At 38.4% G+C, this 72,089-nt stretch overlaps 2 non-coding genes across 2 annotated transcripts; both read left to right on the top strand.

The window, feature by feature from the left end:
• The first annotated feature begins 41,530 nt into the window (after positions 1–41,530).
• LOC122809819 lies at positions 41,531–41,701 on the top strand. The gene has a single exon (XR_006365958.1). It is a non-coding gene; the product is annotated as a U1 spliceosomal RNA (small nuclear RNA).
• An 8,531-nt stretch (positions 41,702–50,232) lies between these two features.
• LOC122809820 lies at positions 50,233–50,402 on the top strand. The gene has a single exon (XR_006365959.1). It is a non-coding gene; the product is annotated as a U1 spliceosomal RNA (small nuclear RNA).
• The last annotated feature ends 21,687 nt before the right edge of the window (positions 50,403–72,089 follow it).

The raw sequence follows: 72,089 nt of genomic DNA, 5'->3' as shown, positions 1-72,089 counted from the left end.
GAGTGGCCAAAGGCATTTCTCCACTACCTGATCCACCATGTCTTCAACCAGGCACCATAGCCCATGGTCAGTGAGGCTTATCAGGCTACCATATGACAAGGTACCTACAGGACCGGTGGCACCACCCCTAACCTGACAAGACTTCCCTGGATGAGCAGAGGGTGAACAATCCCTGACCTAGGTGGCACATTGCTTGGCTGCTCTTAAGGATTCAGGATCTCTTGAAAAATTAACAGAAAATGGCAAGAGAACGAAAATAAAGAAAAATTAATGCATAATTAAAATAAGAAAAAGAGAGAAAAGGGGGAGGCAAAGATGAAATGCAGATAAATATGCAACACAATCCAAAAGATTTAGGATTTTTGCCTGGAAATGTTTGCATAGATATTTCTATACCCCAAGCAGATGCCAGAGAATTTTTTTTCTCAGGCAGACAGCAAATGTTGGAGGTGTGATCGGGAAGAAAAAAGTAAATGGGAACATATTTTTGGGAAGTGTGGTGAATTTGTGGATTTTAAGGATTCCCTGCGAAATGCACTGTTGGAGATGCAGGGTGGGAGATTGGTCTGACGAGGGAGATGATTTTCCTGAGCTGTGATACAGAATTAGAATTGTCTAGACATGGTAAGACCTTGCTGTGAGGTGTCCACCAGAAAAATACAGGCTTGTGTAATACTGGCTGTTGATGTTGTGACGTCCCCCCTCTGGACCAGTAATCAAAGAGCCTGAATCCTCCCCACTGACACCGGTCAGGGCCATTCACTTGGAACAAAAATAGATATGCAGTGTGTGTGTGTGTGTGTGTGTGTGTGTGTGTGTGTGTGTGTGTGTGTGTGTGTGTGTGTGTGTGTGTGTGTGTGTGTAAGCATACCTCTCAACTGTCCTTGATTTTAACTCAAATTTTAGCTCTGTCCCTCTGAAATGAATCCCTCTTAACACTAGTGCCTTTTGGCGGAAAGGTGCTGTATTATACTTAATAAATAATTACAATGATTAAGAGTTACTGATTTTTATTCCTGTAGGACATGTATATTAATTCACATACTCTTATTAGTGCATCTTCTGCGTGAAGACATGCGCGAATGGGCGTACCTTTGTTGAAGGTTGTGCATCAGGGCTGGTAACTCGGCACTTAAAAATCAACTACCAATCATTAGCAGACCGGACTTCCGCTGTGGCGACCCCTAACCGGGAAAAGCCAAAAGACACAACAACAACAACAACTCTTATTCTGTTAATGTCTCAAGTTAATAGATGTAATAGTTTGTGATCCTGATTTGTTCTACATTTGTCCCTAATTCTGTTGAAATTTGTCTCGGAGTGGCTGAGGTATGTGTGTAAGTAGTAGGTGTGTGTGTGTGTGTGTGTGTGTGTGTGTGTGTGTGTGTGTGTGTGTGTGTGTGTGTGTGTGTGTGTGTGTGTGTGTGTGTGTGTGTGTGTGTGTGTGTGTGTGTGTGTGTGTGTGTGTGTGTGTATGTATAAAAGAAAGGTAGCATACCCCTCAGCTGCCCAGGTTTTTACAGAATGTCCAGATTTTTGCCCCATATTCCTCCTAAAAAGGTTTGAAGTTGCTAAATAATGACAGATATTTGGGTTTTAGTCATAATATCTTTTAGAAAAATGCATACTAACACAAATCCTGTTAGTCTAGCAATTTTCTAAGTTCATGAGAGAAATATTTGTAATCTGTCCCTATTTATGTTAAGCTTTGGCCATATTTCTTGCACTAAGAGGTTGAGGTGAGTGTGTGAGTGTGTAATGTCCTAGTTAGAGTTAGCAGGTGGAATTTTCAAGTGCATTTTTAAGGAATTGTGAGCTTCAAGGGAAGAGAAATTTACTGCTGTTCATGCTAAGTCTGCTTAAAATGTGTAACTGTTTAGTTCAGCAAATGGTATCACTATTGTCATATAGACTTTTAAAGTAGCACAGCAGGTAGCATACTTGCATACTTGCATCTTGATGTAGAAGGCTATAGGTTCTATTTCCACAGCATGTAGATTTGTATTTTAAGGAGATGGGGTGCTGCAGTCCTGAGTATGTCCTCCTTTGGAGGAAATGCCTAGCAACTATGAACCTGTTTTTCCACTTGCCACCCATTCCCTATTGCAATATACAAGCTTACCACTTTTGTTTAATGTAGCATGAGCAATTTATTCTTTAGGGGCAGTAGGCACTGAATTGTAGATATATGATTGCATAAGATATTTACATAAGCATAATACTTTAGACATACAATTAAAAGTATAGCATGTAGTAACATATGATTGTTCATACAGTATGTTTAGTAGAGATAATGTTGAAGATGTACTAAAAATAAGGCAAGAAAGGAAAAACTAAAAAAGTACTAGCCAGATTGTCAAAGCAGGAGAATATAGACAAGTTCATGTGAGATTCATTGACATTTTAAGGGAAACTGTGAAGACTGTGCATAAAACACATATTCCTATCCAGAATTCATACCTCAGTCTCAACCTCTTAGAGCAAAAAATCTGGACAAAGATTAAAATGATGGGGGAACAAGTAGGGAAAGATTTTAAATATTGCTCTTACAAACTTAGAAAGTTGATAGAATAATAGGTTTTGCATTAGCATGAAATTTCTGAAGGATGTGGAGTCTTCAACTCAAATGTTTATCATTATTTAATGACTTCAGTCCTCAGCTATTTGCTATAAAAGTACAGATTTTAGGAAGAGCACACAAAAAATATGAGGCAAAAATCTGGACATTCTGTGAAAATCTGTTCAGTTGAGAGGTATAAAGGTGCTTACTGCAGTATGAAGTTTTCTTTGCATAAACATGTACAAAAGCAAAAATCAACTAGTTTTATGTATTTAATTTTTGTTGTTGTCCAGGTTAGCATGATGCATGTGTTAATCATTGGTGTAGCTGAAACACATCAGAAAATGTTTTTTTTTTAATCCCATACCTGACACTTTTTTTTTGTTTGTTTTTCTTCAGTAACATTGATAGAAGATCTGCAAGATATTGACTACAAAGGTAGTAGTAGCCCATTGGATTCTTTAGGTTGTCTTATAACTTCAAAGCCAATGCATCAGACAAGAAGCAATCATTCAGATATAGTAGCAATATGGTATAGTTCATTACTGATGGCAATTCATCAAATTTGGCTAGATGCATTTTCTTTGAATGCGGGTTTCAATGTTGTTTCGGTGAATGTAGGTTTCAAAGGTAGAGAAGTTTTAATGCTAAGTCTCTTTTCATTGTAAGACTATTGCTTTGTTTAGGTTTAGTAAATGTCTATCAGTGTTCATGCTATAAAATTTGAAATAAAAGTTGTAAATGAAATCCAAATATCTGTAATCATTGTAGAAGTAAAGCATAAAACAGTATGCACACTGAGAGATTTGAACAGTGTCTATGACAAATGGGGAAAAATAGCCAAGTATCGGGACACTGGAATGGCTGCGTGGGCAGGGGTGGGGCTGTGTGGTCAGGTGCAGCAGAGGGGGTGTGGCTGTGTGGGCAGGGCTTGGGTTTGTACCCCCCTGCAAAAAATCCTGTGGGCTCCCTTGCCTGCACTTGTTCCTCTGGGGTACCACTGCAGCTATGCATCCTTCGTCCCACATGCTGCAGCTTAGACAAGGTATTATCTACTAAATCAAAGAGCTCTCAATGAAAGTGCAGCAAAGCCTTACATGGAGGATGCTGAAAAATAGAGGCAAGCAACTCATACAATTTCACTTTTGGCCTACCTAGACATGCCAGCTATTACAAAGTGCATTAAATGATTCAAAGTTCTATGCTGCTCATATTTATTCACTTTGCCACAACAAAACAACATAAACTCAGATTTCATTGTATACAACTGCAGAATTCACTAGAAGCATGCTCACTCACACCAGCACCAAAATGCTGTCCAAACAGAAAAGTAGAATTACAACAAAGAAAGGTTCGTGTAGATATCCAAAAAGTTGACAGATTGCTTGCATCATATTTTTGAAATATGAGATCAGATATCATAGCTTAGCTAGCTAAAACTATACTAATGAGTGGCTTACAACTGGAGAGTTTTAAAATACAATTCAGAGCCTTTTCTGATTTTTTTTCTGTGATGCTGAGTATATCAGGCAGTAACTGTACAAGTTTTGAAACTGTGTTCATTTATGTAAAGGAACACAGGGTTTAAGTTGTTGAGAATGTTATCGGAAAGTTTAAAGCTATCATAGTGGATAACAGGTGTTGTTTTATGTTTCACTCCTCTTCTCTGTCTTCTTGTGCAGTTTTGAGAAACATGAGCAATGTAATAATAAAAAAATAAGGGAAAAAGGAGCCTGGTTAAGGAGGCACGACAGAGTTCAAATTAATGTGCTTTTTTTCTTTCTTGCATGGGGAAATGACTGATTAAGGGCCTTTGTTTTAAGACAAAGGGCAAGTAAATGAAAAAGAATATTGAATATTATAAGGTTTTTTTTCTAGCACTTGCAAGTACATATACTAAGTAGCATTTCTGCAGCTAGTCTTCATGCCTCCATAGAGACAATCTGATAAAAAGTGAAACTGGAGACAGTCTAGTGGAAGGGGATTGGCTGAGGGAAAAGAAGAAAAAAGAACAGAGAAATTTACTAGGACATAATGTTCCTTGAAAACAATCAGGGGGTTTCCCAGGTATGACAGCATTAAAGATAATACAAAACCAGTTAGGCTTGAAGCAAAGTTATCTCAGTTTTTTTTAATGCAACGGGCATACTAATATAAACAGGTGCTTTTGTTTTTTTTTGTTTTGTTTTTTTCTTGTTCATCCTTCTTTCTTTTTCTTTGTTCAGTTTTGAGAACTGTAGGCACTGCAATGAAAAAAAAAAATTGAGGAGGGGAGGAGAGCAGAAAGGTCTGGTTAAGAGAGTATGACAAACAAAAAATCAGTTTGCTTTTTCCCAAGCTTGCATAGGGAAATGACTGCGTAAAACCCCCAAGCATTATCCAGTAACAAGTTTATTACAAAGCATGTAAATGAAAAAGAATATTAAATATTGTAATGCTTTTTTGAGGATAAAAAAGGTGCCCTCAACAGTTTTGTGTCTGGTTTGCATGCACTAGAAGACAACTTGATAAAGAGAAGTGGCTTGGAGAAAGTGTTTACTGAAAGCATTCAAGTGTTTTCTCAACTGGGAGAGTCATAAATACAAAATCAAATAGCACTTACTAATAGCATGGACTATAATAGTGGTTCCCAACCTTTTTCGATTCTCGGCTCGCTTGTTGAATCCAGGTTTTCCCATGGCGCCCCACCCCCCACCCCCAACCGTCAAATTCTAGCAAATATACTTTGCTTCTTTTGGCTTTTCCTGGTTAGGGGTTGCCACAGTGGAACTCCGGTCTGCTCATGATTGGCAGTGGATTTTTACAGTGCCGAGTTGCCAGCCTGACACCCAACCTTCAAAGAAGGCATGCCCATTCACGCTCGCACCTACCTGCATGTCTTTAGCGTCACTCGACTGCAGGGAGGACATGCAGACTCCACACAGAAGGCGCTCTAGCCGAGAATCAAATGGAAGAACCTCTTGCTGTGAGGCAACAACACTAACCAATGCACCACTGTGGCCATCGCTGCAACAAGTATACTTTGCTAAATAGCTAAATAGGATATAGAATATTTGTTTCTTAATGCAAAAAATCTCTACAAAGCTTGACAAAATGAGGGTACATATAAGGACATATTTCAAATATTGCTCTTATAAACTTAGAAAGTTGCTAGAGTAACAGGATTTGTTTTAATATACATTTTCTGAAGGATTTGAAGTCAGAAACTCAAATGTATGTCATTATTTAGTGACTTCAATTCTGAGATCATCCCAGTGATTTGCCAGGGAAAAAAGAGGACCAGGCCAGAAATATGAACCAAAAATCTGGACATTCTGCGAAAATCTGTACTGTATATATGGGTCTAGGACACATGCTCGACTAGCATATGTCCGAATCACAAAACATCCAACACACATACACGAAAGCGCTTAACATCGAAAAGTGCTTCCGTGTATGTGTAGTTCAAAAAAAAAATCTACGTTTCTGCAGGGGGGCTTTGCCCCCTGCACCCCCCACATCCCCCTACTTTATTATTCTCACTCCGAGATGGCACTACAGTGGGGAAAAGGGAATTTTCCCTTACCCACACTGTAGTCCAATCTACGAAACAGGCACACATACACGGAAGCGCTTGTCGATGTTAAGTGCTTTCATAGGTTCATACTAGGCTATCTGCCCTGAGGCAATTATAAGCCTAGCCCGATTCTGTATGGCTTACGCCACCCCTTGATTTGAGTATACTGTGCCCTTTAAGGTTTAGTTTACTGTGCCTCTGTCTAATAGTGACACGGGAGTAATCCCTGGGACAAACCTACGATCCCCCATCCACCTATCAAGATTCTTCTTGAAGAGATTCAGTGAGGTGCTCTGCCTCACATGAACTGGAATTTTATTCCAGAGCAAAGGGAGCCTCTGGGTTATGAACCTGTCCCTCCAGCAAGTTCTATTTATTTCTGTGCTGAGGTTCAAGTCCCTCGAGCGTGTGGCTCTAAGGGATTTAGATTTACTGAGGTGGAGCATGTCCATTAATTCTGGATTTGACATAGCTTTGTATGTCAGGCATAGATCGCCTCGAAGTAGGCGGTATGCAACTGAGTAGAGCTGGAGTTTTTTTAACCGAGCAGCATATGGCATCTGTTTGAGACCCTTGATCCTCTTGGTGAGATACTTTTGGGGTCTTTCTAATTGCTGCAGGTGTTGGGTAAGGTACATCCCAAAAGGGGCATTGTATTCTATGATGGGCCTGATGAGGAATGAATAAAGGGGCACGATTACCTCTCTTGATCTAGATGTGAAACCCTTCGTGATGAGGTGGGCTATGTAGAAGGTCTTTCTAACCACTTTGGCAATTTGGTTTTCAAAGGAGGGATTGCTATCAATTTGGGTCCCCAGGTCCCTAATAACTTTCTCTGTACTTAATGGGTTTCCGCCTATGTGGTAATTTGTGGGCACATTGTTTTTGCCAAAGGGTATGACTATACATTTTTTGGCATTTAGCTTTAAACCATGGCACTGGCACCAGTTATCTGTCTCTGTGAGACCTTTTTGAAGGATGTTTGTGTCAGCTGGAGAGTTGATTATGGCACCCAGTTTGCAGTTGTCTGCGAACTTGGTGAGCCATAGTCCTCCCACGTTTGCCTGTACCTCGGAAAAGTATATACCGAACAAGAGTGGTCCCAGGACAGAACCCTGTGGGACACCACTTGTGACCGGTTTAGAGTCAGACATGGCTCCAGCAACTCTCACTCTGTGGGTTCTGTCTTTGAGCCAGTTTGCGACCCATCTTGTGACATAGGGGTTTATATTTAAGCTGGATAGCTTATCTATGATGCCCGAGTGGGGTATTGTGTCAAATGCCTTTGCAAGGTCCAGATAGGCTGTGTGGACTACCTTCCTTTCATCTATGGCTTTGGTGACTGTTTCGAAGAAGTCAACCAGGTTCAAAAGGCAGGATCTGCCCTTGACAAAGCCGAACTGGGTAGGATCTAGTGTCTGTAGGTCCCCAATGTATTTGTTTATGAGCTCCATGATGATCCTCTCCATAGCCTTGCAGACTAAGCTAGTCAGGCTTATGGGGCGATAGTTTCCAGGGTCTGTAGAGGCTCCACCTTTGTGTAGTGGGACCACTGTTGCTATACGCCATTCTGTGGGCACATATCCTGTAGTGAGGCTGAGATTGTATAGCTGTTTTATTTGAGGGATTAGTTCCTCTTGGAGTTCATGTAGGATGCAACCTGGGACGCCATCTGGTCCCATGGAAGCAGTGTTTTTTGCTTTGGAGAGGGCAGCCTTCACCTGAGCATCAGAGATGTTTGGGAGGCAGCCCTCTGCCGGGATAGATACTTGCTCTTTTGGGGGTGGAGAAGTTTGCACTGAACCTGTCTGCCAGGATATTGGCGATGTCTGTGGGTTCAGTGTATTTTTTGTCGTTTAGAATCAACTCAGAACAAGTCTGGGAGTTGCATCCCAGGTTTCTAACATAACTGAAAAAGCCTTATGATTGTCTTTGGTGTCCTGTGCAATTTTCTCTCAAAGCTGGCCTTGGAGGATTTTATGAGGGATCGTAATTTTTGCTAGTACTGATCAGAGATGCCTTCCCTATTAGGGATTTTGCTCTATCATGTAGTAGCTTCCTCCTTCTGTTGTACAGTTTATTTATGGCAGGGGTCCACCAGACTGGATGCCTGCATTTGGATGATTGGGTCTTGGTTTTGTTTGGGATAGCATGATCCATGCATTCCTGGAGATGTCCGTAGAATGCGTTTATATAGGATTCTGCAGTTTGGGCCGTAGTTTCCACTGGCCCTGGGGCCTTGAAGGATTCCACTTCAGTTTTGAGAAGTGAGAAGTTCGCTTTTGAGAAGTTTTTCACTGTGGTTGTCTTGGCTGGGGGTGGGGTCGGGATGTGGACATCCAGTGAAATTAATTTATGGTCTGATCTTACAAATGAGAGATATACTTCTGGTGTGGAGCATAGAGTCCCCATGTTGGTAATGATCAGGTCTAGTATGTTGTCCCCTCTTGTGGGAGTGGTGACTAGTTGTTCCATAGCATTTGAGTTTATAATTTCCAGGAACCTTTGGGCTAAGGTGCTGGGGCTTGAGTAGTGCTCCCAGTCAATGTTTGGGTAGTTGAAGTTGCCCAATATAATGGTGTTCGGAGAGATCTTCATGTTCTCCAATGTTTTCAGGAAAGCCGAGTGTGATTCCTGACTTTGAGAGGGTGGTCTATAGGATGCTATAAACTGAAAAGCAGTCTTGCCCACTGTTAGTTGCACATGGATGGTCTCCGATACTTCGTGCAATGCCACTAACCTGGAGGTGTGGATATCCTTGATAAATATGGAAAGTCCCCCTCCTTTTGTGGTTCGGTCCTGGTTTTGGGGCCAAAAAGCATGATATGAGGTATAGCCTGGTAGTGCTGGGGTGCTCTCTGGAGCCTTGACCCAGGTTTCTGTCACTGCACAGATATCGATGTTCTCCATACTGAGGAGAGCTTCGAGTGTGTGCATCTTGAGGTTAAGACTTCTGGCGTTTAGCAGCATTACCCTTAGTTTCTTGTTCCTTGTGCTGTCTATAGGGGTGGGTTTGACTTTTGAGCCTTGCCTAAAAAAGGCACTATGGGGGTGGCAAGAGCCTTTGCCAATATCCGAAAGTCCAGTGGTGACAGGTGCAAGCCGTCCCTAGTGAAGCAACATGGCTTGTTGAGCATGTCATCCCAGGCTGACAGACACTGGATCCCCTTTGAATGACACCAAAATTTTAGCCAATTGTTAAAATCGATCATTTTGTCTTTGTACTGTGGCATCATTCTAGGTGAGGGTAAGATGATGCTCAAGGTCAGGGTTATGCCAGCCTGGGCTACATGATCAGAGAGCTCCTCTATGTCTCTTTTCATGTAGTCCAGGGAGGTACATCTCAGGTCATTCACACCAGCATGTACAATGACTGAGTCATATTTGTATTTGCTTTGGAGTGACCTGAGTGCTTGCGTTATGTGGCGGATCCTAGCACCCGACAGGCAGCTCACCGTGACCTTCTCTTTATTCAGCCTGGTGAGCGGGACGTCAGTGTGTCTGACAATAGAGTCACCTATTACAAGAGTATCAAGTGTGTTATTCAGCCTTAAGGGCTGTGGCTGCTTGGCACACTGACTTTGTGGGTTATGTGTTGTGCGTGTTTTGTTTTGAGGTAGCGTTTGCTTGGATGGCTGCTTTGGAGGTCATTGTTGCTTAGGTAGATTCTTATTTAGAGCCTCCGAGTATGTTTTTGTGTATTTATGTGTTTGGTTCGCTGATGTGGTGGGACTATGTGATACTGGAATTGTGTTGTGTGAGGTTACCTTCTCCTCCTGACTGGTTACACCAGTTTTGAGATGAGAGAGCTCAGCCTCCAGTTTGGCTAAATAGTTGCATCTCTCACATATATTTGAACCTGTTTGGAGGAGGAGAGGGTTGTCCGTGTACATGAGACAGTTGTAACATTGCCTCAAAATTCCCAGATTCACCAGCTGGACTGGAGAGGAAACCACTGACTGACCTTTGGACATGCTAGAGTAATATAGGGAAACTGAATTTAAGACGGACCAATAGAGGACAGGGTAATCGTAGAGAGTATAAGAGTAAGTAGTGCTTATGGTTTAATAGTGCTAACTTGTAGGATTACTTAATTGGACCAGTGAAGGGCCTTAGAATGAGAATATGGTGTTTAAATTGAGAGATAGAGCAGTTCTAAGGGAAAAAGTGAAGAGCGGACTTTGTGGAGCCAGGAATAGTTTAAACCCAATTAGCGGCGCTGCCGCTGTTGCGCTATGCTCAAAAATGTGCAAAACCGCAAAAGAGGGTTTTAAGAGAGGAAGATGAAGGAGTTTTGGAATTGACCCAAAATGGCCAATAAAACTACAGTTTCAAGTCAGTAACCACTCCCACAGGGGCAGGCAGGCTGCTCAATGTTTTTCACTGCCACTGATCAACAGAGAGACTTCCCTTTAGCCCAAGCAAAAAATGGCCTCACAGAAACTTACAAGCAGTTCAAGAACAGCAAGCCTGTAACTGAACTTTTTTAAATCTCAGAAAAGTGGGAAAAAAGCAAGATTTGTTTTTTTGTTTTTTCAGAGATAGCAGAGGTTCACAAGTATCAACAAGTTATAACAGTGCAGTAAATGACCCCACACAAGAGTGCTAGGCCAAAGACAGATAAAATGCAAGTTTTGAGAAAAAACGATTTTAAAAATAAGTGCAAACAGGAAATTCAGTAAACAGCTCTAGGTTGTGCTCTAAATACAGTTACTAATGCAGAAATCAAGTTTAACAACCCAGAAAATGCTCAAAATAGGTGGCTATGCAGAAAAACTTAGCAAATAAACAGAGGAAAAATACTTAAAATCTCAAAAGTGGCTCCTTTCTTCTCTCAGCATTTTCTCCTCTTGGTGGGTGCTTCACCAACAGCCAACAAGCCTGAAAAGATGCCAAAACCATGAGGCAACCAGGTTTTAAGAGAGGAAGATGAAGGAGTTTTGGAATTGACCCAAAATGGCCAATAAAACTACAGTTTCAAGTCAGTAACCACTCCCACAGGGGCAGGCAGGCTGCTCAATGTTTTCACTGCCACTGATCAACAGAGAGACTTCCCTTTAGCCCAAGCAAAAATGGCCTCACAGAAACTTACAAGCAGTTCAAGAACAGCAAGCCTGTAACTGAACTTTTTAAATCTCAGAAAAGTGGGAAAAAGCAAGATTTTTTGTTTTTGTTTTTTCAGAGATAGCAGAGGTTCACAAGTATCAACAAGTTATAACAGTGCAGTAAATGACCCCACACAAGAGTGCTAGGCCAAAGACAGATAAAATGCAAGTTTTGAGAAAAAAACGATTTTAAAAATAAGTGCAAACAGGAAATTCAGTAAACAGCTCTAGGTTGTGCTCTAAATACAGTTACTAATGCAGAAATCAAGTTTAACAACCCAGAAAATGCTCAAAATAGGCGGCTATGCAGAAAAACTTAGCAAATAAACAGAGGAAAAATACTTAAAATCTCAAAAGTGGCTCCTTTCTTCTCTCAGCATTTTCTCCTCTTGGTGGGTGCTTCACCAACAGCCAACAAGCCTGAAAAAATGCCAAAACCATGAGGCAACCAGGTTTTAAGAGAGGAAGATGAAGGAGTTTTGGAATTGACCCAAAATGGCCAATAAAACTGCAGTTTCAAGTCAGTAACCACTCCCACAGGGGCAGGCAGGCTGCTCAATGTTTTTCACTGCCACTGATCAACAGAGAGACTTCCCTTTAGCCCAAGCAAAAAATGGCCTCACAGAAACTTACAAGCAGTTCAAGAACAGCAAGCTTGTAACTGAACTTTTTTAAATCTCAGAAAAGTGGGAAAAAAGCAAGATTTTTTTGTTTTTTTGTTCTTTTCAGAGATAGCAGAGGTTCACAAGTATCAACAAGTTATAACAGTGCAGTAAATGACCCCACACAAGAGTGCTAGGCCAAAGACAGATAAAATGCAAGCTTTGAGAAAAAAACGATTTTAAAAATAAGTGCAAACAGGAAATTCAGTAAACAGCTCTAGGTTGTGCTCTAAATACAGTTACTAATGCAGAAATCAAGTTTAACAACCCAGAAAATGCTCAAAATAGGCGGCTATGCAGAAAAACTTAGCAAATAAACAGAGGAAAAATACTTAAAATCTCAAAAGTGGCTCCTTTCTTCTCTCAGCGTTTTCTCCTCTTGGTGGGTGCTTCACCAACAGCCAACAAGCCTGAAACGATGCCAAAACCATGAGGCAACCAGGTTTTAAGAGAGGAAGATGAAGGAGTTTTGGAATTGACCCAAAATGGCCAATAAAACTACAGTTTCAAGTCAGTAACCACTCCCACAGGGGCAGGCAGGCTGCTCAATGTTTTTCACTGCCACTGATCAACACAGAGACTTCCCTTTAGCCCAAGAAAGAAATGGCCTCACAGAAACTTACAAGCAGTTCAAGAACAGCAAGTCTGTAACTGAACTTTTTTAAATCTCAGAAAAGTAGGAAAAAAGCAAGATTTTTTTTTTGTTTTTTTCAGAGATAGCAGAGGTTCACAAGTATCAACAAGTTATAACAGTGCAGTAAATGACCCCACACAAGAGTGCTAGGCCAAAGGCAGATAAAATGCAAGTTTTGAGAAAAAAACTATTTTAAAAATAAGTGCAAACAGGAAATTCAGTAAACAGCTCTAGGTTGTGCTCTAAATACAGTTACTAATGCAGAAATTAAGTTTAACAACCCAGAAAATGCTCAAAATAGGTGGCTATGCAGAAAAACTTAGCAAATAAACAGAGGAAAAATACTTAAAATCTCAAAAGTGGCTCCTTTCTTCTCTCAGCGTTTTCTCCTCTTGGTGGGTGCTTCACCAACAGCCAACAAGCCTGAAAAGACACCAAAACCATGAGGCAACCAGGTTTTAAGAGAGGAAGATGAAGGAGTTTTGGAATTGACCCAAAATGGCCAATAAAACTACAGTTTCAAGTCAGTAACCACTCCCACAGGGGCAGGCAGGCTGCTCAATGTTTTTCACTGCCACTGATCAACAGAGAGACTTCCCTTTAGCCCAAGCAAAAAATGGCCTCACAGAAACTTACAAGTAGTTCAAGAACAGCAAGCCTGTAACTGAACTTTTTTAAATCTCAGAAAAGTGGGAAAAAAGCAAGATTTATTTTGTTTTTTTGTTTTTTCAGAGATAGCAGAGGTTCATAAGTATCAACAAGTTATAACAGTGCAGTAAATGACCCCACACAAGAGTGCTAGGCCAAAGACAGATAAAATTCAAGTTTTGAGAAAAAAACGATTTTAAAAATAAGTGCAAACAGGAAATTCAGTGTATGTGTATTCAGTGTATGCTTTCGTGTATGTGTGTTCGATGTTTTGTGATTCGGACATATGCTAGTTGAGCATGTGTCCGGATCCCATAGATATATATATATATATATATATATATATATATATATATATATATATTTTTTTTTTTTTTTTTTCAATTATAACTACTCTTATACTTAACAATTTCTACCTTAACAATCTAAATATCATGTTATTATAGATATAATGTATGTATACACAGATATTGTAACTCAAATACAATGCCCATTGATTCCTACTACTAGTTCTATCCTTGCTAAGACTAATGTATCCTGTATATATTAAAAAAAAAAAAAATTTTTGTAATAACTGCTTTTTTAGTTTTTTGTAAGTTTCAACTGCTATTACTTTTTTAAATGTATGTATGAATTTTTCTATTCTTTTTATTTTTCGGAGCTTTTCTCCCCAGGCCTCTACTGAAAATGGACATGTATCCAGCTAGTGTAGCCCGGTCAACAAATGTAAAATAAATAAAAAAAATATATATATATATATATATATATATATATATATATATATATATATATATATATATATATATATATATATATATATATATATATATATATATATATATATATATATATATATAGATATGCACACAGACAAACACATAAACAAAAACACTGATCATATTTTTCTTTTCCTGTGCAGTATTGGTTGTACATAGCTCTCACTAGAATTACAAAGTCATGGGTATGAAGCCTTTCTCCCTGGTCGTCTGCTGAAAATTGGCTCGTTCCACGTTAGACTTTCCCAATAAACAAAATGTTACATAAATAAACAGAATCGGTGCCTTGATTATTTCTGGATTTCTCCCTAGATTGGGGCAAATTTTAGAAAGATGCTTATATTTTTGAATGTGAGGTGGGACTGCATTGGGAAATTGCTTCAAATACAGAGTGTTAGCCTCAGAATGAGTGACAAAGGTATGTCAGTCTAAGGATCAGTGCACTTTAACATACCCCTCAAGTGTACCTCATTACGAGGAATGTTCCTCATTTGGGGTCTTAAAATATTCATGTTCCTAGAAGTTCCACATTGAAAGGGTCTGTCACCCATTTAGTATTAGCAAGTTTTTAATTAATATCCATGGTAAATAGAACTGAATCATGCAAATCATTAAAAGTATTATTATATAATTAAAAATATCACATTTTAACTATCCTATGAGCTTCACAAATGAAGTTGTTAGTAAGTTTGGGGTGAGTATTCCACATTTTTCCCATTTGTTCCACATTATGAAAGGCAGTGTTCCTCATTTTGGAGATGGAAGGTTGAGAGCTATGCACTCTAATACACTGGATGGACTAGTTTAACTCAAAGGTCTCAACAGTATCAGGGACAAATCCAGAAAAAAAAATCAGGAGCAATTTTAAAACACTAGTACTATTAACTTGACACATTGACAGAATAACAGAATGTGAATTAATACACATTTTATGAAGCAAAATAAGTCTACAATGTTTAATTATTGTCATTATTTATTAAGTGTAGCAGCTCACCACCCTTTCCCCAAAAGGCACCAGTTTTAGGAAGGAGGACAAAGCTAAAATTTAATTGAAACTCATGGACAGTTGAAAGGTATGCTTTAACTGCAATCTGAAAATTACCTTCACACATATAAATCAGTTTAATTTTTTCGGCATTTGGTAATGTGTAAATTAATTTATGTATGATTATTTAAAAAAAGGACATGGTTTTTCAAACACATTCTTACTTAAAAAATCAAGACACCGCAACTAAACGAAAACAGTAAGAAGCGAGATGTAAAAGATCACTCACCAGTAACCTAAATTCTACATTCTCTTGGGCTAATAACAACAAATACCCCCTGCACAAATTAGTACTGGACAGTGCCATCTTGATGGTTCTACACATAATTAGCATTGGCTTGAAATCACTAACTGTAAAAATACAGTCCTGCAACTTCCTTTCTACACCCGCCCAACCTGTCTCTCGTGTCTCTTCTTATCCCTTATAAAACTGGTGATTTAGTGAGATGGTGGATGATCCTTAATGAGTAATGACAGTCATTACAGACTTGTTTTACTTCATCAATTCATGTTAATTCACATTTCTTCAACTTTTCCTGTTAATAGTAATACTTCAGTGTGTACCTGATTTGGGGCATTTGTGAGAGATGAAGAGCTCTACTGGTATTTCAGACCCAATAAGAATGTCCTTAAACACTCTAACATGGGTATTGTTTTACTGTGATTCATTTATAAATTTATCTTTCTTTAAAGTTCCGGAAGATCAGTGTGTTCATTTTCATTTCTATTTGCCCGCAATGCCAGTTATTTAATGCACGGGTAGGAGCTAATATGCTCGAGTAACATCTTGCTGTCAACTTTAGCAAGTTGTATAAACCTCCTTTTATGTTGAGAATTGTTGTGGTCATTAGCCATATATCAGTGTGTTGATTCTTAACAATTTCTCGTATTCCGACAACCGTTGACTTAGTAAATGGATTCAGTGATTTTGAAGACATCAAAGTCATTCAATCAGTGCATCACTGCAGTGGAAGCACCAAGTCTTTGATGTGGGAGCACTGCTTGAGCTGTCAGTTGCCAGACTTTTCTGTGAACATTACCTAAAGCCCTAAGTGGCCGCAAAATAAACTGCGAACTAATAAGCTTAGTAATTAAGTTTATTAGTTCACGTATTATTTTGCTGCTAAGCTAATTAGTTTGTGGCACCCCTGTGAGGAAGCCGCGGCTCCCCAGGCCGCCACGTCGCACACTTTGGAAACCCGTGGGCTATACCATGGATCTTAGCGTGACTAACCTGTCTTTTTGGTTAACTTTAGCCTGTGTGTGTATCTATCAGCTTAGAACTCATGTTCTTATTAGGAAGCAAAAACTTCAATATTTGAAGATGTTAAATGTGTTATTTTTAAGTTCATTGTTTTTTTGGGGGGGTTGTTTGTTCTGTTTGAGAGCTTTCAAAAAAAACAAAAAGTTATGTAATATGTGACATAGGCACAAATGGATATGACATGAAACAACTATATAAAAGACCAACCTGCCGAGCAGTATATACATGTAACATAAAAGTTAGAACTAGACATTTAGCAAAAGAGTAGTTATATATAATAGGTGGTAATAATAACTATAAAAGAAAATGTAATGTCTTTCAATCTGAATGGTCTTACAGATAAATATAAAACAGAAAGAGTAGTGAATTATATTAAAAATGTAGAGTGCAAATAATTATGCTACAGGAGACACACCTGGAAATCCCCAGGGTGAATTTCCTTTCTCCCATCCAGTCGTCAAGGTTCCTTTTGAAGAGGGCCAAAGAGGCACTCTGCTTGACATGTATGGGCAATCTGTTCCAGAGTCTGGGGAGTCTCTGAGTCAGGAACCTATCCCTCCAACATGTTTTGTGTATTGTAATGACAAGGTTTAGATCCCTGGAGAGTGTGGCTCTGAGGAATTGGGATTTCTTTAAGTGTAGCATGTCCAACAGCTCTGGATTTGACATGGCCATGTATGTTAAGCAGAGATCGCCTCTGAGTAGATGATATGTGACAGAGTATAGCTGGAGTTTGTTAAGATGGTCAGCATAGGGCATCTGCTTTAGGCCTGTGATTCTTTTAGTGAGGTATTTCTGTGGCCTTTCCAGTTGTTGCGGATGTCTTGAGAGGTACATACCAAACGGGGCATTGTATTCTATAATGGGTCTAATGAGGGATGAGTACAGTGGGAGAATGACCTCCTTTTTTCTGGATGAAAAGCCCTTAGCAATGAGGTGTGCCACATAGAAGGATTTCCTGACTGTTGTGGCGATGTGGTTATCGAAGGTGAGACCACTGTCCACCTGTGTCCCTAAGTCTCTTATCACACTTTTGGTGTTTAGTGTACGGCCACATGTATGGTAATTCACTGGTACATGTTTTTTCCCAAAGGAGATAACTATACATTTATTGGCATTGAGCTTGAGCCCATGGCTCTGGCACCAAGCATCTGTTTCTGTAAGGCCCTTTTGTAGAGTATCCACATAATTTGGGGATTCAATAATGGCTCCCAGTTTGCAGTCATCTGCGAACTTTGTTAGCTAGAGTCCCTTAGTGTTGACCTGTACTTCAGAGAAGTAGATGTCAAACAAGAGCGGTCCCAGGACTGAACCCTGAGGTACTCCACTTGTCACTTGTCTGGAGCTGGATTTGGAGTCGGCTACTTTTACAGTGTGGGTTCTATCAGTAAGCCAGTTAGAAACCCATTGAGTGATGTAGGGATTAATGCCCAGCTTAGTAAGTTTATCTATGATTCCAGAGTGGGGGATGGTGTCAAAGGCCTTGGCAAGGTCTAGATAGGCTATGTGGACCACCTTACCCTTGTCCATGGCTCTGGAGACTGATTCGAAGAAGTCAGTCAGGTTCAGGAGACAAGATCGGCCCTTCACGAACCCAAACTGGGTGGGGTCCAATGTTTGAAGGTTGCCAGTGTCTTTGTTTATAAGTTCCATGGTAATACACTCCATGGCCTTGCAGATAAGGCTTGTCAGACTGATGGGATGGTAGTTTCTGGGATCCAAGGTGGATCCCCCGTTGTGGAGTGGGATAACTGTAGCTCTGTGCCACTCAGTGGGCATGAAACCTGAGGTGAGGCTATGATTAAACATGACACTTAGGTGAGGTGCCAGTTCATATTGTAGTTCATGTAGTACACATCCCGGGATGTGATCTGGTCCCATGGATGCTGTAATCTTGGCTTTGGAGAGTGGGTTTTTTACCTGTGTGGCCGCTATTACCGGAATTTGGCAATCTTCTGGTATTGAGATGGTCCATTTAGGGGGTGAGAGGGGGGGGTGAAGTTGGCACTGAATAGATCTGCCAGGATATTGGCAATATCCTTGGGATCAGTATATTTAATGCCAGTCTGTTTTAGCTCAGAGCAGATCTGAGCATTGCCATTTAGATTCTTCACATAGTTATAGAATGCCTTGTGGTTGTCTTTGGAATCTTTGGCAATTTTATTTTCGTAACTAGCTTTGGAGGATTTTATGAGGGATCTCAGTTTCTTACTGAGGTTGGTAAAGGAGTTTTTTGCATCCTGGGATTTTCCTTTTTTCTGCAACGGTTTCTTCCTTTTGTTGTAAAGTTTGTTTATGGCAGGGGACCAGAACATTGATGATCCAGAGGGAAGCAGAATATAAGAAAGTACCACTTTTATTGGTGGGCCTTGATACAGAGAAAGCATTTGACAGAGTAGACTAGGACTTCATGAGCAGGGTAATGGAAGCATTTGCTTTCCCTGATACAATTATAAGGTTGATTAGAAGAATATATGAGGGATTGGAGGCGTAAATTAAAGTGAGTGGTGTCCTGTCTGATAATTTCTGCTTGAGGAGAGGAACCAGGCAGGGTTGTCTATTTTCCCCTTTGTTGTTTGCATCTTGAGAACCACTGGCAAAGATGATAAGGGACTCAGAAATTCAAGAATATAATTGGTATGGTAGTCAGGAAAAGCTGGCTCTGTTTGCAGATGACATTATTTTATACATGACAAAACCAGAAAGGGACATTACAGTGTTGTGGAACATTTTAAGATAGTTTCAAATCTTCTCGGAATGCAAAATTAATTATGCTAAAACAAAGGCATTAGCAGTAAATTATATACCCACATATGAATTGGTCCAACAATATCCATATTTATGGGGACATGATAAAATGTAGTATTTAGGAGTATGGATTAAACATTATTGTGGTGTGGCAGCTAAGGATATGTGGGAAGAGACTAAACAGAAGATAATACAAAAAAATGAGAAACTGTAAGCTTTCTTATATGGATATGGATACCAAGATACAAGCCATTCAAATGTTTTTAGGCCCTTTAGTATTATACACAGGTCAGGCATACTTTTATCAACTGGAGGAGAAGTTGTGGATAGCAATTCAAAAAGTGTTGAAGGATTTTATCTGAGAAGGGAAAACAGCAAGGGTCAAGTGGGATAAGCTGATTCTATATCAATAAAACAAGGCAGAGTAGGATTACCCAGTTTGAGGGGGTATTTTAGACCAACACAGTTAAGGCTCTTTATACATAGCACAAGCATAAAACCATAATTCAAAGTGGAAAGGAATGATGCTGACATAGGGAGGAAGTGCAAGAAATAAGGAGAGGTTGGGATTTTGGATGCAGACTCTTAAGGAAAACAACCAAAATCATGCAGAGTATTATACTCATAAAATAGCAGGGAGTTTGCTAAGAACCAAACTAGCACAAGAATAGAGAAAAGAGATTTTGCTGATAGTGATGACTGCAGTCAGGGATACAGATAACAGGCATGGGGGGGGGGGGCTGGAATTTATTGGAGAAAACTGACAAAGGAACCAAGGTATTGGGAGCAAATAACTACAAATAGAAAGGTAATAGAATGGCAAGAGGCCAAGAATTTATTTGGACTGCAGGTTAGAGATTGCCTTCCCTGTCAAGGATTGATATTTGAATATAGGCAAAGAGAATGAAATAGGGGCTCCTAAATGAAAGACCAGCACTGGTAGAGTTTTTAATAGAATCTAGAACAGAAGCTGTCATTAAAAAAGGAATAATTATTAAAGCATATAAAATATTGCATGATAATTATAAGAATCAATCAGAGGTGCTTAGAAAGGATTGGGAAGAGAGACTGGATAAGCAATTCACAAAGAGACAATGGGAGGATATATGTATATCTCCCAAATATGCAACAAAATCTAGAAGATTTAGGATCTTTGCCTAGAAGTGTTTACATAGGTATTTTTATACCCCAAGTAGACTCCAAAGTATTTTTCCTCAGATGGATAGCAAATGTTGGAGGTGTGACAGCCAAGAAAGAGGTAGCTGACAACATATTATCTGGGAGTGTAATGAGTTGGCAGACTTTAGGAATTCCCTGCAGACTGCTCTGTCGGAGCTGCTGGGTGAGCAGATTGGACTGACTGGGGAGATTTCATTTTGAGTTATGCTACAGAATCGGAATTGCCTAGACATAGTAAAGCCTTGCTGAGGCTCATTATGGTGGCTGCCAAAAAGCAATTACTAGAAAATGGAAATCAAAGTCTAGACCAACTTTACTAGAAGTAGTGAATATAGAAACAGAGATAAAACAACTGGAAGTGGGATCTTTAGAAAAGGGAAGAAGCAAATTACATAGGAAAAAAATGGGAATTGTGGGAACAATATATGCAGAGCAGGAACAAGGTTTAAAAGGCAGGATTTGAATGAGCCATATAATGACAATGGCTGGATGGTTTATAAGTGATGTATAATGTTTGCAAATACAGTTGTTTCAATTGGGTCAGTGATGTAAACTGTTTGCAACTAAAGTGATATCATTTTGTATGTTTTTCATTTATATAAATGTAAGAGTGCCTTTGTCATATGTGAAAATTTAATAAAGGTTTTTGGAGAAAAAAAAAGCTATCATAGTGGATGTACAGGAAGAAAAGTGGGATAACTTTTGGGTGTATGAGTAGAATAAATAGGCACAGGAAGCAGTTAAATGAGGAGGCAAAAATAAGAGTGGAGAGTTTAAGATATAGTGGGAGAAAGTGTGCACTGATGGATGTGTTGGAATAATGATGATATGTGAGGAAAAAGTTATCATTTATAAGAAGTGAAATGGGAGTTATTTTTCAAGACAGAAGCGGTGCAAGGTGGAAGGTAATAATGGAAGAACCAACAGATGGGGATGTTCCTACAGTAAATAACACGAATCAACTGAAATCCCACTTAGACTGAAAATATGGAGGGCGTAGTGGGAAAATGCTTGCTAGAAAGTGTGACTGTGAAAAGGCAGATATTTTAAGTGCATCTACATATTGTTGTTTTAGAAAGGAATTACTTTAACTGATCCTATGAAAAAAGAGACTTCAGATAATCTTGTAAACTAATTTTGGAATAGGTTCCGGTTTGAACGCTGTAAACTGGAAAAAGCTTGGTCACCAAGAGGTAGACTAGATCTGGGTCTGTCTGTCTTTCTCATATATCTCTCTTCTCTCTCTGTATATATATATATATATATATATATATATATATATATATATATATATATATATAAACAGCAAATAATAATCCAGCATTCTACAAAATGATTTCAATATTTATTTTTAGAGAGGTAAACTTTTCAGAAATGCGTAATACACAAAATGCTAACCCTCAAATGAAAACCAATTTTACAACCTTTGAAGATAGTAAACAAATAGTTGTTTTAGATTTGTTCATAGTAAACTTCAAAAAGTCTGTTGTATTATTTAAATAGCAAAAACACATTCCTCTAACTTATCTTCTGTATCTGTCTAAAATATTACCAAGTCATCTAAAAACTGCCCATAAAATGTCCATGAGTTCCTAAACTCTGAATTAAAAATACATTTATTTTCCCAGAATGCAAGGATTATGTTGCCACCCCCATTTTTTATTTGAAGGTAGTCCCTTCAAACCAGATATAATTGTTATCTAATACCAATTCCATCAAAGTTACAAGGACGCCAGAAGTGTTATTGACTAGGTCACCCTTTGATTCAAGGTACTCTGTAAACCAAGTAAGACCACATTGGTATGGTATTACTGTAAAAAGACCAATAACATCTATAGTAGTTAAAATAAGATGTTCTTTGTACATTTCATTCCGAATCTTGGTAAGGTAGTCCCAAGAATCTTTTAAGATATACCCTTCATCTTGCAGTACTTTTTAAATTTTAAATCAATAAACTTTGCTAGACCTTGTGCTTTAGAAGCATTTACTTTAATAATAGGGAGCAAAGGCAGGTCATGTACATTTTTGTGGATTTTTGGTATGCCAAAAATTCCTGGTGTACAAGGAAACTCTGCTTTTAAGTATGAATATTCGATATCCACAATTTGTTATTGCATTAAAAGGCCATACAATGTAGTGTAAATCTTTGAGTATACTACATTTAATTCATTTATAGAAATCTCCTCATATTTTTCTGTAAATGACAGCCTTTCCATCCTGGAGTTATAGTTGGTGATATCCATAACTAGCAACTGTCCCTCTTTATTGGGTTTCATTATTTTTAGTTTTTTATTGCCACATACATTTTTAATAACTCCATTTCACCCTGTTTCATGTTGTTATTAATATTAATGTTGTTATTAAAATGAAACCATTGCAATCTCTTCCTAATGTCACTTTTACACATCTTTTATAAAGAGTGATAGTGGGATGTAAGGGCAGGTTATAGACACCTGGCTTCTTAAATGGATCCATTGACTGAAACATATTTGTAGTTTCCCCTAATAAAATCTCTAAATGTAACTTTCTAGTAAAAAGTTTCAAGTCAATATCAGTCTGTGCTAAACTGCCACTCCTTGTAGGGATGAAGGTAAGCCCTTTCTCAAAAAGGGAAGCACATTTGTCACTTAAAGGAACTGAACTATAATTGTAAATCTTGAAATCACCCTTGACGTAGGTTATTATTGTCAGTGGTTGGTTGCTTACATTGTATTTCTTCCTCCCCCCCCCATTTTTCTTGGGAGAGGAAAATGAGGGGAAAAAGGGTGTAGTGAATCTTGCCCTAGGGAGTTATTAATTCCTCTACTCTGTATCCCCAAGTCACCTGAATGAGTATTTAAATCAATCTCGTAGGGGAAGAGTTACTTAATGGAGTCATTTGTCTCCTATTATCATTAACACAGCCCTTTTCCATATAATGATCTAACTCCAAGATAATCCCCCTCAACCCAGCTACCTCAGCATCCACACCTACACCACCTTTACTCTTCAATCCCTTCATCCCCAATTACACCTATGAAACCTCACCTTTACTCCCCTTCTTCTACCCCTATCTCAGCCAGCACTTGCTCTTTGCTAAACTCCCAGTAACATCTCCAATTCCTAAACTGCAATGACTTTCCTCCCTTCCTCAAACTAATGTAAAATTATTCATGTTATGACCTATGATCTGTCTCTCTAACTCGCACAAAGTTAACTGTATTTTAATCAATTGCCATATTCATATGTGTTCCAGTATACTGTTTGCTAAATTCTCATGAAATCTATTGTACAAATCCTAATGACATGTTTGTTTATTGTAAAAGTTTTCAATTACCTATACATCATTTAAACTTCTAATCTCTTTTTGAAGTATGTTGTAAAATTACTAAATGTACATTGTACAGTTTAATCTATCTTCTAAATGTGGAGCTTTTCTCCCCGGGCCTCCACTGAAAACGGGTTCTGTGCCCCCTTTCTTGGTAAACAAACATCAAATAAATAAATACATTTTCATACATGCACTCCCTCCCATTGTTTAGGGATTTGGGGTATGCTTTATTGTTTCTATAATCACCCTTATCTCAAATAACTTTTTTCTCTTTTTGTTCTTAACATCGTTAATAACTTTATCAACATTTGAAAAATGTTTTTTGTGATCTTTACTTTTTGGAAAAATCATGCAATAAATCATTGTTCATACTGGTGTCAATATTAATAATATCACTTTCTAAAATGTCAATATTTTTCTGATACTATTTAATTAGTAATTCCATGAGTTCAAACCCTCGGTGATCAAATATATCCAAATGTTTACTATATAAACGAGTACCCTCCTGTAGTCCTGTAGGAAATCTCCATGCTCTTAAACCTTTAGGCATGATTCTTTCTTTTAAACACTCTCTAAAGTAATCCTTCTCAATCTGTAGTTTCTGATATTTAGTATGTTTATTTTCAAAATTCTGCAACTGTTTAGTTAATGGAACCCCAGAGGTCTGGTCTAATAAATGCTCATTACCAAAGTCAAAATCCTTATGAAACCTGTCTTTTAGATTAAAATTATAGTTACCTGTATCATGTGCCCGGTTGTAAGTTGTACTAGTATTGTTCTTTCTTCTTTCATTGTTAGGAATAAAATCCATCCATATGCCAGAGTTAGTACCCCCTTGGACACATGGTAAACTCTGCCCAGATGCATGTGGCCTGAGATTATCTCCAATTGCTGCTATGGGTCCATATCTGCTGAATTTTTTCATCTAAAAGGTTAACATTTTGGGTGCGTAAGGCAACTAGCTGTGTAAGGTTCCCCAATGCTGTACCTAATTGCTCCAAACCAAGGCCGCCATTAGAATTTTCACATTAGGCTCAGGAAGTGACATCATCCAGGGATAGTGAACAAACTCTAAACTTAAAAAACAAAAAAACAAATGAACTGGAAACCACAAAGTCCACAGCAGGTGAACGCCACTCCATAGGTACCAAATTCAATGTTCCAGTCCAGTAAATAACAACGAATCCACCAGCTAAGTATAAAATGAGCCACTTTATTGACTGCATGCTTCAACTGAAGTCTGAATAATACAACAAACACTTTGACTGTATGCTTCAACTGAAGCCTGAGTAATACAACAAACAAGTGCTTTCATCCTTTACATTGCTAGGACTTTTTCAAAGTTCAAATTCTAATCAACATTAGTCCCTAAAATAACAATTGTTAGTACCTCCCCAATTAAATTAATAAATTAATTAAAGGTGTATCCAATGCCACATACAACAATTTCCCCATTTATCATATAGATATTTCCTTAACAATTCTAAAATATAACAATGATTTAAAAATGCTATATTTGTATACAAAGCAAGGTTTTTTGTGCAACATATGAATATATTATTAAACATTAAAAATGTTTTTATGGAGGAATTCTCTGACTGCTCTATTAGGAATTAAGTTTTCATTTAAAAAAAACATGTAATGGAAATGTGGTCATTCAATCCACCCAGACTAGTTGCATTTGTTTTTAGTTGCCATATGGTTTCCTTACATTCTAATTTAATCTTAGTTGGGCCGTCCCTTGGGTTCTTTTCCACCACCTCAATAATACAAAACTTAAAGGCACGATTATCATTACTTTCTATGTGTTTTGAAAGAACATTGCACCAATTCTTATTTTTCATAGCTCTGATATGTTCATATATTCTGTCTTTTAGACACCTCTCCATTTTTCCAATATAGAAAGAAGGGCAAACCGTACACAATGCAACACAGCTCACCATGTTCATATTGCAATTACATCTTTTTGCACAGAAAAGCTTTCCATATCCTGGGATATTTATGGATGCCCCTTCAAAAATATATTTACACCGGGGACATTTCCCACATTTTTTCATCCTATTGTTTCCACTTAAACTTTTAGCTTCTAAGAAAATTTTCAAGTCCAGTCTCTCTTGTAAATAAAGCACAAGCATTGATAGCCATTTGCTAAACAAAACAATACAGTCTGACAATGACAACAGACTTAGCATAAACAGTAAATGTCTCTACCCTTGAAACTCACATTCATTGAAACAGCATTGAAATCCACATTCAAAGGGCTGTTTTCAAACCCTAGGCCCCTTGCTCACATTTTTTGGACCAGGCATACATGCATGTGTTCTTTGATGCACCATCCTGATTGCATTAAATTATATTCCTTGTATAGTATAGCACCACTTGTTAGGATGTGTTTTAAATTTGTAGATTTGAACATTTTTCCAGTAAGCAATGAAACAAAATGTATGAACCAATAATGACAAACCTACCCATTACAGAACATTTCAACCACAAAAGGACACTCAGACATGTGTCACTAGAATCCACCAATATATACACTCTGCAGAAATAGAATTCTTCTGAATAATTTCACATTAAAGAGATTTATAACAATGAAGAGGTTGCTGATGACAAACAACTTTACATTTCAGTGTTTCATATACCAATTCAGTATCTGCTACCCTTGAAGAATAAATTGCCCATGTTACATAAAAAAATCTGTAGGTTGGTAATACTGCAGTAGGGAATGGCTGTCAAACCAGTAACAGGTTCATAGTTGCTAGGTTTCTCATCTGAAGGAGGGCACACTCAGGAATGCAGCACCCCATCACACCTTAAAGTGCACTACAGTATCAGCACTCCATCTACATGGTGTGAAGAGCACTTCTGGCTAACATCAAAGATTGAAAGAATACTAATTTCATGAGCTTTAATTGTTCTTTGGCTTAGGAATTCCTGTCATGGTACTAGAAACCCAAAAAACTTGGAGAAATTAAAAACGAGAGTAGAACCCACAGCCTTCTGCACCAAAGACAAAAAAAACTGTGTGTTGTGCTACTAATACTGCTTTCAAAGTTTATAGCACAAACAATGATGATGGCCATTTGCTAAACAAAACAGTTACGCATTGAAAACAGACTTAGCATGAGGAACAGAAAACTTTTCTTGACTTGAAACTCAATATTCCTTGAAAATGCACAGAAACTCAAAATTCCTTGACAATGTACTGAAATGTAGCAGTCCTTGAAAATGCACAGAAATTCAACAGTCCTTAAAAACACAGTGGAACTCAATATTCTTTGAAAATGCACAGAAACTCAACATTCTTTGAAAATGCACTGAAACTCAGCAATCCTTGAAATACACCTGCTGATGACAGTTTGGTAGCTGGTATAGAAGATTTAGGGTTCTATATTCAAGGTACAGGGTTTGAGCCTGAAAAAGTTAACCAACCTGCCAACCTTAAGTGGGATATTTTACACACACACACACACACACACACACACACACACACACACACACCTTTTTCTCTGTTTATCCAAAATAGCAAATGCTCATCTCTTTCATCCTCGATAAAAATCCCTGAATGCTCTGCTCCAATGTTTAAATGTGAGTGCATCTTACTAAAGATGCATACACAGATGCTACTAAGGATACACTTTACATGCATCCTGAAGGTAGAAATGCAATGCATATAGTGTGTGTTCTTAAATAAGAAATGTATGTTTTCTGGCAGCCACCCCTGGCCAGTGAGCCCCCAAGCCAGCAGGGCCATGGGTGATTGCCTAGGTCTCCTAGTGCTGGATCCAGCTCTGCTCCCTTGTGTCTTTGTCATTACACCTCACTATTTGATCTAAGCACTTCTGAAGAACCCATGATATTGCACAGTGTCAGAGAAGGATGAGTTGATAATAGTGATTCATGATTTAGTTAGTCAGTTGAAAATGTATGCACAGTATTCCACTCTAAGGTCTATAACAGATAGTCAGACTACTACCGATGAAAACTTAATGAAAATGATACAACTCAAACACAGCTACCAGTACAACATGAGATGGAATTTGAATGTCAAAAAGATGACAAATATTGAAAAAGCTATTAAAAAAAGAGCAGAAACTGATGAAATGTTGCCAAAACTGTTAAATGGAGCAGAAAAAAGACAAAACACATTACAGAAAAAAGTTAATGCCACAATTTAATGAAATGACACAGTAAAACTTATTTTATAAGATACATTCCTTTTGACTACAATGCAGATTACTATACTTTTGAGCATAGTGAAACTATAGATGCCATTATCTTCCACGCACAATGATATTTTTCACTATAGCATCCACCCTTCCATTCTGTTCACTGATAACCTATTTTTTCAGGGTATATTTGTAGAAAACTGAAAGCAGTGGCTAAAACTATTTGCTCTGTGCTGTGTTGCATCTGACACAGATGATGAAATCAAAGCGGTACAAATAGACACGTCTTCTTGCAGAAGATGATGCCATTTAGTAGAATCTAGAACAAAAGTTGCTGTTAAAAAAAGGAATAATTATTAGAGTGTAAAAAATATTGCATGATAACTGTAAGAATCAATCAGAGGAGGTTAGAAAGGATTGGGAAGAGAGACTGGATAATCAATTCACAAAGAAACAATGGGAGGATATATGTATGTTGCTTGGAAATGTTTATACAGGGATTTTTATACCCCAAGTAGACTCCAGATAATTTTCCCTAATAAGACAGCAAATGTTGGAAGTGTGATGGGGAAGAAAGAGGTACTTAGGAACATATTTTTGGGAATATAATGAGTTAGCAGACTTTAAAGATTCATTGCAGACTACTCTATCAGAGATACTGGGTGAGCAAATTGCTGTATCTAGGGAAATTTTTCTGAGCTATGATACAGAATCAGAATTGCCTAGACATATTAAGGCCTTGCTGAATCTAATTAAGGTTTGCTTTCATTTATGTAAATGTATGATTGCCTTTGTCATAAGTGATGACCGCCAAGCCCCCAGGATGATGCCTCATTTCCTGGGGGCTTGGCAGTCATGTGATTGAACACAAAAGTTACAAATTGTGTGTGTACTTCCAGCAATGTTTATCTGATGAAGTTTATGTATTTTTGAAAACGAAAGTGCTTATCTCTCATAGGTTTAAGCAAGTTTTTATTTCAAAAAGTTTCTAGATTAAAGTTCTTCTGGATTTTACCTGCAGCAGTTTGTTTCCCTGGACCTTCCATTTGTGTTTTAATTCAAACGAGAAAGCTTACCAAGGATATGGCTATGTGCAAAATTAACTAAAACATAAAATATTAAAAAGTATTAAGAGGAATCTACCAATGTATACAATAATGTGATATAGTACAGAAATTGCATGGCAGTAAATGGACATAATGAAATTTACGGTCATGATAACACAGTTGAAAATAAAGTTTCAGCTGAACAGATGCTATGTTGCTTAAGATGGACTTAAAGGATGAAGGCAAACCGAACCCTGCTGTAAATTAAGACTGCAGAGACTGTGATTTAATGAACTATGTTTTTTAAAAAAAAGTTAAGCAAAGTTAAACAAAGATAATAGAACAGAAAACAAATGGTAATTGATGCAACTAACTAACAGTTCAGATGCTAACTCTAAAGATGAAAAAGAGTTGTTTTTAAATGTCATAGATATGTATGCAGTGAATACTGTCATGTCTGCTCTAGACTGAGACACTGTGTGGTAATTACAAATATTTTCACTTTTAGCTTTATACTGCTGTAGAGTACAATACTTTGACTGGAAATGTATCTAGAGACATAGTTTCATAGGTTCATAAGTATATACTAGGTTAACAACCACTAGAGCCTTTACAAACCTAGCAGAGCAACCCAGATGTCTCCCATGTGTTATTGTGCTCTACGTGTTATTGTAAGGGGGTATATGTTAGCGAGGGCATGATTTAAGTACTGCCTCTGTCCTTCAGAAACATAGGTGCCAGACCAGGGGTGAATTTCCAGTTTCCCATCCCTGGTCCAGGTTATGTCTGAATAGAATTAGGGAAGGGCTTTGCTTCACATGGACAAGAAGCTTGTTCCAGAGAATGGGAATGCTCTGAGATACATTCCTGTCCCTTCAGCATGTCCTGTTATATCATAGGTTCATAGGTTGGTACTAGGCTATCAGCCCTAGGGCCTATACAAGCCTAGCCATAACAATTCCCTGGCTATTTCTTCCCACACTATTTACTTCCCTGGACCCCTGTCTAGCAGGGTGACTGACGTGATCCCCGGTGTGAATTTCCTTTCTTCCATCCAATCGTCAAGGTTCCTTTTGAAGAGGGCCAAAGAGGCACTCTGCTTGACATGTATGGGCAGTCTATTCCAGAGTCTGGAGAGTCTCTGGGTCAGGAACCTATCCCTCCAGCATGTTTTGTTTATTGCAATGACAAGGTTTAGATCCCTGGAGCATGTGGCTCTGAGGGATTGGGATTTCTTTAAGTGTAGCATGTCCAACAGCTGTGGGTTTGACAAGGCCTTGTATGTTAAGCAGAGATCGCCTCTGAGTAGATGATATGCAACAGAGTATAGCTGGAGTTTTTTAAAGCGGCCAGTGTAGGGCATCTGCTTTAGGCCTGTGATTATTTTAGTGAGGTATTTCTGTGGCCTTTCCAGTTGTTGCAGATGTCTTGAGAGGTATATACCAAATGTGGCGTTGTATTCAATAATGGATCTAATGAGGGATGAGTACAGTGAGACAATAACATCCTTTTTTCTGGATGAAAAGCCCTTAGTGATGAGGTTTGCCACATAGAAGGATTTCCTGACTGTTGTGGTGATGTGGCTATCGAAGGTGAGACCACTGTCCACCTGTGTCCCTAAGTCTCTTATCACACTTTCGGTGTTTAGTGTACTGCCACCTATGTGGTAATTCATGGGTACGAGTTTTTCCCAAATGGGATAACTATACATTTCTTGGCATTGAGCTTGAGCCCATGGCTCTGGCACCAAGCATCTGTTTCTGTAAGGCCCTTTTGTAGAGTATCCACATCATTTGGGGATTCAGTAATGGCTCCCAGATTGCAGTCATCTGCGAACTTTGTTAGCCAGAGTCCCTTAGTGTTGGCCTGAACATCAGAGAAGTAGATGCCAAACAAGAGCAGTCCCAGGACTGAACCCTGAGGTACTCCACTTGTCACTTGTCTGGAGCTGGATTTGGAGTCGGCTACTTTTACAGTGTGGGTTCTGTCAGTAAGCCAGTTGGCAACCCGTTGGGTGATGTAGGGATTAATGCCCAGCTTAGTAAGTTTATCTATGATTCCAGAGTGAGGGATGGTGTCAAAGAACTTGGAGAGGTCTAGATAGGCTGTGTGGACCACCTTACCCTTGTCCATGGCTCTGGAGACTGATTTAAAGCAGTCAATCAGGTTCAGGAGACAAGATCGGCCCTTCATGAACCCAAACTGGGTGGGGTCCAGTGTTTGAATGTTGCCAATGTGGATATTATGACAAAAAAATTCACTGGAACGTTGAAACTTGAACCACAACAGACAAAACCAATATGTTAACTCGAATGACCACAAAACGAAACCAGACTCCAAATAGTTTTTTAGCGCTTTCATCCACCTTTTATTTTTTGTGAACTTCTTCAGAAAAATAGGAAATGACATAAACTTTGTTTAAATATAATTCTTACAGGAAATGATGTCATGTACATGATTTAAAATTAAAACTTTTTTCATGTGTATAAAAATCAACTAAATAAACACTTATTGTTCTGATTTTGTTATTGTTACTGTTGTACTGTGTCTTGAATAGTCTTTTGATGTGTAAATATCTATTTTAACTTATTTGTTGTACAAAATTATATTTATTTATACTTATGAAATGTATATATGCATATAATGTATATAAAAATGTTTATCTATACATTAAAAACATTTTAAATTAATAACTTCATTTAATCCTGGTGTTTGGTCTGCACCAAACACCAGTTGCCAGAAAGATTCCCTACATTCCAAAATATTATTTAAATCCCCTAAAAACATTCCCTTTCTGACAGCATCTAAAATAAAAAATTCAAACTTTTTGAAATCCTTACATGTGATGGCATGTCTGGCCAAAGCATTATTTTTATCTTTCTTTTGGATGGCTAGAGTGTGTTCATATACTCTACGCTTAAACATTCTTTTGGTTTTACCTATATAATAATTTTTACAGGTAACACAGGTTGCAAGGTAAACCACTAATTCACTATTGCAATTATAATAATTTTTTGCCCAAAAAATGTGATTCAAATGTTCTACAAAGACAAAGGAAGAATTGCTCATGTACCTACATTGTTTACAATTAGTACAACCAAAAGTTCCCTTCTTATTAGTGCATCTCCTATCCAAATTGTTGTTAGTACTAACGTTCTTTCCTGATTCTAGTAGGAGTTTTAAATCTGTAATTTTCTTATATGTAAATTTAGGTTTTGGACCTATAATAGAAACCAAATCCTTATTACCCATAATTACTTTCCAATTGTTTTCTATGATAGATCTTATTTCATTTACTATTGGTAGTGGAAAGGCGGTCAAAAATTCTTTTACCTGTTTATCTTTTGTTGTGTCCTGGTTACACACTACAGGTTCACCTACTAAAATCTCATTTGAAAATAGTACAGGCTTAGCTATTCCTTTTCTAAGTGGCACAACTTTGTTCTCAAATTTTTCTATAAAATTTCCAGAGTACCCTCTGTTGATAAAAAGAGATCTTAGGAGTGATAATTCTTTACGAAAAGTTTCATCTTCTGAAGTTAACCTGCTCAACCGTATAATCTGGCCTTTTATTACTCCCCTTTTCATATGTATGGGGTGTAAACTATCTTTGTGTAAATAACTGTTTGCAAAATAAGGTTTTCTGTAAATTTTGCTAACAAAAGTCCTTGACTCATCATCAATAGTGAGAGTTAAATCTAAGAAAGTGACTGTTTTGCCAAAATCTCCTATTTTAAAGGTTAGAAAACTAGTACTGTGATTTAAATCGTGAACCAATTTTATGAATTCATCATGTTGTCCTTTCCATATAAATAATAAATCATCTATGTATCTACGATACAGAATGACCTTTTTAAAAAGTGGGTTTGTTTTCAAAAAAGTAATTTCCCAGTTGGCCATTACGATATTTGCAAAAGATGGGGCCACCCTTGACCCCATTGCTACCCCTAACTCTTGTTTGTATATGTTATTGTTAAATTTGAAGACATTGTTGTCCAAAATTAATTCCATCAAGGTACAAAAAGAATTTGTTTTAGTTCCTGGAGAATCTGTGTGTTTAGTGAGGTATTCCCTCATAAACTCAATACCTATTTCCTGATCTATGGAGGTGTATAGATTTTTCACATCTAAGGTACCAAAAAACAGATTTCCTTCATTAATTCTTATATCTCTTAATGTTTCCAACAAATTCCATGAATCCCTAATGTAAAATTCAGACTTTTGGACTAAGGGATTTAATATTTTGTCCAACCAGATGGAAATGTTTTCCGTCTTGGAATGTTTTGCCGAAATGATGGGTCTAAATGATGTTTTCATTTCATTATTTTGTATTTTTGGAATTCCAAAAAATAAAGCTAATTTAGGATGTTCTTTGTACAAAAATTCGTAATCCATCCTAGTTATTTCACCCTGGCAAAACTGTTTTGGAATTTCGGCAAAACATTCCAAGACGGAAAACATTTCCATCTGGTTGGACAAAATATTTTTGACAGCCTTTCCACTACCAATAGTAAATGAAATATGGTCAATAAGATCTATCATAGTAAACAATTGGAAAGTAATTATGGGTAATAAGGATTTGGTTTCTATTATAGGTCCAAAACCTAAATTTACATATAAGAAAATTACAGATTTAAAACTCCTACTAGAATCAGGAAAGAACGTTAGTACTAACAACAATTTGGATAGGAGATGCACTAATAAGAAGGGAACTTTTGGTTGTACTAATTGTAAACAATGTAGGTACATGAGCAATTCTTCCTTTGTCTTTGTAGAACATTTGAATCACATTTTTTGGGCAAAAAATTATTATAATTGCAATAGTGAGTTAGTGGTTTACCTTGCAACCTGTGTTACCTGTAAAAATTATTATATAGGTAAAACCAAAAGAATGTTTAAGCGTAGAGTATATGAACACACTCTAGCCATCCAAAAGAAAGATAAAAATAATGCTTTGGCCAGACATGCCATCACATGTAAGGATTTCAAAAAGTTTGAATTTTTTTATTTTAGATGCTGTCAGAAAGGAAATGTTTTTAGGGGATTTAAATAATATTTTGGAATGTAGGGAATCTTTCTGGCAACTGGTGTTTGGTGCAGACCAAACACCAGGATTAAATGAAGTTATTAATTTAAAATGTTTTTTAATGCATAGATAAAAATTTTTTTTATATACATTATATACATATATACATTTCATAAGTATAAATAAATATAATTTTGTACAACAATTAAGTTAAAATAGATATTTACACATCAAAAGACTATTCAAGACACAGTACAACAGTAACAATAACAAAATCAGAACAATAAGTGTTTATTTAGTTGATTTTTATACACATGAAAAAAGTTTTAATTTTAAATCATGTACTTGACATCATTTCCTGTAAGAATTATATTTAAACAAAGTTTATGTAATTTCCTATTTTTCTGAAGAAGTTCACAAAAAATAAAAGGTGGATGAAAGTGCTAAAAAACTATTTGGAGTCTGGTTTCGTTTTGTGGTAATTCGAGTTAACATATTGGTTTTGTCTGTTGTGGTTCAATGTTGCCAATGTCTTTGCTTATAAGTTCCATGATAATACGCTCCATGGCCTTGCAGATAAGGCTTGTCAGACTGATAGGATGGTAGTTTCCCAGATCCAAGGTGGATCCCCCCTTGTGGAGTGGGATAACTGTAAAGCTCTGCGCCACTCAGTGGGCACGAAACCTGAGGTGAGGCTATGATTAAACAGGACACTTAGGTGAGGTGCCAGTTCATATTGTAGTTCATGTAGTACACAGCCCGGGATGTCATCTGGTCCCATGGATGCTGTATTCTTAGCTTTGGAGAGTGTGTTTTTTACCTGTGTGGCCATTATTACTGGAATTTGGCAATCTTCAAGTATTGAGATGGGCCGTTTAGGGGGTGAGAGGGGGGTGAAGTTGGCACTGAATCGATCTGCCAGGATATTGGCAATATCCTTGGAATCAGTATATTTAATGCCATTCTGTTTTAGCTCAGAGCAGATCTGAGCATTGCCATTTAGATTCTTGACATAGTTATAGAATGCCTTGTGGTTGTCTTTGGAATCTTTGGCAATTTTATTTTCATAAGCAAAATTTAAGTCTTTGGATCTAGTAGTTTTGACACTGTTCATTTTACAGATATGCAAAAGGTCCATCAGGCATGGCCTATGCCAGGCATAGATCACGACTCAACATTTAGTAGGAAACAGAGTATAGAGACAGAGGTTTGAGGTGATCTGCATAGGACATTTTGTTTATGCTCTGTATTCTTTTTGTGATGAACCTCTGCAGACAATCCAGTGGTTGCATGTGCCTGGTCAGGTGCATACCAAAGGTAGAGCTATACTCAGTGATGGGTCTGATGAGGGCTAAATAAACTGGTACGATGACCTCCCTAGAACTGGACGCCATGCCCTTACTTATAAGTTAAACAATATAGAATGAGCTTCTTACTATCTTAGACACATTTTGGTTGAAAGGCAGATTACTATCTATATGCATCTCCAAATTCCTGACTACTGGATCTACTCTTAGGGGTGTTTTATCAATGAGGTAGTTTTCCAGGGTGTCTGACTTCCCAAAAGATGCTTGTCATTGAGTTTTAAGCCATGGCTTTGGCACCAGCCATTTGTACGTAATAGACCTTTCTGCAAGATGTTTGGCAGGATTCAATGACTGCCCCTAGTTTGAAATTGTCTGCAAACTTCATCAGCCATACACCCTTGATATTCGCATTCACTTCTAAGAAGTAGATGCCAAAGAGGAGCAGACCCAGCATGGATCCCTGAAGGACTCTGCTGATGGCCCCCTTAATGGAGGTGGTCTTCCCAATCCTAACTTCTTGGGTACTGTTTGTGAGCCAGTTGATTATCCAGTGCATTACATAGGGGTTTATGCCTAATTCCATCAGTTTATTAACAATGCCCAAGTGGGGTATTGTATCAAATGCCTTATTCAGGTCAAGGTAAGCAGTATGAACCATTTTACCCATGTCCATTGTCTTGGTACCGTCTCAAAGTCCACTAGGTTTAGTAGGAATGACCTGCCCCTGATGAAACCATACTGGGTTGGGTCCAGTGTCTGAATGCTTCCTATGTCATTATTAATCATTTACATGATAATTCTTTCCATGGCTTTGCAGATGAGACTAGTCAGACTAATGGGCCATAGTGCCTAGGATCCATTGATGGTCTACACTTGTGTAGAGGGATACCTGTTGCAGTCCTCCATTTGAGTGGCACAAAGCCTGTTTGGAGGCTATAACTGAAAAGTATATTCATTGGCCCTGATAGGTCAGTCTATTTAGGAGGCATCCCGGGATATTTTCCGGGCCCATTGAAGCTGTGGTTTTGGCCTTAGAAAGTGCATTTAGGGCCTCCACCCTATTGATAGTTGGTGAAATTATGGTTGATGGTATTCCCTATGTAGTGGTTGGGGATGTGGGAGGTACATTTAGAGATAAATTTGTCAGCCAGTAGGTTGCTTTATCTTCTGGCTCTGTGAACGTTGCTCCATTAACAAACAGTTTTGCACATTGTTGTGTGCTATGGTTGCCATTGGCCAGGGAAGCGATCTTAACCTCAACTTGGCTTTGTTGGTCTTACATTGCCCTCTTAGATGTCTATTCAGCTTGATGAGAGAGTTTTTATCTTTTGGGTGTTGTACTTCCCAAGTTCAGTTATGACTCTTTCTTTTATTGTATTTCCTGTTTAATATTTGATTCCACCAGGGTGTTTTTTTTTTTTTTTTTAGTTTGATTTGAGCTTACTTCTGCTCTGCACAGCTGCCTTTATGCAACTGTTGGGATGGTTGCACAGAGTTTCTATGAACAGTGAACAGTTCTTTATAGGCTGCACTGTTATCTGAGTTTGGAGGGGCTTGATATTTTAACAGGTTATCACTTAATAAGAGGTAGTTAGCCTTGAAATAGTTTCTAACTGTTACAGGATTTACTGGGGTTACAGAATTAATTTTTATCTTAAAGAAGGCAGCTTTATAGCCGGACCTCACCAGAGAGGGCATGACACTTGGGGAGTGCAGCATTCTCCCCATATTTGTGAGTACTGGGTCCAATATGTTTGCACCTCTAGTGGGTGCATGCAATATCTTGTCTAGGATGTTTGTGTTAACAAAGTCCAGGAATCTCTGTATCTGCAAATTTGGTGTCTTGTAGGATTTCCAGTCTAGAGTGGGATAATTAAAATTATCCATGTGTATGGTATTTGGGTGAATGGAGAATGTCTCCAGTAGATCTAAGTATGAGCAATGGGTTTCTTGAGTCATGGAGGGTGACAAGTAGCTTGCTAGGATATGGTGTGGGACTTTCTCAGTGGTAATTAGTACATGGAGAAACTCCTGTGCATCATCCTGTTTAACAAAACTTGAGGTATGTTTGTAATTTACATAGATCGAGACACCTCCACCTTGCACTGCCAGGGTACTCTCTGTTGCTTTAAACCACTTCTTGGTAACTGCACAGATGTCTGCATTCTCCAAGGTAAGGAGAGCTTGGAGGGAGTGAAGCTTTTTGTTTAGACTACTGGCAATGAGCAATGATACTTTTAGACTGCTTTAGGCAGATTTTACTGTCTTGGAAGGTTTGTTAATTTGGCATCGTCTAAAAAGCACTTACTGGGGAAGGAAAATGTTTTTGCCAATGTTTGAAAGCCTAGGTGCAGTTCATCCTCGGAAAAGCAACACTGTCTGTTGACCATATTTTGTCATTCTAATAAGTATTGTTTCGCCTCCAATAATAACATCAGAAACCAAGCTAATTTTTAAGGTCAATCATCTTCTGTTCATATTGTGGCATCACTCTTGGTGGAGGAAGAATGTTGCTCACAGCACGGCACACACCAGCCTGTGATACATAGTCTGAGAGCTCCATAATGACTCTCTTCATATAGTCTAGGGAGGTACATCTCCGGTCATTTACACCTGTATGGAGTATAATTGAATCATATAGTACCTGTGGTGTAATGACTTGAGTACATGCATAGCTTATCAGGTCCTGGTTCCTGATAGGCAACTGACCATTATCCTGGTGAGAGGGGCATCAGTATGTTACACAATGGAATTCCCTTTGACTAGAGTCTTGGGTAGTTTGTCAACTTGCTTTATGGGCTTAGTAGATGATGCCCCAGTTGGTCTGACTGTATATATAGCGTTGGGTGTTGTTTTTGTAGAGTGCTTTTGGGTTTGCTGAGGAATATTTTTACAAGTGAAGTGTTTGGGATATCTTTGGGGTTTGGGAATATTGGATTTAAGTGCCTCAGCATATGTTAGTCTATGTGTTGGGTGCATACTATGTTTGGTGGGTGTAGTGTATGTGTTTCTGACAACTTGGTTCTTATTATGAGTGCCTGTATGAGAGAGTTTTGCCTCCAGTGGCAATGCGTATGTACATCTCTCACGTACAATATCTGTTTCTTTAAGGATTAAATAGTTGTCAGTGAACATGAGACAACTGCTGCATTGTCTCAGAATGCCTATATCCACCAACCTTGTTGTAGATTAATTGGGAAAGTGCATATCCATTATGACTGGTCCTTTATTAGCCGACCTACAACCAGGCTGACACCTATTGCCATTAGATGGAAAATCCTCAGACCTCTTAATGTAAAACACATAAAAGAGCTTGCTAGAGTATAAAAATATACTAATTTATCCAACAAATAGATAACAAATTCAAAGCAAGTAAAATAGCAAAAAACAGACAATGAGAGGCAAAATGCATTTTTTTCAAAATAAGCACAAGGAAAGGCAAAAGATAATTAAAGATATCAACAGCAGAGTACTTTAAACAGTTTATAGAAGTGCAGTTATTCAATATTAACACTTAGCTTTGGCTGGATGTCAGCAGATGCAATGCAAACACTTCTGAGGCACAGGTCAAGGCACCTGTTGCCGGGGCTCTGTATGAACCAGGAGATGAAGAAATGCACTGAATTTCTAAAGGCACTAAAAACAAGGTAAGCTGACTAATAAGTCATCTGGCCACTAAAATGACTATACTCAGGGATCTGTAGTTTGTTTTCCCAACTTAGATAAGGCAGGCTGCGACCTACCACCATTAGATTGAAAATCCTCAGTTATCTTAATGTAAAAATGCAGTAAAGACCTTGATGAAGTGTAAAAATAGACTAATTTATCCACCAACTAGGTAAATAATTAAATCAGAGCAAGTTAATCAGCAGAATGGACAATGAGAGGTAAAAGGGATTTCTTTCAAAAGAAGCAAAAGAAAAGGCTATAAATAATTCAGGATATCAACAGTAGGTTGGTGGGAGGTTGGCTTGATGGTTAAGGTATGTGCCTTAGAGATACAAGGTGCAGAGTTTGATTCTCACATAGAATAATTGTCTAGACTTAAAATGGCTTACAAGGACAATTAGCCTAGTACCACTCTATGACATCTTTGCTGGAGGGTTGGCATAATGGTTAAAGTGTTTACCTTACAGATGCAAGGTTTGATTCTCACATGGGGTAATTGGCTAGGGTTAAAATACCCCACAAGGGCAGTTAGCCCAGTACTAATTTATAAACCTATTTTTTGGTGGGAGGTTGGCATAATGGTTAAGTTGTTTAACTTACAGATACAAGGTGCAGGATTCGATTCTGACATGGGGTAATTGGCTAGACTTGAAATGTCCCACAAGGGCAGTTAACCTAATACCAATCAATGAGCCCATGAGAAATACAGTTATTCAGTAAAAAGACTTAGCTTTTACCAGATGCTGAGCTCTGTGGAAATAAGACAAGAACCACACAGACGTGCTGAATTATACAGGGCTTGAAAGGAACAAAAAGAGGCTCTAAAACTGCATTATTGACTTATTCTGGCCAAAATGTTAACACTAATGGGTCAGAAAGAACTTTGTTGTATTTATAAAAGTAAAATGTGCAAAAAAGTAAAATGTACAGTCTGCTATTTCAGACTGTGCCACTGCATCAATCAAATATTCTGGGTAGAATGGCTTGTTAAGTATAAGACATATCCACAGAGCACGTGTGCAGTCTCTTGAGTACAAAAGACAAAATGCAGTCAGTGAATGCAGACATTCACAGATTTGCAAATCTACTCATTCACACATTTGAGCAGAGAATAATTAACATATTTGTAAGGACAAACTTTACACAAATATCCAAAAATAATTTTTAGATTTGCAGAGGCAATGATTCAGATGTTCATGAACCAGCTAGCTCATCTATTCATGCAGCATAGTCACAAGGTTGTCCAATGCAGTCTAGCAAAGCTGTAATAAAAACTACAGTGCACAGAGCATCTGTAAAAACTAATGCAGACAGAAATTAGGTCAGATGATAAATCTGATATTTTTAAAGCTATGTTGGTTCATTGTCGGGTCTTGACTGTATCCTGGTTCAGTCTACTATAAAGATAAACTCTGAAACTCCATGAGTAAAACACACCAGTGATAGTCCCAGTGGCATTAAGGCAAACAACTGAGGAGTTAAAATGAATAGAGCAGTTCAACCTGACTGTGAAACAAACTAAACCTCCATGAATGAACAGTATGGTAACCTTAGTTATGATGAGAACCTGCACAGAGCACAAGATCTAAACAGAGCAATTCTAACAGAGAAAACTGCTGAAGAGTTTGCCTCTATGATCCCTAGTGCTAAGTATTTTTCAGTGCTTGATGATAACAGTGGCTTCTAGAAAATGTAATTGGATCTAGACATTAAAAAAACTGATTACTTTTAATATTCTTTGGGAAGAAACAGATTCCTAAGAATGTCATTTGATCTTTCTTTAGCACTGGGCATTTTCAGTTAGCTGATGCACAAACAGCTGAGGCTCTGGAAGGTGCTGTAAACATCACTGATGGCACATTGGTTTGGCATGAGACTAAAAGAGAGCATGATAATAGGGTGGAAACATTATTAGCCAAAAACAAAGCAATCTAAAACTAAACAGAGACAAATACAAAACAATTTTTTGACAAATATTAAATATAGAAGTTCATAAATTAATAAGCTTGATAACCCACTGTCCAGACATGGAGGCTGTCAAAGAACAGTGAATCCTTCAAGTTTTGATCAAAAACTAGATTTTCCACCTCATTGTCTAAATTTTATTTAAAATGTTGTAGGTCACCTGACATGCGTGTTTGTGTAGAGAGCATGTTCCCCATGGCAGGTATTGTCTGAGTCAGATATGTTGTGTCTTTCGGCTTTTCCCGGTTAGGGGTCGCCACAGCGGAACTCCGGTCCGCTAATGATTGGCAGTAGATTTTTACGTGCCGAGTTGCCGGCCCTGACGCACAACCTTCAACGAAGGTACGCCCATTCACACATGTCTCCACACAGAAGACGCTTTAGCTGAGAATCGAACAGGATAACGTCTTATTGTGAGGCGACAAACTCAGATATGAACATCGTAATTTAATTTTATTGAGACTGCTAGGGACATTTCATATGTTTATGAGTACAGGCACTAGAATAAATTTTTAAATTAAGCAATGCCTGCAATAACTTGGAAATTAATGTTCTATAGGATAAGATAAATTAACTAGGTAGCTTCTGTAACAAAATATAAATAACTTTATTTTCATATATTTTCCCATATAACTAAGTTCTTTGCATTATTTTGTAAACCTTCACTGTATTGATTCAAGCTTTATCAAATGTCTTTAAGAAACTGTGCATAAGACATTATTATATTCTAAAATAGGGCAAATACATTTTTTAATTAAATTGACCAAGTGAATTTCATCCTTTGAAGTAACAGATTTTAACTTTAGGCTGAGCCGATTCACAGTTTTGCATCAGAGTATGAACTTATGTTTGTCAAATGTGAATGTTACCTGGCAGGGGGAATACCACGATCAAGAAGGTGTTTTCCCCAGGGTGAGGCACTTCCATTGCACACTTCAGTTGGTATGATTCCTGTGATTTCCCCAAATGTGGGAAACTCAACTGCATAATTTTTTTTAAATGGTTCTGCTGGACAGTGGTGCAGGGAACTAATGGCTCTGCTGGACAGAGGCACAGGGAACTAATCTAAGGGGGTGGTGAAAGCCAACACTTTCTGGCTAGGCTTATAAAATGCCATTGGGCAGATAGCCTAGTACTTACCTATGAACCTATATTTATTCTTATAAGCCTATGAACTTTGTAGACAATAACTTCTTCTAGAAAAGAATAATAAAGTATCAGAGAGTTTCAGAGAGCAGACCTACCAAAGATCATTACCTTACATTTATTAATACTGAAGTGTTAAATGGTTGAATTTGTTCAGGTTACAATTTCCTTTAAATCATTTCTTGTAGTATTTTATTTATTTATTTTTATTTTACATTTATTAACCGGGGGTGTCTGACTGAACCGAAAAGGCCCTTTTTCAGCAGAGGCCCGGGGAGAAAAGCTCTACATAGAAAAATTACAGATACATTTAGTTAATTTAGACATGATCAGTATGCAAACAAATTACAAAAGACATGTTTTTACAGTGGTATACAGCACATCAACAGTTACAGTGGAGAGAACAGACAAAAAATATTAATTTAAAAATAAAGGTAATTCATAGATTTGTGGTGTACAGCTGAAATTTGGAACATAGGTAGAATACATACATAGCACACACGTACACAGTACATACATTGTATATTAGCCAGTGTTTGTGAGTAAGATTGAAAACTATAATCAAGTACTCTAGGATTAGTATGTGTATCTTATCTGCTTTCACTAGCCTGGGGAGCAATCATGGCACTGCCAACTTTGCTTGAGATGTTGCCTGATGAGGTCTTTAAAGGAGGCTTTGGACGATGTGTTTTGAATGCTAGTGGGGACAGAGTTCCATTTTTTTGCCACTGAACTATTATATAGTGCATCTCCAAAGCTATTGCAGCTGTTGATGACTTCTAGTAGTAGTTTGCTTGATGATCTAAGAGGCCTTTGGGCTGAGTGATGTTGTACTAGGTTTTTGAGTGCAGGACACTTATTGGGGAGGTAATAGATTGAATGACAGAAGCAGAGCTGATTGTAGGTTAGGAGGTTGGGCAGTTCTAGCCAGTGGAGCTGCCTCAAAGCAGTACAGTGATGAGTTCTATATGAGTAATTTGCAGCAAAGCGGGCAATTCTGTTATAGCAGGCTTCCAATTTACTTAATTCAGTTTTGTTGAGATTAGTCAGTATGGGAGATGCATAGTAGGGTGGATAGAAGATGAGAGCAAGCAATGATTGATCTTGTGTTGTTGGTAAGAAATGATTTGATACGGTAGAGTGATCCCAGTTTGGCATGCACTTTTTTAATAGTTAAGTTGAGACGACTATCAAATTAGGTGGGAGTCTATGGTTATTCCCAATAGCTTAGTCTGTGCCACTGGAGCGATTGGAGTAGTATTTGTGTAGTAGATAGTGAATTGACTGTTATCAGGGTTTTTGTTAGAACTGGTTATAATCATAAGCTGAGTTTTCTTTGGACTGAGGATAAGTTGGGCTTTGGTAAGGTAGTTTTCAACATCAGAGAATGCTAGCTGAGTTGTTTGCAGGAGAGTGGGAATGTTCTGTGCAGCACAGATTAAGGTAGTGTTATCTGCATACTGAATGATAGATGCATGCTGTGTGGAGGTATGGAGGTCATTTGTAAAGATTGTGAATAGTAGTGGTCCTAAGATAGAACCCTGTGGGACTCCTATAGTTATGGGCAGCTGAGGAGAGAGAGAATTTTCCCATTTCACAGGTTGGTACCTGTCAGCAAGGGCGCCCGCAGGCAGGTGCAAGGGGGTGCACTTGCACCCCCCTGGAATCGGCTGAATAATGTTATAATTAAAAAAAAAAAGTTTTTTTTTTCTTTAGGACATTCTTTCTTTAAGAAGAAAGAAGTCCGGGCTGACATCATGCGTTCTTCTTTAAGAAGTCCGTCATGGCGTGCTGACATCATCCGGCGCATATGTTCAAGTTTGCGAGTGGGAACTCTGACGGACGGATGGTTTTGGCTTCACAAGCGTGAGGAAAGCGGCGAACTGAAACTGAAATGGACGGAAGATGGGACCGGTTCACAGTGGGAGGAAACGAGCGGAAGATTGGACACACTTTCAGAGTGAGTAGTGTGTGCGCGCGTGTGTGTGTGAGATATGGTTACAGAGCATGTTTTCCAAAAAGTTAGTTTTACAGACATTTCAGAATTATTTTGTAAATGGAAAGAAACCGCAAGTACTGTATAACTAGTAGGTTATTTTATATCGCTATTGCTTTTCAGTATTTTCAGGTTTTGCATTTTTGAAAATTTTTTTAGTCAGCTGTAAATCTTAGAACTAAGAGTCCATGCAGAAATGGGCATAAAAGTTTTATTGTCTCTTGTGGGCTTTGAAAAGACTGGAAAATGTTTAAGGCCAATAAAACCAAAGTAGGTAGGTCACAAAGCTGGGAAAGATTTGCCAAAGTTTGGCTTTGTGCAGACATCACTTGAATTTGGTCTCCTAGTAACTGTTGCTGTGTGTGGATTGGTAATGCTCTTAGCAGCACAAATCTTTGGGCAGGAGGTGACCATTCAGTACTCACTTGGTCTGACTCCATATAGTCTGTGTTCAGAGTGAGTCAGGAATCTGCCAGTAATGCTTATACTTAGTACCTCAAGAAGTATTGGGGCATGAGTGTCATGTGACAGGCTAGTTATGGGCTAAATATTATGCTTTGTAGACTGGAGGAAAGATTAACCCTTCTGTGTGTTTGCTTGCTCTAGTGAGGTAAAAGAATTTCTGAAAACCTTTATGCATGTTTTCCTTTAGATAACAACCTTGTTGGTCCTATTGTGCTTAGGTGGAATAAACATTGTTTACTGAATGGTTTATGCTTGCCAAGGCCAGTATGTAATGCTGAGTTTATACACACATTAAATGTCTGCACAGGCAGCTTCTTAAATTGCATCTGATTAATTCATGCTATTGCACATTTACCACTCATTTATCAGCTTGTACTGTACTTAGCAATGTTGTTTCATAGTTTTCAATATTCATGTCAGCCAGAAGTGTGTAATGTGTTTGCACAAGCACTTGGACTTTTCTTCACAGTGGTTTTACTTAAATTTGTACAGCTCATTACTTGATGCCGTTTTCTTTTTGTGTCCTGATAGTTTTGCTGTATTTATTAGCACTAGGTAGAGAACAGCAGTTTAGTTTCTGCATTTCTTAAAGCACTGTTGGTGTGTCCTACTCGCACTGTTTCATAGATATCTAAAAACATGGAGTATTTACTTCATCCGGCCAGTGGTTCTTCAGGTTCAGCATCTCTTAACTTGGGAAGGTTAACAGATGGAGTAAATGGACAGGCACTGATTTAGATGAGTCCCATTAATTTATTTCTCTGGGGGTTGGCATCACAATACACTGAAGGCTGTCATTATTGGTTCATATGATTTGTTTCATTGCTTAAAGGAAAGATGCTCAGAACTATAACTTTAAAACACACTCTAACAAGTGGTGCTGTATTATACAAGGGATATAATTCAATTATTATGTAGTATAATTAAGTCAGGAAGGTGAATCAAAGAACTTTTGCATGATGTTCTTAGTCTACCATTGCTGCAGTCCTGACATATGGGTATTCCGCTGTCCACCATCGTGAATACCAAAGGGCTAGAATCTGGCGTCGGTCATGGCTCTCAAGGCGAGCGTCAGTATGTGTCAGTATAAATGCGCATGACCGGCGCCATACCCTCAGTCTTTCTTGCCGCGTGGTCCTACGCAGAAGCAGCGTTTGCAAGTGCCGTTCGGCTTTCTGGAATTGTCAGTTTTCGAGTTTCAGACCGGAGACCAAGCTGGGCTAAATACCCGTTAGGGACACTTTTGTCTTTTCTTGCCTCAGTATTACGGATGTCAGAAAAAGTTAATACCTGTATTTCTTGAAACAGATTCCTCATAGGGATTGCCATTTACTCTGTATTCCTTGTTTGGGCCCGGAGCGCGGCGTTGTTGGAGTGTCGCTTTTGTGCTGCCTTTAATAAGCGCACTATTAAGCGTCGCTTGGACTAATGCTAGGCTAGTGTTTGGTAAGCGGTGCAATTATAGCATGCCGTCGGATTCTCCGCCTAGTTAGGCTAAAAAGCATAGAGTAATCCTGCGGTCCAAACAAGATGAGTCCATTATGGACGCCCGGTTCGCAGGGCCACCGACTACTTCAACGGCTCCTTCTGACAGTTTAGCGGAGTCTCAAGGGAGCCTTTGCTACTTCAGGAAGTGGCTTCTCCTGTTATAGGCCAGGCTGAAGGGGCTTCTCATATGTCGGTGGTTCCCTCCTCACAGAGTTTCTAGGCCTCCCCTTCTCATAGTAAAAGCCTTTCTAAATCTAAATCTGCCCCTGCTGGTGTCTGTCCACAGGGTCCAGCTCCTAGAAAGCACATGTTAAAGGTGGCGGAGAATTTGATTACTTTAATTGGGGTTCTATGCCTCCCCTGAGAAAAGGCCCAGGGTAGAGCCAGGGATAGAGGGTCTGGATCAGTCTTCAATGACTCTGATTCTTCTGTGGTAGAGCTCCAGAATTTCCCTCTCTGCTCTGATTCAGAGGCTGAGGATTCTACTCCTCTCGTCCCCTCCTGCAGATTTTTCTTTTCTGAAACCTGGCATTCCATGAGGGAGCATTTTAAATGGAAGGCCAGGATTGTTCTGATTCTCGTAAAAAGCTTAGAGGATTCTTGTTTTGCCTCAGCATAGGCCTTTGGCTATTCCCCCTGTATTGGATGTTGTTCAGGATGTATTTTCTGAGGCTTCTCTTAACCCTGACTCTTTGCCTCCTGCCCCTGCTAAACCAGATAGATACTACAGGGTACCGGAAGCTCACTAGTATTTATACTAGAGTCCTAGGGCTGACCCAGACACCATTACTCAAGGCCCCAAGGGTGTCAGGGCTGCTGTGGTTAGGATTCCAGTTCCTTTGGACAAGGATGCTAGAGCTCTGGATAGGTGGGGTAAGTTGTATACCTCTTCCACTTTAGCTATGAGAGCTTTAAATTGTCAGTTTCATATGCTCAGGTATCAAAATTATTTGCTGGGCCAATTGAAATGTAAAGTTGATGCTTTATCTGAAGGTATTGAATGTAAAGAGCTTCAGGATTTAGTGCATGTTTCAGACCGAGTTGGTAAGCATTCTTTGCAATGTGGTTTTGATGCTTTGCAGGCTTCTTCCAGGGTGGCTGCTACTAGTTCAGTTCTTCGCAGGCATGCCTGGTTAAGAGATCAGACATTGTCAGAGCATGTTAAGGCTCGAATTATGGATGCTCCTTTGCAGTCTGATGTTCTTTTGGCCCTCCGGTTGAATCAGTTTTGAAAAATGGAGGAAAAAGCTGAGTCTATGCAGACAGTTAAGGATTGTTTACAGGTTCAGCCCCTAAGTTCAGTAGGAATTGGCCTACTAAAGGGTGGTCTTTTCCCTCTTCAGATTATCAGTCTGGGGGCAGGTCTAGGCGAGGTAGGGGTAGTGCTTCCTCTCAGGGCCCCTGCTACTCCTAGGACTTTGGGTTCTTTACCCCTTCTGCTGGGGAGGGCAGGGGTCAGTCCTTTCGAAACAAACTCAATGACCTCGTCTTCAGCTGCGGACTCTGCCATGCTGGCAGCTCCTCTAGGAGGAAAACTGGGACTTTTCGCGAAAGACTTGGCATTTGGTTACCCAGGACAAATGGGTATTGGACATTGTAAATCGAGGCTCACAATTTTATTTCCACACTTTCCCTCCTTTCAAAGGTATGCCAGATGTGCCTCATCAGCAAAGACTGGAAGCACAGGACAACATTTCTTCGCTGTTTGAGTTGAGGCAAATACAGGAAGTACCTTCTGCTGAAAGAGGCACAGGGTTTTATTCCCGTCTTTTCTTAGTGCCAAAGAAAGTAAATACTTGGAGACCAATTCTGGATTTGTCCATTCTAAACACCTTTTTGGAAATTCCAAAGTTCAAGACGTTAGAGTTGCAGCAATTGCTGCCTATGCTGGGCAAGGATCATTGGATGGTAACTCTGGATCTCACGGAGGCCTATTTTCACATTCCTATCAGGCCCAGTTCCAGGAAGTTCCTGAGATTTCGGAATGGGAATTTGCATTATCAGTTCTCTGCATTGCCCTTTGGCTTGTCTACTGCGCCCAGGGTATTCACAAAGTCCTGGCTCCAGTAATTGCTTTTCAGACTGCAAGAATTCAAATTTATCCTTATCTGGGCGACTGTTTGATTCTGGCTCATGGCAAGCAAGAACTTCTTCAACATCTTCACTATGTAATGACAGTTTTTAAGATGCCTAGGGTATTCTGTGAGCGAAATAAAGTCAGTCTAGTACCCTCCAAACCAAATGGTTAAGTTGTTTACCTTATAGATACAAGGTGCAGGATTCGATTCTGACATGGGGTAATTGGCTAGACTTGAAATGTCCCACAAGGGCAGTTAACCTAATACCAATCAATGAGCCCATGAGAAATACAGTTATTCAGTAAAAAGACTTAGCTTTTACCAGATGCTGAGCTCTGTGGAAATAAGGCAAGAACCACACAGACATGCTGAATTATACAGGGCTTGAAAGGAACAAAAAGAGGCTCTAAAACTGTATTATTGACTTATTCTGGCCAAAATGTTAACACTAATGGGTCAGAAAGAACTTTGTTGTATTTATAAAAGTAAAATGTGCAAAAAAGTAAAATGTACAGTCTGCTATTTCAGACTGTGCCACTGCATCAATCAAATATTCTGGGTAGAATGGCTTGTTAAGTATAAGACATATCCACAGAGCACGTGTGCAGTCTCTTGAGTACAAAAGACAAAATGCAGTCAGTGAATGCAGACATTCACAGATTTGCAAATCTACTCATTCACACATTTGAGCAGAGAATAATTAACATATTTGTAAGGACAAACTTTACACAAATATCCAGAAAATAATTTTTAGATTTGCAGAGGCAATGATTCAGATGTTCATGAACCAGCTAGCTCATCTATTCATGCAGCATAGTCACAAGGTTGTCCAGTGCAGTCTAGCAAAGCTGTAGTAAAAACTACAGTGCACAGAGCATCTGTAAAAACTAATGCAGACAGAAATTAGGTCAGATGATAAATCTGATATTTTTAAAGCTATGTTGGTTCATTGTCGGGTCTTGACTGTATCCTGGTTCAGTCTACTATAAAGATAAACTCTGAAACTCCATGAGTAAAACACACCAGTGATAGTCCCAGTGGCATTAAGGCAAACAACTGAGGAGTTAAAATGAATAGAGCAGTTCAACCTGACTGTGAAACAAACTAAACCTCCATGAATGAACAGTATGGTAACCTTAGTTATGATGAGAACCTGCACAGAGCACAAGATCTAAACAGAGCAATTCTAACAGAGAAAACTGCTGAAGAGTTTGCCTCTGTGATCCCTAGTGCTAAGTATTTTTCAGTGCTTGATGATAACAGTGGCTTCTAGAAAATGTAATTGGATCTAGACATTAAAAAACTGATTACTTTTAATATTCTTTGGGAAAAAACAGATTCCTAAGAATGTCATTTGATCTTTCTTTAGCACTGGGCATTTTCAGTTAGCTGATGCACAAACAGCTGAGGCTCTGGAAGGTGCTGTAAACATCACTGATGGCACATTGGTTTGGCATGAGACTAAAAGAGAGCATGATAATAGGGTGGAAACATTATTAGCCAAAAACAAAGCAATCTAAAACTAAACAATTTTTTGACAAATATTAAATATAGAAGTTCATAAATTAATAAGCTTGATAACCCACTGTCCAGACATGGAGGCTGTCAAAGAACACTGAATCCTTCAAGTTTTGATCAAAAACTAGATTTTCCACCTCATTGTCTAAATTTTATTTAAAATGTTGTAGGTCACCTGACATGCGTGTTTGTGTAGAGAGCATGTTCCCCATGGCAGGTATTGTCTGAGTCAGATATGTTGTGTCTTTCGGCTTTTCCCGGTTAGGGGTCGCCACAGCGGAACTCCGGTCCGCTAATGATTGGCAGTAGATTTTTACATGCCGAGTTGCCGGCCCTGACGCACAACCTTCAACGAAGGTACGCCCATTCACGCATGTCTCCACACAGAAGACGCTTTAGCTGAGAATCGAACAGGATAACGTCTTACTGTGAGGTGACAAACTCAGATATGAACATCGTAATTTAATTTTATTGAGACTGCTAGGGACATTTCATATGTTTATGAGTACAGGCACTAGAATAAATTTTTAAATAAATGCCTGCAATAACTTGGAAATTAATGTTCTATAGGATAAGATAAATTAACTAGGTAGCTTCTGTAACAAAATATAAATAACTTTATTTTCATATATTTTCCCATATAATTAAGTTCTTTGCATTATTTTGTAAACCTTCACTGTATTGATTCAAGCTTTATCAAATGTCTTTAAGAAACTGTGCATAAGACATTATTATATTCTAAAATAGGGCAAATACATTTTTTAATTAAATTGACCAAGTGAATTTCATCCTTTGAAGTAACAGATTTTAACTTTAGGCTGAGCCGATTCACAGTTTTGCATCAGAGTATGAACTTATGTTTGTCAAATGTGAATGTTACCTGGCAGGGGGAATACCACGATCAAGAAGGTGTTTTCCCAGGGTGAGGCACTTCCATTGCACACTTCAGTTGGTATGATTCCTGTGATTTCCCCAAATGTGGGAAACTCAACTGCATAATTTTTTTTAAATGGTTCTGCTGGACAGTGGCGCAGGGAACTAATGGCTCTGCTGGACAGAGGCACAGGGAACTAATCTAAGGGGGTGGTGAAAGCCAACACTTTCTGGCTAGGCTTATAAAATGCCATTGGGCAGATAGCCTAGTACTTACCTATGAACCTATATTTATTCTTGTAAGCCTATGAACTTTGTAGACAATAACTTCTTCTAGAAAAGAATAATAAAGTATCAGAGAGTTTCAGAGAGCAGACCTACCAAAGATCATTACCTTACATTTATTAATACTGAAGTGTTAAATGGTTGAATTTGTTCAGGTTACAATTTCCTTTAAATCATTTCTTGTAGTATTTTATTTATTTATTTTTATTTTACATTTATTAACCGGGGGTGTCTGACTGAGCCGAAAAGGCCCTTTTTCAGCAGAGGCCCGGGGAGAAAAGCTCTACATAGAAAAATTACAGATACATTTAGTTAATTTAGACATGATCAGTATGCAAACAAATTACAAAAGACATGTTTTTACAGTGGTATACAGCACATCAACAGTTACAGTGGAGAGAACAGACAAAAAATATTAATTTAAAAATAAAGGTAATTCATAGATTTGTGGTGTACAGCTGAAATTTGGAACATAGGTAGAATACATACATAGCACACACGTACACAGTACATACATTGTATATTAGCCAGTGTTTGTGAGTAAGATTGAAAACTATAATCAAGTACTCTAGGATTAGTATGTGTATCTTATCTGCTTTCACTAGCCTGGGGAGCAATCATGGCACTGCCAACTTTGCTTGAGATGTTGCCTGATGAGGTCTTTAAAGGAGGCTTTGGACGATGTGTTTTTAATGCTAGTGGGGACAGAGTTCCATTTTTTTGCCACTGAACTATTATATAGTGCATCTCCAAAGCTATTGCAGCTGTTGATGACTTCTAGTAGTAGTTTGCTTGATGATCTAAGAGGCCTTTGGGCTGAGTGATGTTGTACTAGGTTTTTGAGTGCAGGACACTTATTGGGGAGGTAATAGATTGAATGACAGAAGCAGAGCTGATTGTAGGTTAGGAGGTTGGGCAGTTCTAGCCAGTGGAGCTGCCTCAAAGCAGTACAGTGATGAGTTCTATATAAGCAATTTGCAGCAAAGCGGGCAATTCTGTTATAGCAGGCTTCCAATTTGCTTAATTCAGTTTTGTTGAGATTAGTCAGTATGGGAGATGCATAGTAGGGTGGATAGAAGATGAGAGCGAGCAATGATTGATCTTGTGTTGTTGGTAAGAAATGATTTGATACGGTAGAGTGATCCCAGTTTGGCATGCACTTTTTTAATAGTTAAGTTGAGACGACTATCAAATTAGGTGGGAGTCTATGGTTATTCCCAATAGCTTAGTCTGTGCCACTGGAGCGATTGGAGTAGTATTTGTGGAGTAGATAGTGAATTGACTGTTATCAGGGTTTTTGTTAGAACTGGTTATAATCATAAGCTGAGTTTTCTTTGGACTGAGGATAAGCTGGGCTTTGGTAAGGTAGTTTTCAACATCAGAGAATGCTAGCTGAGTTGTTTGCAGGAGAGTGGGAATGTTCTGTGCAGCACAGATTAAGGTAGTGTTATCTGCATACTGAATGATAGATGCATGCTGTGTGGAGGTATGGAGGTCATTTGTAAAGATTGTGAATAGTAGTGGTCCTAAGATAGAACCCTGTGGGACTCCTATAGTTATGGGCAGCTGAGGAGAGAGAGAATTGTCCCATTTCACAGGTTGGTACCTGTCAGTTAAGTAGCTTTGGAACCAAGTTAGAGTGGAATTTGATAGGTGATATTGGTTTAGTTTGATTAGCAGGATTTGGTGTGAGACTGTGTCATATGCTTTGGACATATCCAAAAAAAGAGTTGACACCTGCAAGCCTTCGTTTTTGAGACGGTTTACTGTGTCTGTGAAGCAGAGGAGGGCTGTAGTGGTACTATGGGCAGGTCTGAAACCATGCTGAGTAGGTGACAGGATGTTGCTGTCTAGGAGATATTTTAGCACCTGGGTATGGATGCATTTTTCTAGGATTTTGGCCAGGGGGGAGAGTAAAGCAATGGGTCTGTAGTTATTAAGTTCAGTGGAGGTCCCGCCTTTATGTATCGGTGTAACATAGGATATTTTCCAGAGTCTGGGCACATAGTTTTCAACAATTGATCTGTTTATGAGAGTGGAGATTGGGATAGCAATAGCATCTGCTGTGAGTTTCAAGAAATAGCTGGGGAGTAGGTCGGCTGCTGTTGATGAGGTTTCTAGTTTGGAGAGCATGCTTTTGATTGAAGTGGTGGAAACTGTTTTGAGGGTAAAGCTAGTATTAGAGTTATTTGTGTTGGGGGGGGGTAGTGAGGAAGGAACTGTCCTGTGATACTAAGGACAGAATTGAGTTCACAAAGTGGGAATTGAATTGTGTTTCGATGGGAACTTTAGGGTCAGGGGTGGTTGGTTTGGGTGTAGACTTTTGGGTGGATTTTAGTAGCTGGTTTACATTTTTCCAAAAGTTTGGGGGGTTGTATTGGTATTTGGTTTGTAATGTCGTGTAGTAGGATTTTTTGTCCAGCCTAATGCATTTTTTTGCACGGTTGCGCAGTTCTTGGTACTTAGACTTTGTGTTTCTTTGTTTTTTTTTTTTATAGTAAAGCCAGGCAGTGTCTCTGGAATTGAAGATTTGTTTGGTTTCTTTACTGAGTCAGGGGTTTGTAGAAGTTCTAACCTTGATTTTGCGCAATGGAGTGACAGTGTCTAGGTTTTGTAGAAATGTTTTGTTGAAATATGCTACAGCCTGGTCAAGTGGGAGGGTTTTTAGCTGGGTCCAGTCACAGTAACAAAGTAAAGTATTGAGGACCTTAGGAGAGAATTATTTTGTGTTTCTAGTGGAGATATAGTTAGTGGTTTTGCGTATGCTTGTTCTACTACGTATAAGGTATATTATGTTGTGGTCACTTAAGGTGTCTGGGAGACTGCCTTCATGGGGGTACAATGTGGGGTTGTTAGTTAAGACCCAGTCAAGGATGGATTCCCTTTTAGATTTTTTATCACATCTAGTTGGAATATGGAGTAGCTGCTGTTAGCCATGGAGATTTATTAGATTACTTGGTGGTCCTGATATGCAGGTGGACCAATCTAGGTTGAAATCCCCCAAAATAAGGGTTTCTTGTGGGTATGTGGAAGAACACCAGGATAAAAAGTCTTCAAGGCTAGCAGGTGTATTATCAGGTGGAATATAGATCACAATTGTGGAGTGGTGACCAGGAAAATAATTTTCTTGAGTGGCAAAAGCCAGGGTACCTTTTTGGCTAGGCTTGTATAGGCCTTAGGGCCGATAGCCTAGTACCTACCTATGAACCTATGAACCTATGATGATGACATTTTTAGGGTGAAGTTGAAGTTGTGAGATAAGTATGTCCCAATTATTGGGGGAGGGGAAGGAGTTTTGTAATTGACGTACAGTTAAGTTGGACTTGTACAGTAAGGCAGTTACACCCCCTTTGCGAAGGTGTCTGTCTTGTCTAATGATATTGTAGCTGGTAGGGAGAACTTATGAGTTAGCTATGTTTTTATTTAGCCAGGTTTCTGTTAAAGCAACTATGTCTGGGGAGTAGTGTGCTATTGTGGCCTGGAGTTCAGGTATTTTATTTTTGATACTTCTATTATTAATATTTAGCATTGAAGGATGGTTGGTTTTGCTGCTGTTGTTGATTTGCCCAGGAATGAAGATAGTGGGGGTGTCATGTTCTGACATTTGTGTTGGAGCAGTTTGTGTTGGATAAGATGGATTTGGGCCTGGGTTGGGGTGGATATCCCCACTTATGGTGAGCCTGGTGTTAAAATGGTGATACAGATGTTGGAGTTTGGTGATGAGTGTGAGAAAGTATTGTGTTTTTTGGAGTAGAAATGAGAGCATATGTGTTTAGTTCTGAATTGGTCCGTTATATAGTTCTTGAACAATTGTGGGAAGATATTATTATAATGCACAGTGTCTGTATATGAGAGTGCACAATGTAGTGTTGTGCTACTAAGTTTAGGGATATTGCTAGAGTGATAACTTGTGGTGTTATAAAGAATTATGAGAAGACAGACTAGACTTAGTTGTGTGATAGTCATGGCTATAAAGTTTAAGTTGGTTCTAGGTTGGGGTCTGGATAGGAATTATAGGGATGCACTATATGTGGATGGGTAAGTAATATGGGTGATGTAAATAATGCCTAGTGGGAATGAGAGTGGATGGGAGTATTTTGTGGTGGAGCAAGTTGGTGTGGTATAATGTGATCTGACTTGAGGAGCTGTGATTGGTGAAGGCGATGTGAGGGTGAGCTGTGGGTGTGGCTGTGATTACTATAAATGTAGAGGTAGTGGGGGTAGGGTATTCAAATAACCTTCTGAAACTAAAGTAAAACTATGTTTGCATCCTCTGCATTTTTGCTTCTTCAACAGGTGCTGTGTTTAGGGATTCCATCAAATGTTCGATTAAACATAGTGGCCTCAGTACGGAACTATAAGGAACCCTAGCCTCAAATGTTCCCATCTCTTTTGTGCCTATGCCCCTCCCCATTTGCTGTCTAATTCTTCCAGATTATTTGAAATAACTCCCTATTTAACTACCATTTATGTCCTATCTGTTAACCAGAGTCAATCCAGCTGGATAGGGCAGTGTTATATTTACCCTTGATTAATGCATTATGGTTAGCATTGTAAGATAACAAATCAAATGTTTTTTCAAGGTCTGTAAATGTAACTCCTGCTGATAAACCATAATTCATAGCTATTGGTATTTAAATATAAAACTCCACTATGTTTGTCACGGTGGATCTCCCTTTTCCAAAGCCATGCTGTTTAATATCAGTTAGTGACAAGCTGTTCTCATTGTCCTGTAACAAATCTATTAACACATTTCATACTATTTTCCAAGTATAGAAGTGAGACTAATGGGCCTGAATACTTAATCTCTTGGCTACTACCTTTCTTATGCATGACTGTAACATTAGACATTTCCAAGTCATCAGTAAATTAATAAAGAGGGTATACAAAACTGAATGTAAGTCATAGTGACAATGTGTTAATACATTTTCAGTGATCAGTTCTAGAGCCATAGCCATGCTTATATTAATTTAGTTCTTTGTCTTTGACAGGGATTCTGAAGTAATTGTTGGGCAGCTATCACTTGCAATAAAGGGGTATTGAAGGATTACCACATTTCTATATACATTTGCTTTGTTTATACTGTTGAAAGCCAAATTAAATTCATTAGCAATTACCTTGAGATTATGAGTTACTTCATCATTAATCCAGAGACTGTTTATTGAATGTTTTGCATTGCATATATGTGGTACATGTCTTGACACATCAGATTATTCAACCTAATCCTGAAAAGGTAATGAACTAATCCATATAGAAAATCGACTGGACAGGCAAGTTATACCTAGATCTTCAGAAAAAGTATATTACTTAACCAAGTTTGTGACTAACCTACTGGAGGTGTCAAAGTCTTTCAGGGAACTACGTGCAAATGACATAGCATGAAATTGGGAGAAAGTGACAGAAAATTTTTACTATGTTAAAGGAACTTGTGAAAGAATCTGCTGCTCCACTGCTGTGATGTGACAAAACCAGCTGTGTCGTAAGTAGAGGTAACTTTGTCTAATACTGCACCATGGTACTGCAAGAAGGTCACCCAGCTGCCTGTGGTTCTAGAACACTTGAATGATTCACAGACAAGATATGCTAAAATAAAGTTGTAGCAATCGAATATAAGAAGTGAGACATAATGTGAGTATGTCTATGCTAGATAAGCCTGTACTGAAATAGATCATAAACCATTGTGTAGTATTTTTCATAAAGCTTCTGCATCAATCACCATTTTATCTGCAGAAACGGTTGTGTTTACATAAGTTTGAGTTGGCAGTTGTGTATAAACTTGGTAGAGATATGCATACTGCTGATGCATTAAGCAGAGCCTATCTCAGAGAAGGTAAGGATGTACTACTGCATCATGACTTAGAAGTGATGTCTGTCATTCCCTACTGACCAATGTCTAAAGAGAGACAGCAAGATCTTATAAAATATGGAGAGTCAGACACAGAAATAAAGTTGTTGAGAGGTGTGGTAATGTCAGGATGCCCTGATGAGAATGAAAAAATACAATTTCAGATTTGGCTGTACAATGCATTTCCCTATGAAATCAGTTATGTACATGGTCTGTTTCGGAAATCTAACAAAGCAGAAGTACCCAACCAGTTATGACATAAAATGGTGTAGAGAGTTCAAAAGACATAACTTGGAATAATGAGGCAAAAAGACCGAGCATGAGACCGTCCTTGGAATTCAGAGTGCAGGCACCACTACAGCCAACCCTCCTCTGTTTGCTGTGTGTGGACAACGAGACTGATGCTCATTAGGAATGTGCCTATGACTGCAGCAAGGACTATGGGAAGAGCGGGTACTGATAGTATTGTGTGGGTGCAGCCCCAGGGCAGTACAAGCACTAGCAGTTCTCAGTTGTGCTTGCACCCAAATGGTGATCTGCATGATGTACAGCACACACTGTATAGGCAAGACAAAGAAGTCATGTGACAGCCTTAAACAGGCATGAAGCATGTGTGCTAACCCATTTTTTATCCAAAGTAAAGTTTGGAAATGGGAAGATAGGACAGTAGACAAAAGGGGAGTTAAACAGAGTGTAGAACATAAAGTAAATAATTAGGAAATGAGCAGGATGGAGGTTAGGAAAGAGGGAAAACATTGGGAGCAGGTCAGGTTTCCATTTTATATATTTATAGAGGAAGAGAAGGTAATTTGGAGAAGGTAGTTAGAGAAGTAGGAGGAAGGTGTGAGGTAGCAGGGAGACACAGAGTGGTAGAACACAGAGGAGACTAACAGGGAGGTCCTGACAATCTGGGATGGGGAAGACAATGGAGAAGGACGGATCAGACCTACAGAGGAAAGACAATAGTAACTGGAAGAATTAGACAACAAATGGGGAGGGGCATAGGCACAAAAGAGATGGGAACATTTGGATGGGGGATAGGATGAGGTGTGCAGCTGCACTTCTTGCCAGCCATGACCCATTGGGAGCTAAGTCTGCACCCCTTGGCTCCCACATCACTGGACCCTGGATTTGATTCTGATACCTGTATGAAGCAGAGACATGGCTCCATTAGCCTCCAGTAGATGGTATCCTGATGGTCAGTTTGGGTACCCAACTACTTATGAATATGCCCCATCAATTTTTTTCCATCTGCTGCATGGTAACATGCATTTCACCTCCACTCTCACTTCTTCCAGCAGGTGTTTGTGCAGCACTTTCCTCAGCAGACAAAGCAGCAATGGCCACTGGTGGTTTTGCTGGTTGAGTGGAGGTGACTGAGGCAGTTGGGGACATTGAAGGTTGCGATGCTGCTGGTGGTGGTTTGGTAGCCATTGGTGGTGGGCCAACAGGCCTGGGTGGGGGCAGGGGTGATGCTCTGGATGCTGCTGCATATAAATGTAAAACTAAATGGAGAGAAACAAAATAAAAAAATTATATAATGGAAAGGATGTCAAGAAAGTGGGTGGAGGAGAGAAAAATACAAATACAGTGAAGAAAAATGAAGGTAAAACATAACCTGAGACTGACAATTTTACATGCACTATAATGCAGTGATCATGAAACACCCATTTCACTGAAAGAATAATGTGCTACTATACAGCTCTTAGGGGACTTGAACCCACAACCATAAGCACCTGCACCCTGAAAGGCCCTGCACTTACATGATGAGCTACACCCCCATTGATACAAATAGTAATGGGTGTTCTTAGATTACTGGTATAAGAAACCCCCAATGAAACAAATTCTAATGAAGTGTATCACAAACTTGCAGAATGAAAGAGATAGCTCATGTGCATCACATTTCTGTGAGCACTGTACTCAAAAGAAGAACTGAAACATCCATTGGGCTTTGTTTGCAATAGCAGGAGAAATGAGGAAGGATTAAGAATAGAACCCGAAGACATCAGCATTCCCAAGGTATAAGATGAAGTCTAAAGCTGCTAAACTACCTGCACAGTCCTAGTGAAGGCTGCATTTAAACAGAGGTTAATGTCATATGTTCAGGCATTTTAACACAGAATGTGTGAAAAGAGAATTGATGACATGGAGACTGCAGCTCTGACCTAATTTATCAATGATGTACCAATATACAAACCCTAGTGGACTTGAACTACAGCCTCCAGCACCTACAACCTGAAAGGCAATGTAGTTACATGCAGAACTACATCAGCAGTGAAAAAATAGCCTGTAGGAAAGCACACACTAATCGTGTTTGTCACACGCTTACAGAATGAAAAGTCTACTAAGAGGGAACTGAGCCCAATGTCAGCTAACAGGACAGCAGCATCTTAACATGTTAAGCTATATATATATATATATATATATATATATATATATATATATATATTTATATATAATCCATGGAAACCTGCAACATCTAACATATATCTTATTAATCTTATTCTGCTTCCCTTCAGTATTGAACATACAACCAATCCTGTACAGAGCAAGGCCTTACACCTATCTCCCATTATGCTGAGCACTCCCTATATGGGCAGTTGTGTTTTTCCAAATAACAGGTAAAAATGCAAATGGCCTGAAGTGCTAGAGCAAACAACATTTCCTAACATACCTGTTGTAGTTGCAGTAAACTATTAGTCTAGCATCTTAAACACCATAACATTATAGAATATAGCCTAAACAACTGATAATGTACAACATAAATCTGATAATGTGGCAACCTTGGGGAAAACCCATACATACCCTGACCACCAGTATGACAATTGATGGGACTAAAAACATGTAAAGCTAGTCTGTCTGTAATAAATACCCCTGTATTCCCTGAGGTGCTCGAGCCACTGTGCAGCTGTATATTCTCTACAATCTGTTCAGGGCTGCGAAAGTTGAAATAACTTCCTGTGCAGCTGTGTATTCTCTGCAATCTGTTCAGGGCTGTGAAAGTTGAAATAACCTCCTGTGTAGCTGTGCATTCTCTGCAATTTGTTCAGGGCTGTGAAAGTTGAAATAACCTCCTGTGCAGCTGTGTATTCTCTGCAATCTGTTCAGGGCTGTGAAAGTTGAAATAAGAGTCTGTTAGACATGCGCATGGTACACAGTGGTGGTTTGCATGTGGAGAGGTAGGTCTTGGCTCACTTACAGTACACAGTTGGTGACTGCTCCCTCATCTCAGCCTTCCATTAGTTCAGGAGTTCAGGATTTCTTCTTTTCCTGTCATTGAAACGATGGTAACATTGCTCACCATTTCTTGGTGTGTCAGTGTCATGTGTCACCTCATGTGGCAGGCTGCTCCAGGGCTCTGCCTTAAATTGAGGCCCTTGGTAATCTTCCTCTAGGAGTCTTGGCCTTTAATGTTGGTGGAGGAGGTGGAGAAAGATTTTGGGCTCCTCTAAGCACCACCTTTGAGCTCTGAACTCTGCCTGCATCTCTATTTACCACTCCAGTAGGTTTCAGAGAAAAATTAAGTTTTGCAGCCATACCCTTTTTCTCATGTGCCACCAGTTGTGCAAAGAGGGTGGGGGGTCAGCTTATTTAGCATGATCAGTAGTGAAAAAGTCCAATAAAAGTAGTATATGATAGTGGTTGAACATAGAAATCTGAGGAGTGAAACATGGCAGCCCAGCTTCTTGGTATATGGTGGTTGTGAACTATGTATTACAGCCACCAATTCACCTACGCAGAGAGCCTAGGCAGAGATTTAAGCTGCTTGAGTGTACACATTTGAGAATTAGCATGCCTTTTGGTTCAGTGGCACACTGCACACTAGAACAAGCGTTGTACAAGCTAAAACATGTTCTGCTCTGCACTTAAGACAAATGGTTTGACAGTGTCTATGGATGAGAAATCATCAAAACTTCAAGAAGGAAGAAGATGCTTAAAACTGTTGGAACCTTTCCCACTATTCAAGAAAAGAATGGCAAAAAAGGATAAGGCAGCACTTTCAGCTGAATAAAAAAACATTTAATTGTAGTTTACATATGGCTATGAATACTGGGTCAAGTCTTTTAAATTCAAGAAGCAGTTGTTCCGCTGTAGAAGGGCAGTGGATGGAACCTCTGTTATTGCTTGATATTGTAGTTTTTTGGTCTACTCTGTGGCATGCCCTGTACAAAACTGTCATGTAAAATATCGATAAGATTTTTATTGTTATGTTCTACTTCATAAAACAGCACATTTAAAGAAGCAAACAAAAATGTAATATGAAGCTCTTTTCGTCTAGGTTATACCCAGACTTCATCAGATACACAAAAGTGGAATAAACACATTTAAATATCCCTCATTTAAATCACAAGACCAACCTCATTGGCATAAACCAATAAAATTAGTTTAAAATACTAAACGGCAAACAAGAGTTTTCATATAATACACCACTCTACACTCACAATGAATGTCCCCCTTACATATAAAATCTAAGAGCAACAAAAAAATAGCAAAAAATCTTTAAACACAAAAAATCATAATAAAATAGAAATGTCTCACACATAATGTTACAACTAAGTATTCAAAATTATGTACATAAAATATATATATATATATATATATATATATATATATATATATATATATATATATATATAAATCACATTTTTAAATTATCCACACATGAAAAAGGAGATAATTATTTCTCCAAATTCTTAAGTTTTAACAAACAGGCTATACTACATATATCATTTAGACCAGGGAAACTATACACATTCAGGCATAACTGCCATATTAGTTCTAACCTCTCTAACCTTAGGCCACAGGGGCTTCCACTTGGGTCAAAGGCAACTTGATCAATCACCCTAAATTTAAAATAATGATTAGGGTTACTACTAATGTGCCTTGCCAGAGCATTCTCTAGCTTATCCCTAGATATACAGTCTAAATGCTCATGCATTACAGCACTCATTACTACTTTAACTAAACGGGTCAACGACCTTACTGAAAGACTTAATATGACTGCAGGTACTACATATGTTGTTCCACCTACTGCTACCACAAGTTATGTTACATCAAGGGTGAATCTACAAATCCCTCATGCTTCAACTGTTTGCAACAGACTAATTATTGGACTAACCAAGAGTTGTCTTATCCACAAAGTGTTTCTGATGTCCACCGTTTGTGAGTATTCAACCAGGAGTATAGCTTGATCCTGTAAATAACAACAAAGTTTTGGGAATGCATCGTAGTCCAAATCTAAATGACTGGCTTTTAGCATCCGTGAATTTAGACTTGAATGTGGATGCTAGTCCTACTAATTTTGTATCTAATATCATTAGCATTGTAGACAACCTTAAATAGCATTGTAGACAACCTTAAAGTGTTCAATGCCAAGCTGTTCAAATTCAAGAAGTTGCAATTAGAAATTATTTATTTTAAGGGATGCTTGCAATGGAGGATTGTCCCTAAGGGTTTAAGACTTTGGAAATGCCCTACTGGACTTGTAGCTAATTCTCCCTTTCGTGCAGGTTTAATTCAACTTTTTGACAAGCAGGTCTTTGATTTGCTTAACCTTATGAACGAGCACTATCAAAGTAGTGTGGACAACTTAGCCCAGGAGCCTGTTGATTTAAACAGTATAATTAAAATGGATTCTGATTTTGGTAGATACTGTTATGATTGCAATCGCATTTTTAACAGTATTGACCAACAGCTTGATAAGTTTAAGCAAACCAAGATAAAAAAAATGCAACATGATTTAATTGATTACCTGAAGGGTGTAGCTTATCCACAGCCTCCATCCTCTCAAGTTTGGAATGTTAATCACAAGGTTACTAGTGCACACCATTCATCTGAGGATACGCCAATGAATGAGCAAGGGTCGCCTACTACCTCTTATGCACAGGTAGTGAATGGAGTTCAACAGCAGAATTTGAATGCTGTTAGATGAACTGAAAAACTGGCAAACCAAAATCAAAATAATATGAATACTAACCCTTCAAATTCTAATCAGAGAAATTTTCATTGGGATATGAATACCAACACAGTGAACTTTTTGAACCAGAACCAGTTTCGAGGGGCAGGCAAACGCAAGAGCAACAAAAAATGAAGGTAATTGTTGCCTTACAAAATGACACATTTAATGTGAACCTGCCTAACTCGTCTGAATCATGTATCAGTGATGACAGTAGTTTAACACCTGAGACTAACTGCAGTGTTGTACAAAATAGCGATGGTGGCTTTAATGTTTTTAATTATTCCACGTTTGTTGTGCAGTCTTCCTTAGTGGAGCTTTTAGCCAAAGGCCTTACTTTTGTTCCTGCACGCAAAGCTGACATTACTGATACTCTAATGGATTTGAAATTATTTGTTCGTAAACTTAATTTGAATGTCTTATTACATGAAACTACAAGAGATACATCTCAATATAGGTTAAGTAGTACTTATAATCCCCCATTGCATCCATCATTGTTATTGTTTGAAAGAGTTTGTGAAATAGATATGCATAAACTGATAAATTCTAAGCATAAGAGAGAATATAATTTGAGTAGAATACAATGGGATTTATTAAGTGCCCTGAAAGCTTCCTCTGTACGAGTTATGAAGGCCGACATCCCTGACGATGTAAGTGACCATTCTCTCACTTACATAATCAGGCAAAGGTCGAGCTCACACAACCCAACCATATATAAAACAATAAGAAGCAACAGAAACTTTAACCCCAGTAACTTCCAAGCTAAATTAAAAGAATGTGATTGGTCACCTATAAAATACCTCCCACTTGACAAAGCAACAAACTACGTTAACTCAAAATTCTTAACAATCCTTAACCACCTGCACCAAAGCGTTCCATCAAAATTAAATCTAAACCTGCCCCATGGCTTACAAAGAAAACCAGGCAGAAAATTCAACAGAGAAATAAAGTTTAGGCACTATGGAAAACAACTAAAAACCCCGTAGACCAACAACAATTCAGGCAAAAAAGAAATGAGACTAAAAAAGCTATACTCAAAGATAAAAAAACTTTTACTTCCACCTCCAACAGACCAACCAAAATAATCCACAAAAGTTCTGGGCTAGTATAAACAGACTAATTCAACCAGGCCAATCCGCAACACCACCCCCTATAGGATCAAATTCCAACAATCCAAAGCAAACTGCTAATGCTTTTAATACCTTCTTCACTGAAACCATCCAAACACTTGCTAATCAACTAACAGCCGATAGCTCTGCCCTTCCAACCAATACTATTAACTCTCTCCCAACTCTAAACCTGCAACCTGTCCCAACTTCCCTCATCTGCAACCTCTTAAGTAAACTAAAACCTACTACCCCCTCAGCTGACCAGCTACCTGCTGAATACCTGCAAAAGGCAGCCAAAGTCATAGCTTATCCTGTATCATTGCTGATAAATAGAACCATACAAGAAAGCACTATTCCCACCATCTGGAAAATCTCCTACATTATTCCCCTACAAAAGAGTGGAAACTCCAGAGAAAATTCTAACTATCATCTAATAGCTCTACTTTCCCCATTAGCTAAAATAATGGAAAAGTGCATCCACAGACAGTTACTAGACCACCTACTCCAGAACAATTTACTGGCCAGATCTCAACATGGCTTCAGGTCTTTCCACAGTACAACAACTGCACTCCTATCCTTCACTGACAGCATCAATAAAAACTGTAATAGCAATATTCTCTCTTCAGTACTTTTCATCGACCTTTCAAAAGCATTCAACATGGTCAACTACCACTTCTCAATATTCTAAAATCCTTCTCTCTGGACACAAAGACTATAAAATGGTTACAGTCCTACCCTGATAATAGACAGCAGGCAGTGCTATGGGACAACAACTTCTCATCCCATCTCCCAGTTACCCTAGGTGTTCCTCAGGGCTCTATATTGGGCCCCCTCCTTTTCTCAATATTTATCAATAACCTCAACCTAGCTATTCCTTTAACTAACTGTGTACAATACACAGATGATTCGACAATAATCTGCTCAGCTAAATCTCAATCCCAACTACAGACTCTAACTTAGACAATGTTCAATAAAACAGAAAATTAGTTTCTACAACGCTGCCTCCTCTTGAACCCCCCCCCAAATAAAACTCCTCTTCACTCCTACCCGTAAATCACTCCCAATGAACTTTTCAGTCTTATCCAATAATGGTACACTCATATCTCCTGATCCAACAACTAAACTTCTAGGGGTAACCATTGATAACAATCTGAACTTTGAAACCCATATCAACAATACCATAAAAACTGTAAACAGGAAACTAGGCTTCCTCTATAGGATAAAACCCTTTCTCTCCCCACTTGCCAGAACCACTATTGCCTATTCCCACCTTATCTCCACACTTCTTTATGCTTCTTCCATATATACTAACTTGTCAAAAAATAACCTTAACAACCTAGCCAATGCTTACAATAGCATTGCCAGATTTGTTACTGCTTCCTCCTGTAGGACCCATCACTGCCATAATCTGAAACAATTAGGCTGGTTAGAGCTCCTGAATCAGATTCACTTTAAACAACTCACCATTGCGCACAAAACCCTTTTCCACCCTACCAATACTCCAATACTTGCTAGTCTCATTACGCAATATAAGAACCTTTCAACTTTACGCTCATCTAATAAACCACTTGTATCAACATGTAAATCTAATAACATGGCAGGAGATGCTCTGTTCCCAAATGCAGTTGGAAAGTATTGGAACCAACTCCCCCATGAACTTACATCACTGTCTTCATTTACACTTTTTAAACACAATCTGAAACTCTGTCTTAAAACCCATTGGTTATGTCCCTGTACAAATCCAGACTAATCTCATACTATATCCCAAATACTCTCTCTTAAGACCTAATTCCTGCTTTATCTGTGTCTTTTTAGATTAAGGCCTATCCTTTGCAAAAACATATCTTATCCTAATAGAGATAATTTAAATACCTAGTTAAATTCTTCTGCATATAATTCTAAAGCATCCTACCTAAGGCAGGCAACAAGTATTGTTTAAACTGTGAGCATTGCTGAACTGTTGAAACTTGAAATATGCATTTGTTTAACAATTACTTTCTAGTTACTAATGAAGTCTTGTACATAAAGTCTAAAATATCTTATCTAATGCTTGTAACATGGTTTTTGTATAAACTGTGAAGATTCCTGAACTGTTTAAAATTTGTAGTATTTAACTGTATAACAACTAGTACCTGTATGTTAGTAGTCTAGTAATCTCTTGGAGCTTATCACCCCGGGACTCTACTGAAAATGGACATAAATCCAGTTAGACTATCCCGGTCAACAAATGTAAAATAAATAAAATAATAATTATGAACCCTGAAGATTATGATAATAGAATGAGATCTATGTTAATAGCCCCCACGTATGAACAAGTGTCCTTGAACGAGGTTAATCAAGCCCAGCAACATGTTAGATCATATATAAATGATTTATTTATAGAGGCTAGAGTGGATGTTATGTTGTTTAACTATTTGAGTATGCTAGCACCTTTGGTACCGACCATTTTTGGTATACCAAAGTTGCATAAAGACCTGAATAACCCACCATTGAGGCCCATTGTAGATGGTACTGACTCCATTACTTATGCTTGTGCCAAAGTTGTGGATAAAATAAAAAAAAAAATACATAACCACAGAAGCATATATTTGCAAAGATCCATGGAGTTTTTTTGCATGCCATCAATTTAGTACAATTTGATGAAGAACTTAATTTCTTCACTATAGCTGTAAGTGATTTATATACTTCCATCCCACACAATGAAGGTGTGGAATGGATTTCTCACTTACTAGTCAGGAAGAGAGCCTCTACTACTGAAGTGATTTTAGTGGCTGAATTATTGGCTATTATCCTTACTAATAACTACATTTTTTACAATGGTGAGTATTTCTTGCAAAAAAACGGTGTGGTGATGGGGTCCCCTTGGGGGCTAGCTTTGCCAACCTGGTGATGGCCCAGTGGGAACTTGAGCACATTTTTTCAAATAATCCATTCCTAGATAAAATTTGTGTGTATACTCATTTCTTGGACAATGTGTTTATTTTATTTAAAGGGGACGAACCATTAGTCCTTGAATTTGTAGCCTTTCTGAATAATACAACCACTTTTTTAGAATTTACATATTCTTTTAACAAAGAAAAAATTGCATATTTGGATATTGAGTTGAAAAAAGATTTTACTCATGGGAAATATCTATCTAAAATTTATAGAAAAATCACTTATTCTAACAGCTTTCTTCATTTCTCCAGTTCACACCCCTTTCATCAAAAAAATCCATTGTTAAGGGGCAATTAGTTAGAGCTGCCCTTATGTTCTCTTTGACATCAGATTTTATTGACAAAATTGAATGTTTGAAAAATATGTTTATAAGATGAGGGCACCCAGAAGCCTTACTCAACAATCTTATTAGTGAGGTTACCCACAAAAGATCAACTGAGCAGTATCGACTAATTTTGGACAAAGATCATATTTTTAATACTCATGCGGAAAGTCACAATACAATTGTGGAAATGGGATTGGATGGCTGTATTTGTATTGATGATAACATCTATAATAATAGGTTAGAAAATAATTTTAGTGTTAGTTTTATAATATACTTTTCTTTGGATGCTAAAAAATAAGGGAGATTTTGTGTAAAAACTGGAATTTGCTACTTGACGACCTTAATGTAAGGAACACCATAGAAAAACTACCTAGATTAGTTTTTAGAAGAGGATCAAATTTCAAGAAATTATTGGAGGCTAAATTTTACTTTCCAATACATAATCCTGGAATGTTCAAGTGTGAGGCATGTGCCTATTGTAAACATATGGACATTAGAAGGACTTTTTTGTTGACAACAATAAATATATAATTTCGAAGAAATTTAATTATAATTCAAAGATGTTAGTTTACCTTGCTAGTTGCAAGTGCTGCACACCATTTTACATTGGAAAAACGTAACGGAGATTTAGGGAACATGTATAGGTTTATAGGTGTGTACTAGGCTAATGGCCCTGGAGCCTTTACAAGCCTAGCCCATAGGATTACCATGGCATTGTGCCATGCAACCTTAGTTCCTAGTGCCTCTGTCGAGTAGAGCCACTGGAGTGATCCTTAGGGTCTGCTGCACACCATTTTACATTGGAAAAACATAACGGAGATTTAGGGAACATGTATAGGTTCATAGGTGTGTACTAGGCTAATGGCCCTGGAGCCTTTACAAGCCTAGCCCATAGGATTACCATGGCATTGTGCCATGCAACCTTAGTTCCTAGTGCCTCTGTCGAGTAGAGCCACTGGAGTGATCCTTGGGATGAAATTTCTATTTCCCATCCACTCATCAAGATTTCTCTTGAAGAGGGCCAGTGAGGTGCTCTGCTTGACATGTATGGGAAGTCTATTCCATAGCATGGGCAGTCTCTGGGTTATGAACCTGTCCCTCCAGCATGTTCTGTTGATTGTGGTAGTGAGGTTGAGGTCTCTGGAGCATGTGGTGTGGTGGGATTGTGATTTCTTTAGATGTAGCATTTCTAACAGAGCTGGGTCAGACATGGCTTGTAAGTCAAGCAGAGATCATCTCTAAGTAGGCGATATGAGACAGAGAATAGTTGGAGTTTTTTTAGTCTGTCCATATAGGACAAGTGTTTAAGGCCTAGGATCCTCTCTGTGAGGTACTTTTGCAGCCTCTCCAGTTGCTGCAGGTGTCTAGTGAGGTACATGCCAAATGGGGCATTGTACTCAATGATTGGCCTAATGAGGGAAGAGTAGAGGGAGACAATGACATCTTTCATCCTGGATGCAAAACCCTTAGTAATGAGATCTGCCACTTAGAAGGATGTTCTGACCACAGTGGCAATGTGGTGGTCAAAAGAGAGGTTGCTGTCAACCTGTGTTTCCAGATCTCTCATAATACCTTCTATGCTCAGTGGACTACCATCAATGTGGTAATTCAAGGGAACCAGGTTTTTCCCAAAGGGGATGAAGACACATGTTTTGGCATTGAGCTTAAGGCCATGGTTCTGGCACTGTTGTTGGTCTCATTGAGGCCTTTCTGTAGGATGTCAGCATCACTTGGGGAGTTAATAATAGCTCCCAACTTGCAATCATCTGCGGACTTTGTCAGCCAGAGTCCCTTCATGTTGGCCTGGACTTCAGAGAAGTAGATACCAAACAAGAGAGGACCCAGGACTGAACCCTGTGGGACTCCACTCATAACTGGTCGGCAGTCTGACTTGGAGTCAGCTACTTTCACACTGTGGGTTCTATCTGTGAGCCAGTTTGCAACCCACCTAATGATATAGGAGTTGATGCCTAGCTTACTAAGTTTTTCTATGATTCCTGAGTGGGGAATGGTATCAAAGGCCTTGGCCAGATCAAGGTAGGCTGTATGAACCCCCTTACCTTCATCCACAGCTCTGGTAACAAGTTGAGCAGGCATGATCTACCCTTCACAAAACCAAACTGTGTAGCATCCAGAGTTTGCAGATTCCCTATATCCTTGTTTATTGGGTCCATGATGATGCGTTCCATAGCTTTACATATCAGACTCGTCAGGCTAATGGGGCGATAGCTCCTGGGGTCTGTAGTCGCTCCTCCTTTGTGAAGAGGGATGACTGTAGCAGTGCGCCATTTGGTGGGGCCAAAGCCTGAGGTGAGGTTGTGATCGAACAGGGCGAGCAGGTGAGGTGCCAGTATGAGCATTTAGACTATATATCTAGGGGTAAACTAGAGAATTCTCTGGCAAGGCACATTGGTAGTAACCCTAATCATTATTTTAAATTTAGCGTGATTGATCAAGTTGCCTATGACCCAAGAGGAGGCCCCTGTGGCCTAAGGTTAGAGAGATTAGAACTAATATGGCAGTTATGCCTGAATGTGTGTAGTTTTCCTGGTCTCAATGATATATGTAGTAAAGCCTGTTTGCTAAAACTTAAGAATTTGGAGAGATAATTATCTCCTTTTTCATGTCTGAATAATTTAAAAATGTGATTTTTTATATAAACATATATGCTTTATGTACATAATTTTGAATACTTAGTTGTAATATTATGTATGATACATTTCTATTTTATTATGCTTTTTTGTGCTTAAAGATTTTTTGCTATTGTTTGTTGCTCTTAGATTTTATATGTAAGGGAAGACATTCATTGTGAGTGTAGTGTGATGTATCATATGAAAACTCTGTTTGCCGTTTAGTATTTTAAACTGATTTTATTGGTTTATGGCAATGATGTTGGTCTTATGATTTAAATGAGGGATATTTAAATGTGTTTTATTCCACTTTTGTATATCTGATGAAATCTGGGTATAACCTAGACGAAAAGTGCTTCATATTAAATTTTTGTTTGTCGCTTCATGCAGTTTGTCATTTTTTGTTTGTTTTACTCAATTTGATTTGTTTATTTTTTTTTTTGTTTAGCACATTAAAGAAGCAGTGTGATCCCGGAGTATTCCCTGTCCCAGCAGTCTGTACCTCTGTGATTTGACTTATCAGTCAGGATGATGGGGACCACTTCATTTTGGATAGTACCTGAAAAAATATTCTAGATGGGGAAGACAACAATTAAACAAGAAAAGGAGGGAAATAGTCTCTAGGTAGTTGTTTCCTTGTTTTTGAACACTAGAAACTCTTAGAATAAATGTGGGATGTTGTTTCCTAATGGCCACTCCCCAACTACCTTCTTTTGAATATCGTGTACCATCTACCCAGAAGGAACAGGGAACTCTCCTTGTTTTTTAACATATTTATTGTTAGATCTATTTTAGATTGGTTTAAGTTAACTGGGGACAGGTAGTAAGTTTTCGTTTCCTGTTTAAATCATACTTGTTTTTTGCCTCTTTACTGTTTTTAACATCACATAAACTTAAAGAAGACTAGCTTGTTGGCTGTAGTTACCTGAATTACTACTCAATATAAATTCCATGCATTTCTTAACTGGTTCTCCATTAAGAATGTATGAGTTCATATTTGTTTTTGTGTATTACTATAATCTTGTTTTAAAGCTGTAAACAACTATTTATTCTGTGCATTAGAAGTCTTACATTACATACTTTTTCAGAATGCTTTTGCAACTGGATCTTCTTTAACCATCAGTAATCGTTAAGGTTTGACAGGAATGCTACTAATTCTATTGAAAAAGGGCCGTACCATAGAATTCCTCCAAGTAAATTTATAAGTCTGAGTTTATCTGCCAAAACACTGCCATGTCAGTGGAACTGGTTTATGTGTTGAGGGATAGAACTTGTCAGTAAGGTTGGGTAATGCTACATTTCAACAGCTGAAGTGCATGTCATTCTGAAGTTGTTTCTTGATTACTACATAGCACTTTAGTTTTAGATGGATGAAAGACTTAGTTTTGACATATTTTGCATTTTTTATATTTTAAAATCTTTACTGAATTACCACTTAAGACATAGGCTAACACATTTATATAAAAAAAAACATATTAACTTGTTCACAGTCACAAAAAGAAAGCAAACCATATTATCTTTTTCACAGTCGCAAACAATATACATCTCATAAATTCTTATGTGGAATTATCATCAATCCAGTATTACATAAATTGCTCAGTTCTTGCCTTCCCTTAAATCTCATTCCTCCTCCTCCTCCAAAACATTTTTCTCCATGTATTGTTCCCACAGTTTGTATATTTTAGTCATTTTCTAAAGACCCATTTTCAGTTCTTGTATCACTGTTACAATATTCAAAAATTCAAATACAGTTGGTTTAGACTTTGATTTCCATTTTCTAGCAATTGCTTTTTTGGCAGCCACTAGAATTGAACGTAACAAGGCTATACTATGTCTAGAAAAGTCAAATCCATCATCTTAGCTCAAAAAAATTATTTCCTTTTCTTCATTAATTTGCTCACCCAATATTACTGACAGAGTGCTCTGTAGGGAATGTTTAAAGTCTGCCAACTCATTAGAATCTGAGAAGACATGTTCAAGTTACCTCTTTCTTCCTTGTCACATCTCCAACATTTACCATCTACCTGAGGAAAATTTATTTTGAGTCTGCATGGGGTATAAACATACATAGCTATGCAATCACTTCCAAGCAAAAATCCTAAATGCTCTAGACTTTCTTGCATATTTGGGAGTCATACATATGTCCTCTCATTGTTTCATTGTGAATTGCTTATCCACTCCCTCTCCTCTATCTTTTCTAACCTCCTATGAAGAAACAACCAGATGGAGACCACCATGATGTAGGATAAAGCTAATTTATTGTATAACAAGCGCTTTCATGTGCATCCAAGGCACGCTTCCTCAGGTTTATAATACAGGTTTTCTAACCTCCTCTGATTGATTCTTAAAGTTATCAGGTGATATTTTATATGCCCTACTAATTATCATTTTTTAACAACATCTCCTGTTCTAGATTCAATTAGAAATTCTACCAGAACACGTCTTTCCCTTAGGATTCCCCTATCCCTTTCTCCTTGCCTGTACTCTCATGTCAATCCCGGATAGGGAAGGCAGTCTCTAGCCAAGAGTCCATATGTCTTCTTGCCCTATGCCATATTTGCATTTTTAAGACCATTTTTTTCTGGACAATGAATTGTCAAGAAATTGATAATTACTTCTGGGAGAGTCTGGCTGAGTCACAAGATCCCATTTGAAATGGAGGCACAATGAGAAATGGTTCAATTTACACAGCTAAGTTACAAAACTTCTTAGTAAGATATATAATTAGTTATTTGCAGTGTTATAGACATCTTGGTAAGATGCATAGCC

Source organism: Protopterus annectens, chromosome 8.part0 (assembly GCF_019279795.1).
Source record: "Protopterus annectens isolate FY-2018-M chromosome 8.part0, PAN1.0, whole genome shotgun sequence".
In the NCBI taxonomy this organism is placed as follows: Eukaryota; Metazoa; Chordata; order Ceratodontiformes; family Protopteridae; genus Protopterus; species Protopterus annectens.
The sequence above is the reverse complement of the archived record's forward strand: the minus strand, read 5'-3'. Positions and strand labels throughout refer to the sequence as shown.